Source organism: Myiozetetes cayanensis, unplaced genomic scaffold (genome assembly GCF_022539395.1).
Source record: "Myiozetetes cayanensis isolate MyiCay16 unplaced genomic scaffold, myiCay2020 scf1, whole genome shotgun sequence".
NCBI lineage: Eukaryota > Metazoa > Chordata > Aves > Passeriformes > Tyrannidae > Myiozetetes > Myiozetetes cayanensis.
Genome location: NW_026086604.1, coordinates 126,839,318 through 126,911,406, shown reverse-complemented (window position 1 = coordinate 126,911,406; position 72,089 = coordinate 126,839,318). Strand labels below are relative to the sequence as shown.

Sequence of the window (72,089 nt, the reverse complement as noted above, 5' to 3'; positions counted from 1 at the left end):
CTATTCGTTTACCCTTTCTTTGGGAAAGGCCTAATGAGAAATCTCATCATAGGGACAAAAAAGTAACAGTCCCAGGATATGAGTTACCTCTTCACTCGTAGCTGACCTGATACAGCATTGGTAACTCTGCTGGTTCAAGCAGGAAATTGAATTAACTGACTTCCAGAGATCCTGATCAGCAAATGTTTACCTGATTCTGTGAAATAGTGCTTGCTACTGTTGGAAGAGTTTTTCAAAATTTTTAATGAAAACTTATTTTAAAAAATAAGGTCTTTAAAATCAGAACATTTCTCTGACAATTGATCAGTTTTACTGCATTATTGGGTATCTGTAAACTTTTCAGTAATGATTTTGCTTACATATTTTTAAAAATTTATTTTTTATCACACACCCCTCCTGCCCAAGGTATGACACTAAATACTCTAGGTTTTAGTAAAAGAGGGAGACTTAGCAAAAAAACAAAGAAACAAACAAAATCACAATTACTTATTAAAACTCCTCCTTTTTATGTAAAAAGGTTTTTTCAGTAAAAATGCTGATCACCAAAACTACCAGAAACAATAAGCAGTATGAAAAACTTTTCAAGCAATGTAAAATGGGTATTTACTATACATACTTTCAAAATGTAGAAAACTCCTCCACATCTGTGTAATAAAAAAAAAAATTTTTTTAAATTATTTTACAACATCATTGTCTCATTTTTCACTAGTGATCTATTTTCTAAAATCTCAATAATTTAAAACACTTGTATTGATAAGAGGTAGACTCCTTGGTTTACTGGATTCAGAGCCCTGGTGCAGCTCCTCCTCAAGATCCAGGGGGCAGTTTAGCAAAGGCTATTCCTAGATCTTGCCCAGGCTTTGTGCTCAGCCTGGATGTGGTCTGTCATTTGTATCTTCCTGACACGTCATGAAATGAAACAAGCCAGTTTCTCCAAGCAGTTTCCTCGCTAGATTCTTTTTATCTTAATCTGCACAGACTGTTTGAAGCCCTGCCTCTACCCTCCATGTGTTTTACAGACTATTTTTTCACTCCTTTGTTGTACAGCTATGTGAAGCAGCTCAGATTAGGTTAAAAAAGGGTTTATACTGTGGCAAGGAGCAGGGAAACTTTTTTAGGTGGGTGGAGAAAGCAGGGAAGTTGAGACATTTGCCATTCATTAAAACTTCTCTTCCTAGTGCTGCCAAGGAGACTGTAGCTCATGCTCCATGTGTTATCCTAACAGAAATGCAAACCCCTTTATGCTTAGCTGAAAAATTCTGCTCAGTGACAAACTATATCTGATTCAAGCTATTGAACTGAGAACTGTCCTCCTTTACATTACTTCTTTGTGATTTTTTCAGAAATACTGGTACATCCCTAGCATTGTTTTTTTACAACCGAGTACTTTTGTATTTAAGAACACATTAAGGATCTTAAGAAAGATTCAGGGGTGGTAGGGCAGCTTTTAACTCACAGTAGTAAAGTACAGGCACAGAGGATGGGGCAAAATCTTCTCTTCCACGGTGCAGAGGAGAATGTTAGCTTCTCTGGTGTTCCAAACAAACCCATGGGAAGCAGAAATGCTCTTGGAACAAACGTTGGCAAAATCTATGCTTGTGGGCAAAAGATGCAAACGGTTTAACGGAGTGCAAGAAAACTTGCAGGTCAAAAAGCAAAGGATTCCCTTCCCCCTCTGCTCTGCTTGAGTATTTCTTCCAGGGATTTGAGAACTGCAGGATGACGTGGAAGAGGGTAATAAAACCCTACCAGGCTCCGGGAGTTCCACAGCCTGGCCTCACTCACAGCAGCTCTAGACACTTCAAAATTAAAAGTCCCAGAGAGTGAGTGAGTCATCTTGCCTCCCTGCTTCTGCCATTTCGGAAAGAGCAGGCAAAAGACACTGAAGATTTCCCTTGCAAATATCTCGCCCTTGCAAGTTTTAGTCAAATAATAGCAGTATTTTTTTTATGTTACAGAGGAACTGCAACAAATAAAACTCAGATCCCGCGATGTAACAATTCTCAGACTGTGTATCAGGCTGAGCTGCTAGGAAACTTTTCTGTGCAAAAGGAAAAAAAAAAGAAAATAAAGTCTGCTTTTATTGCTTTTATTCCTGTCTCGTTTTTCTCTCTCTATTTTTTTTTTTTTTTTTTTTTTTACTGTGTGGCTCTTAATTTGGAATTGTTGTCTCTCTTGTTGTCCTGGTGGTCAACAGGGGACATACAACATGCATACCATATAATTGGGAAGAGGTTCAGGAAGCTGCCACGTCTGTAGGGCTCCAGTGCACAAAAGGAGGCGGAGGTAACAGGAATACCTTCTACTTGACGAACTTGGAAATTCTGGTGCCACATCAGCAGGAGCATATCCCAGCACAGTGCTCTTCACTCACTGCAGAAGTGAAATATGCCATACAAGTAACTCAAGGCAAAAAGTTCTGCCCAAATGCCCACTAATTTCTGAATTCTGTCCCTCATATCTTAGTCAGATTTGTCAGGGGATATTACACACTTCAAATCTCACTGTTTACAATTAAGGACTTAATTCCAATTTCGAAACTAGGAGCTTACTGCCTCTATGTCCAAAAGCCTCTCAATCCACTTCTCTGTGAATTAGGGAAGATCAGAGGCACAGAGAGACTGATGATAGATCATGTAATAGAATTTCACATACCTGAGCTTTGGGAGTCAAAGCCTAACAGATAACGTTGCTCCCACCCTAATATGGAGCCTCAGCTTCCAACAGCTTCTGATGCTAGAATTAATTCAGGCATGTCTGGATGATGTTGTGATTCCCATGTAGACATAAATGTCATTCTTAGCAAGCTTTGATACCACTGTGTTCACATTCTGAATACCCACCATACAGGAAAACTCAAGCTTTTTTATCTAGAGGTTGAGGGAGGGATTTTGAGCCACGTGTATGAGACACCTTACCTGGATTTTGGCCCATGGGGTAGTTTTTTAGCAGAGTATGTCTAAACCTCTTCATTTAAAAGCACTTATGTGTATTTGCAATTCTATAAAGAGGCCATTCAGGAACAATTCATCGCTACATAAGCAAGGCCAAACAGTGATCTCCTGTATGGAATCTTTCCCTGTAGGGATAACGACACAAACAGGACCACCCTAAATGTAGCGAAGTATTAATTAGAGAAAAACTTTTCACACACTTTTTTCCACCTATTTAACGGCATAGTTGGAGTTCATTTGGTGCAATGCTCTAAAGTGGGGTTACTCTACTGTGATAAACACCTGTGGTTTAAATGATTTCATACATTTTTAAAGCCATACAAGATTTTCTTCTACTACACTCTGTTTGGCACATAGCTCAGCCAAACACTAATCATAAGGACTGATATTAGGGCAGCCATGTGCCTGCCTCAGAAGCCTTTCTGGAAGAGTTTAGTCCACGTTACTCCATTGTTCACTAGAGCCCAGCATGCCAGCTCTGAGCTCCCATACAACATTTTGCTGCAGGTGCTCCCAGAAAATAAGTGTGTGTATTCACTCAGCCATGGCTCTATCTCTCTCAGACATGATGTGCCTAAGAGCCTTTTGTAGTGCCTGCTGTAAAAATCATCCTTGGAATTATCAGAGCTGATATCACATGATGATCATTAAGAATTACTAATATCCTAATACTATATACTAATATAATAATAGAATTACTAATATAATATACTAATACTTGATCTGAGATGTCAAAACATGCACAAAAGAATGGGGACATAGCAAGACTTAAAAATTACCATAAAAATCTTGTATTGGGAGAAAGAAATACCAGAATTCAGAGAAAAATGAAAGAAATAAGCGAGGTTTTCCCAAAATCAATATTTTATCTAGACAGAAGCAAGTTGATATAGACAAAGGTGACCATTAATGTATTCAAGTATTATTTTTCAAATATTTTTGAAAAGTTCAAAAAATCATAAAGACAACTACACAGATGAGTGTTGGATTATCTAGAAAATAAATACAGTTAAAGACTTTCCTCAGTTGGTGACAGATATTTAGTCAATTCTTTTGCCTATTCCCAGTGCTTTATTGAATGACCTCAACATAATCTCCTCATGGAGGGGCAGAAGCAGTACCTCATTTTCCAGAATGGAGAGAACTGAAGAATCTGTACATTATTTACCATATAAATTCTAAGACCATATGAAATGCAAAATGAAATGTGTGCACAAATCCATCTGAGGTCTAATCACTCTGTACATCCATGTGTATGTACTGAATATTGATACGAACTTAAAACTCTAATGTCTGTTTTATGTTAAAAATCAAAGTGGCATGAAGTGGCTGCAGTGTCATGGCAGAGTAGCAGCTGGTTGCCATCCAACTCTGTTACATTAATACCCCTGCTCTGATAGAGACCTGCAGGACTTAGATGCCAGGCTGCAGGAAATATTTATTTTTCTGAAACAACATCTGGCTCTTTAATGAACTCCACAGGTGGCTATGCTGGTGGTTTCTAGTCCCTTATGTGGTTAAGCTCTGTGTGGATAGCTTAAAAAGCCCATCATGTCAATGACTGATTCATTCAGCCTGAACTGTTTTCATTGGACTCAGCGTTACTGTGGGCTCTGTGCAACCTCACCAAAGCCTCTCCTGAAGTAGGTGCTTAAAGGCATCCACAGTTCAGACCGGAAAAAGGGATGATATGTTTGTGTGCATAGAGTTTAGCACAGGCAAGCTACCATCTGACCAGTCTTTCTGAAACTGTTTATCGAAGTTATAACATTTTTGGTTCTTAATAAGGAAATTAAACATATTATACACCTAAATTAAAAGAATATTTCAAGTCTGTAGAGTCAAGCACCCTAATTCAAAACATTGGAAGAATTAAAACTGTGGGGAAAATATTCAGAGGCAAAACAACTGGTATTTTTTTCTTTTCAGAAATGTTTTTAGATACTTGACACAGCTCTCAGATAGATTGTTTTAGACTGTATGTAATTTTCTGTAGGAAACCAAAGGTTTTGATTCACTAGCACAATATTGCCTCACACCATTTTTAGTGCTCCCCTCATAATAGCCCATTGTTAGCAATGCATTTCATGCATTTCTTCACGCTTTCTGATTTTTCCCACTGGAGATTTGAAAACATTTGGTACCAAAACCAAAAAAATCCTTAGCTTCTCATTGCTTTCCAACTTTTTACCTACACAGTGAAGAAGATAAAGGGCATTAATAACTACACTGAGATAGCAGAGATCAAAGAACCAGGGGTTTACTCCATTTATGGTTCCATTTGGGTCAGTTAAATTGGTCAAAAAGTTTAGAGAGGCAGCTACTGGGAGATTTCATGCCAGTAAAGAACTCCTAAGAAGTGTAAGCTGTGGAGCTGGTTCAAACCTATGCCAGACCCCCAGCCTCCTAGGAACCTGCAGTTCAATTGCTTAAACAAAACAAAATAAACAAACAAAACCCAAAACAAACCAACAAAACCCTTAAACAAACAAACAAAGGTAGAAATAAGAAGAAAAAACAAGCAGCTTCCTAAGCAGCAAAAGAAATGAAGCCTGGTTTAATCTGCCTCTTCTGAATTACCTGGTGTCCAATAGATTTAACCTATGATAAGGGGAACATTAGTGTACACTTCTGATCTGTTATATGAAATCCTGAAAGTTCGTCAGGTGTAGGGATGTTCTTTTGGAGTGTTTATCTCTCTTTCAGACCAAGTTATCTTCCTTCTTCACGGGGGCAGTGCTGTATCCAGACTTTTGAACACTCGGCACTGAATCAGACAGACTAGATTCAAGTCATGTAGCAGTGCCAGCTGAAGGCAATGACTACCCATCTCTGCAGTCCTCTGGGACTGGGATTCCTTCTGCTGTGGAGTGACACATGGAAGAAATGCATGCAGTCTTTCAGTCTGAAAATGGTGGAGAAAAGCCCTGGACGTAGAATAGGTTGGGTGGTTGAACAAAGGAGGATCACAGAAATCACAAGGATCATCCAGTCTAACTATGAAGTGAATGGGCTTGTATAGGGTTGATCCCATGAGCTTGGTATCATTTGTACCCTTCTCTAACCAGCTGAGCTAATCTCAGGGTCAGTCATTAGCCTCTGGATGTGAAGCATGAAATGCTATATGATAGGATGTTTCTGCACAGCTGTGAATCCTCCCTGTCCTTTTCTCCCCCTGTCCAATGGGGCTGCAAGCCCACCTGCATCTACATAAACCAAGTGGCTTTCTGATGTTGTGGTAGGGAAAGAAAATGAAGGATGGACATCTGGTTTCTGAATTATGGCTCTGATTAACAACAACTATCCAGAACGAATGACCTTCTAAGAATAAACCATGAGCATGGAGACCATTTCTTCTAAAAGGTGAGTTTCCTTCTGAGAGATTGAAAAAAAAAAAACCACAAACCAACAGAGGAAGGGTTTAAGTCTGCCAACTCACAAGTATGTCCTTTTAACACTAACCTAGTAGACGAAGGATACCAATTCCTTGTGTGCACCATACGCAGGCTGGACATTAGGTGTTAATAAAACTTAATTTTTAGTTTACTTGACAAATGTAAGATGCAATTGTTTACATTTCCATTCATTCTAATTAATATACATAGTATCTGTAGAGGTTTCCCAAGTAGCCTTCTTCATCTGTATTTTCTTTACAGTTTATTTCGTGATTGTGTGACTTTAATAAAATTCATTATTCTAATTTTTGCAGTATGTTTTCTTTCTTTAAAATACTGTAATTAAAAGTTCTACACCATATACCCAGAATTTTCATGCCTTTGTTTCTACTGTAAACTGGATATTATGCAAACAAAACTATTTTAATGGCTCCCTGACAAAATAAAACCACTTTTCTTTGGGGTGGGGGGGAGAAAGACATTTTCTGCTCAACAATAAAGATGAATCAAAATGTTAAAATTTCTCCATCTTTTTATCCATTTATTTCACCTGTTCCAAGTATCCATTCCACTTAACTTTTTTACAGTACTGTTTCTATAACAAGTAATGTCAGGAAACCATATTTCATATTATGCAAATATCTCATTTTAGCTTGATTAATTTGGAAACTAAACGAATGGCTTAACAGTACAGGAGGTTTTGTAACACCAGCTGTTCATATAAAGCACAGTCACAAACAAAACAGAAATATTTTACTTGATCACTTGAGTAATAAATAAATAAATTTTTATCACAGGCCCTTGTGACAGGAGTCCTAGATAGGACTGTGTTTAATAAATTATGACAGTAGTGTAGATATTTCACAATTACATACGTAAATCACGAGGTAATTTGATTAACTGAGAGACACGTGTTGGGATGAAATGCCCAGAGAAGGAACGTAGCTATGGGTCCTATCTGATGAGACCACCTGGACTAACAAGGGTTTGGCAGCAGCCATGATCCTACAGCATGCCTCCAGCAACATGTAGATGATTTCAGCCTTCTACTTTGAAAACCTATTTTTGCTACAAGGAAAGAGCCTATGACCATTCCAGTGAAACCAGTGGACTTGAAAATTCAGCCCCTTAGAGCTACTAATGAACTATTTCATCAGTTCCAAAAAGCCAGCTACTAAATATCATGCCTAATTTGGAGGAAAAATGCTGGATCTCTGTTCTGATTAAGGTTTAGAATCTCTTTGGAGGTACAGAGATACACAAAGTAGGAGGCATACTACCCTAAATGACTATAGGTTGGGTTTGGTAATGTGTGATACTGTCCTAACAAGATTCATACTGCTTTTTTGGATAAAGGCTTGCACAGTGGGTTTATCACACGATGACTTCAGTAAATTAGTTCTCAAAGTCTAAACTGAATCTTCTGAAAGCCTTCTGTGAGGTCCATATGGTTTAATTTCTCTGTCATATGCCAAATCTGTGCTGCATTCTGTCTGCAAGAGAAGAGGAAGGCATTTCCAAAACAAAGGGCTGGAGTCAGGTGCAAAAGACTTCTAGATCTGAAATATCATTTCAATAAACATCCATCGTTTGGGATTTTACAGCTGAGAAAAGCCTTGAACAACCTCAGCTTTCACTCTTGCCACCTGAGCTCAACACACTTGTCTGTTGAAGAATCCAGTGGATGGCAACTGCTTCATGCAAATAAAAACACATAGGATGGTTTCAGCAAAAATTCACAGTGGGCCTGGCCCTGAAAGCTCTTATTCTGTCTGAATAAAAGCCATCAATATAGGCCTGCCTTTTTCAGTGCAGAATCTTTTTCAATTCCTATTATTTCAGACCTCTCTGGCCAATTGGTCAAGGGCTTGGTTGTCCTCTCAGCGCCTCCTCTCTGGGCATCTTCTCAGTCAGCCAGGAATCAGGAACCAGGATCATTAGTGTAACTGGAGCTCCAGGGAAGGGAATCACCGATTTTCACATTTGCCAAAAAAAAACAAGCCCAAGACTGGAGGACTCGGAGCCCTTGCAGGGTGGCAGAGTGGTGGCATTTGCTCTGCTTTCCTGCAGGCATGGTTTGTCCAAGGAGGCCAGAACTTGGCTATCCCTGATACGCTAGTTCACTCTTCAGTTACCAGGATAAAATGTTTTGCTATGGCTTCCAGCTTGGTCTTTATCTCTCTAGTGCAAACTAGTAAAAACAACAGTAAATGCAGCTTAAATATTTTTCTTTCTCTCTATCTAAGGCAGAGAAGATATTAGCAGCATAAGGACTTTCATAAAAGAGGGAATATTGGAAAACAAACAAACAAACAAACAAAAATACCCCACCACTTTAAAAAGGCAAGCTAAACCAAGCAGACTGCAACACGAGCATTCTTTCCATAGGGTTTTGTTTATACATGGAAGCATATGTCTCAGGCTGTGGCATTCAGTTGGCTACAGTTTCTAGGTTAATGAGAAAGGCCTTGCACAAATTCCAGCTCTAACACATGACTGCTGCTTTTATGGCTATGAAATGGAGGAGGGGGGTTGTCCCACGTTTATATTTACTTTTCTCAGCTGGAGGTTCTACAGTGCCATTAATCCATAAAGTGAAGCCACTTATGACCAGGGAGCTAAGTGTACTGCAAAGCATCATGAAATTTTATTTCTCTGAGGATGGGGATTTGCCTGGAATGAACCCTCACCATTGCAGAGGATTCTTCATTTCAGTCTTTAGCTTTGCTCTGAAGGTGGAGTTTCACACTTCCTCTTGTAATCTAGGCACAGTGATGTCCTCAGTGATCGGCTGCATGTTGATAAGGAAAATGAACTCCCACAAACAGCACTTTCTTTAACTTATTTTTCATATCAGTGTTAGAACTGCTGACCAGCCAGAATTCACACTGAGAAAAAAAACCAGTAATCATTTTTATGGTAAAAAATAATATTTCTTGCATTTCTAATTGTATCCAATTATTTCAAAAAAGTCTAGTAAGGAGCAGGATGATAAATAGGTGTAATGACATTCTTTTAAATTACTTGGCTGCTTTATGACTTTCTGTACTTCTCATTGAAGGAGGATACTGAAGTTATGGGCACAAAGCACAGGTGTATGTGTAACAGGATGACATAGGTTCCATAATAAGCAGAAATACAGTACAACTTAACTGATGTGAATACAATTGCACAGTTATGAATTTCACCAGAATACAAAGGATGGTGGTTTCTTTACAATGCAGGGTACCACAGGAGTCTTTAGTGTATGTGTATGTGGTTCATTTCTAGATCTTGTCTGAGATGCAGTACCTCAGTAAAGGAATTCTTTTTCTTCCCCTAAAAAGCTTATGACCACTTTACTTATAGAAACCTCCTCGCTGCCTTAGCCAACTAAAGTAAAATGTTTTAAAATGTCACAATATGATAACTCTCCTGGGTTTAAGCCTGGAACTGCTCACAAATCTGCCACTCAGGCTTCTTTTACTTTTTTTTAATTCCACATTAAAATATAAATCACAAATGTTTTAAAGCTTGTCTAATAACAGTTTCCAGAAAGGTAGGATTGGATGACTGCAACACAGCAGGTCGATCCAGGCCCTGGCACCAGGGTCCATCACGAGTCAGAGATTTGGCATGCATAGAATGAGGTCCAGTACCCTTCTCTGGAGTCCAGTCACAAGCAACAGGAGACAGGCCAAAGACAAGGCTACATTACGGGTCAGAAGTCCATGTGAAACACAACTTACCCACTGCACAGGGCCCAAGTCCAACCAGGAAGCAGGACCAGAAACAGGGCTGAAGAGAGAACACCTACAACATAACTCAGGGAAGGACTGATGACTGCAGGCTGTGCTGGAATGGGGCTTCCAGAACTACAAGTGAGGATGGAGGTCCCAGGGTGAGGCTGGTCACCAGTAAGGCCTATTAGTGGCCTCAGAGTCCCTACAAATACCTTCTTTAGGGTGGTTTCTTCTGAGTTGGGAAGAATAGCATGGAGAATGCTACTATTTAAAGCTTTTCCATTTCAGCCTAGACATTTCCAGATGCATAACAATACAGAGGGCTTCTCCTCACTTTTTCTGCAACAGGCCATTTTCTGATATAATTTTCATCATTTTGCTGCATTAGACCCTCATACAATGGAAGGGCAGTGGGACATTTCTGTTGGGAACATACCCCATCTATCTCATTAGCTACTGCCTTGAACAGTCCAGATGTTCAAACTGAACAGGAACAGAGAAGTATCTCAGCCTTCCCATAACATTCACTGTACATGTCACCTCTGCAGAACGGTACATTCTTCAGATCATTTTTCTGAAATTCTGAGGTATTCCCTTTTTCTTTTGCTCTAAACCTAGAGAGATGAATGCTCTTTTCTGATGCAAAAACCAGTCGGCAAACCACCAGCAACATTTTTACACTCCTGCAAGCACAAGGAGCCAACAGAACTTCTTTGCATTCCTATGATTCGCTCAGACATGGGACATACGTGGCAAGTTGGGTCCTGTGCTGCTACCCTGCCCAGGAAGTGAATTTCAACATAAAAGATCGACCGGTAACTGCAGAGGCTGGAAGTCTTGGTTGAGAGCTTAGTCTGCTTGACATCTCCTGCAGAACTGTTCTGTCATGGAGAGGAAAAATGGAACGATGAACAAGTCGACCGATGTGCCACTGAAGATTTTAATGTTAAAGCTGCATAAGGCACTATGGAGTGTGAGGACTTACTCAGCAGGAAATGCAGCCATGGAAATTCTTGCAGTGGGAAAACTGGACTCTCTTTCTCCACCTCATTTTAGGCTGCACAAACATCACAGGAAAAAAAATAATGAGGACTTTTAAATCTTCCTAAACCTTCTTCTTGTTCCTGAAATTCAAGGGCTAAATGCAACTGCATCCCTTCTTGTTAAAGAAAGGTTCTTTCTTTTTAAAAATCTCAGGAAATCAGGCAGTACAGTTGCAGAGTTAAAGCAAGACAATGTGCAGTGATTTAGTCTTGATTTTTAAAAGGAGTGAACCTCTCATAAGAAAATTAAATCACATCCAAAGCCAGTCATTATTTTAGCTTGGAATAGCCTTTTTATTTTGCACAACCAATGCATCGCCAGTAATATGTTTATTCCTATTGTGTTTTTTGTTTGATGTTAAGACAAAGTTCCTGGGGTAGGAGGCTGGAAAAGAAAATACAGTCTCTTGCTACAAACTGTTAACAGACTCTTGCTTTGCTTTGCTCGCTTTAAGTATTTTGCTTAGTTTGGCCCATAACTCTGTTTTTTCTGGAAACCTCTCATTTTTCTTTTGGTCTGCCTTCCAAAACCACGGTGCACTGAAAAAGAATTTTTACTATGGTGCTTCTCTGCTTCAAGGAATGCTCACTTTATACATTCCTATATACCTGCACCCTACATTTTCAGGACCATATTTATAAAAATTTAAAATATTTGTCCCACTATGTGTTTTTATTTTTTTGAAAAGCAAAGGACAGGAGTTTCAGCTAGTTAACGGGGGACGATCCAGCTGGCGTCTCCAGTGGAAATGATTACTGCAGAAACATTTGCAAACACTTAAGCGTGGGCTCCCATGATCCTTAGCAAAAAAGGCTGAAAACAATTCAAAATAAATGTCGTGGGATCTAAACAGAGAAGGCAGAAACTAAAGATAATTTGCAGCAAATGAAGGAGAAGCCTTTCTCACCATTCAGAGTCGATTAACTACAAGATTTTAGAGGTATTTCAGCAACCCTGTTAGAAATGCATGGAAAATTAACACGTATGGAGCCTATACATATTCTGCAGCTCAGCTACAGTCATCCACATCTGTTTCTGGTTTAACCTCGTTCTGGCATGGATTCAAAGAGCAGCAGTGGAAGTGAGTCTGGGTCTGGGACTTGACTGGGGTAAATGGATGCAGCTCCACTGAGAGAACTGCAGCTAAGTCAGCTAATAATGTGGTGCTACATTTCTAGAGAGATGTATTTCCAGAGTTTTTCTCCCTTTCACTTCCTCTGTGACCAATCAACTCTTCTGCACAGGAAAAATAGTTGTCCACACCTTAGCCATAGGATTCAGTCCTATAACTATATGTGAACTTCTGTGTAATGCCAAAAAAAGAGAGCTTAAACAGTATTCTATTCAGAAAACAGTTAATGTTCCTATCAGATTGCTTATTTTGCTTTTAAGTGGATCATTCACATATTCATAGGTACAGAAGCTGAGAATACAAAGTGGTGTGTATATGTGCTTGCACATATATGTGCATGGTATGTTTGTATGTATAAAAAGCACTTAATATAAAAATAATTAATTAAGCAGCAAATTCTCTTATAAAAAATCTCCCATACCAGAACAAGCTACACTTCACCAGTTAAGTAGGTAACTTCTCATGCTGCAACATGACTAAGCCAAAAAGTGGAAAAAAATCATCTTTTAGGTTCCTTCAGGATTTTATCTCACAAGACTGAAGTGTTTCTGCAAATTTTTAACACCATTCCTCAGGTTTTAGTAGTGAATTGCTTCCATTTCACAAAATTTTATCCAGAGTTAAGCTCTACATTGTTTTTATTTTAAAATGGTTTTGAAGGACCCAGGACTTTCTGTAAGAAGGATTTTCCAAACAGTAATGATTTATGGAAAGAAAGCCAGCACAAATATTCTTTTATAGCCTAAGTATATAGCCTAACTTTTGCATATTTCCATGTTTTCTATGTAAAACTTGGTCTTTCATTTAACTTCCAAAAACTAATTTCTAGAATGTTCTCAAATTTTCAAAGCCTCTCAGTGCTTCAGAAAAATTCTATTGAATTTATTTTTGCAGTATGATTTCAGGACAAGAACCCATTGCTGCTTGTAATTAATCCTTAAGGAACTGAGGCAGAGAAGTTAAATGTGAGATCCACCAAAATTTTCAAAATTCCAATTAAGCACTCATATCCTAGACCACCAGAAATAACTTGCCCAGTCAAATATGCCCATGAGCATCCTTATGTTTGCAGGTTTTCTCCAAAGAAAAGTAATTTAGGTGACAGAGGTATAGCTACTGAACCTCTTAGATGCTCAGCTAATGTCAAAGACTAAGTATCCACATTGTTGTAGGGCTTCACACACACACATAGCTGTATGTAAGTGCTAGATGGGCACAAATTAAAGATGTTTCATTAAGACCCCCTTATCTCCACTAATTGAACTAGTATTTGCTCAGTTCAAGGTACAGCAGTCACAGTCTTCATATAAAAATGCAGGAGCACAGAACTCAAGCTGTTATATGGAATCATCCGCCCAATAGTGGGCTCTGGCATCTGCTTCAGCAATTCCTTGTGTATTTTGCATGTAAGAATGATGAAATGATACTGAAGATACAGTAAGGTGTCATCATACAGGGAGCAGCTTTGGCCTGGAAATTCCAGTTTCACACAGGCTCCTAACTAAAGCACCATGGGATGTCCTTACTTTTCGAAGAGAGGCAAGATTTGGGTCATATTCCAATGTCCCATGCTTCCTACTTATTGTCTATAGTAGCATCTATACTAGTAGATATAATGAGCAAGGTCTATTGCCTGGGCCTGTGGACGAGAGGCACAACTAGAGCTCATAAACTAAATGTAGCTAAACTCCCTGCACCTAAACTGAAACTAAACCCTTCCTTTATGATTTGGGAGAAGTGGTACGGGGTGAAGTGAACACACACTGCAACTCAGCCCAGGAGTGGCTGGCTCTTACATGGAGGAGCTGTAGCTTTTGGGAGCGAGAAGCTACAGCCAGGAATACAAATGAAGTAACAGTAGGTTATTTCATAACTGAAGTTGCACACCTAGTCAAGAAATTCCTAGCAATCCAGGAATATGGCCCACATCTCACTGGTTTCTAACTACAGGATAATCCTTCCTCTTCCTGTATTTGCTACCTAAACGACTAGTCAAAGCAGATTGGGAACCATTTGGAAAAACAGTGCTTTCATTTTTGTGTTCACCATCAACTAAGATAAAGGTGCAAACAATAAAAATTAGACCTATGGCAACCTGCTTAGAGAACTCTTCAGTAAGTTTCATTTAAGTCCAACACAGCATAATGTATTTCATGGTGGATTCAGGATCTCCTCTTTATTTTTTTTTTATTTGTTTGTGATTGACTTTCAATGCATCCAGGAAGAATTCAAAAGGAATGAAAATGAGTGAACACTGAACAAGAGAAATTTTCACATGTCCTAGAAAGAATGGTGGAGAGATACTATGTTTGGGGAAAATGGAAAGGAAAAGTTCTCAATAACATAATTTTTTTTAAAAGAGAAGACCTTGCTACAGGTTAGCTTTAATTAATTCTAATATAACAGAAGCAGCAAAGCAATAAGGTGACACATTCAGTAAAAAATTTTGGATATGTAAAATGAAAAGTGGAAAGTTCATAAATAGGGATTCCAGTAAGAAATCCCAGACTATGATTTAATAATCTGTAAATGTAAATCAAGCAATGTGAAAAAGATTAATATTTAAATGGTGAACTGATTGCGGTGAGAAGCTCCAGCTTGAAAGAAGTTTTGGAGTACAAAGTTTGCCTGATGACTTTGTGAGGCAATTCAGCTTACTAAACTGCCAGAAAACAAGTACAAAAATAAAAATCAGTGGTTTTCAGCTGTTTTAGTGAATGCACCTTGTTCACAGAGAGTTAGATGAGAGCTCAGCCTGGCGAAAGAGAGACTGCACATCCAGGACCACACAGGAATGGAACCAACTTTTTGGGAGATGTTGAGATGTCACTCCATTAAATGCAACGGTACCGTAAGTAGGAATAACACTGGGTGCTCTAAATAGTTTGCCTTTAAATCCACTAAACCTACCATACATTTTAATTACACAGGTACAGATGCCACACAGAAAGGAGACAGATCTCATAAAAAGAAGAATACATAGGTAGGTAATACAGAAACGTTTTTAGCTCAGGATTTTTTAGCTATTTATTCCAACTGTTTTACCCATCCTCATAACAGAAAAATTCTGTAAACACTACCTCACAGAAAGAAGGAAAGCTCGTATTGCTTATCCAGATGGATTACATGGGCACCTACAGGTGAAAGTAGCAACATGTATCAATTATTCGTGGTATCATCTGTAAATCAAACAAAACATTTTGGAAAAAAAATCACAAAAATATACTCCCTTTTTTTTTTAATTAAGTGAATAAACTTTAGATCTTTGTTGTTTTCATAACTTTAAATTTTAATTTGGTAATCTGTAAAGACTTTCAATAGTGTATTTTCATGTATTCTCTGATTCCATGCTGCTGGGAGCAGCTGAGTACAGAGCAAACACATAACCCTAAGTCATTAATGACCCTTTTAAATATTCACTAGAATCACAGGAATATTATACTTCCTTTTAATTTTTTTTTTATTCCATCCTGCCAGTCAAAAGGATATGCAGAAAACCAAAAACTTTCCTTCCTTCCTTTTGAAAAAAATCTTAGGAAGAGATCACTACTCTACAAGTATTTCACTATCATATGAACAACCAGCTTCTGCACATTTAGGATACATCTAGTTCAGTACGTAGTCATTTAAAGGTTTTTACCAAGCTATAGCATATAGAGAAAAAAAGAAAATTCTGACAGATTTATTGTTTGTGTTTAGTTTGCCTTTCATATGCACAGATTAAAATACAGCTTTGCTTCTACATGTATATGACACATGATAAAACATAGGCCCGCCCTTCCCAGGCATCACCACTGCCCAGCAATAAGGAGGAATGTCTAGGGTCATTCTTCACATCCATCAGCAACTCCCATGTCAGAAAAGAAAAGCACAAGTCGACTACTCATTCCCAAGGAGACAGCTATAGCAGGTTAATTCCAGGATGTGATTTAAGTCTGCGAATCCTCCTACCACATGGGAGACAGAAAAAAAAATCAGGCAAGCATTTCTCCAGCTTTTTCCTTATTAGCTAGAGCAGAAAACCCCCACTCATCATGTTGTGAACCGCGCATCTTCTCCAGAACCCAAATCTCCCCAGGTCCCAAGGGAAGTTCACTTCCCAGGTCAAACACACAGAGCTGGTGATGTGCTTTCTACGTATTGCAGGCACATCATAGTGCCTGCAGCCCATTGTGGGGACAGGTAGAGACTGCTCCGTGCTTAGTTTGATGCAACACTCTCCCTCCTGCTCAATGGGAACTGTGTGGCCACTGCAAATATTTCATGTTCATATATGGAGGGGGAGGGCAGAATGAGGCTTTTCTCCTTTATGCAAAGCCTCATAATTTTAAGCATAGATTCTGAGGGCTGAACTGCCCATGGAGCCCAAAAGAAACGTAATGATAAAGGAATCCCTTTGCAGCAAGAGCAGCACTGCCACATGGCTTACTAGCTGGAACAAATCACACTATCGCTCTCCAACCCTCTCCTTGAGACGCAAGCAAACGTGGCTCAGCAGCAAGTTCTCCAAACAAGGGCTCCGGTTCCCAGATGGAGGGATTTCAAGGAAACAGCATAGGATTACTAGGCTTTCTTATGAAAGTATTTCCTGGTCTTCTTACTCCCCCATCTTCACACTTGCAAGTCCATTTCTGAGGCACTGCCTGTCAAGGCACTATAGAATCATGCTGTTAGGAATCAGAACAATCTTTTTGAGGCTTATTTCTCTTCAGCATTGGTAACACCAGGTCCATGGGTCAGACAGGTGTTTCTGACCGTGTTATTCCTTAGAAATTGAAGCATTCTTTCCTTTTCAACCTGTTTGGTGGTAGTTACAATCTGTTTACTCCAGACTAATAAGTAGTGAAAAGGAAACAGCATTATCTGATATGGAAAGCAATTAAAAGGGGAGGCCCATTCAAGCAGTTATGTGAAGCAATTTCCAAAAATTCACATTTCAGCAATAAACCTTCAGCTATGCTAAAAGTCAGTTTTCATGAAATAAAGCTGTTTCCAGGCTTATCACAGTGTTAAATACAATTTTCTGTAGAACCAAGCATTTCTGATTATATACTATATAAAATATATATGTGGTTGGCTGTGTTTTAGGGTTTTTTTACATGCAGAAGTTGATTGGGGTGATCAAAATGAGATATATACATTTTTTAAGAAGACTTTGTTATCAACCAAGGTCATTTGGCCAACTGGCACGCAGAGGTTATATCTTTCTGAGAACAACAAACCAGTAAAGTTAACATCTCTCTAGGAGTGATCCTTATCCCAAGGAACCAAAGTAATATGAATTGCCTGTGAGTTTCAACCACATTGAATGCTCTCAGTAAACCTACACCCAAGGACTTCACAATTTCCTAATTTAATCCTAATTTTAAAAAGATTTTGTATTTTTCTTTGGTTGCAGGTCATGGAGTCAGGTGAATAAATGTTCAAGAAGTGTGGTGCACACAAAGCAATTACTCTGAATAAATTGCCGCTGAAGGCTAAAATCTGAGTTTCATTTGACATTATGTTTAAATAAGAGAAGACTGATAGATACCATAGCCAGATAGGATCTACTGTTGAACCAATCCTTCCCTGCTGCCTTTCGTATATATCTCAGAGTAAGAGATATATTTAGTTCCTTAATGTGTGTGGTTAAAAAACTATGAGTCCTGCGGATTTTGCTGAAAGATAAATGGTTATTACACTGACCAAAGGGTGTGTCCTTCTCTGAGCTTTCAACTTTGGTGTCCGTGTTCATATGCTGCAAGCAAACTGCCTGTGAAATGCTGCACAGCACTGATGAGAATTAGAGCAGCAGAAAAATTAAAAGGCTTTATGGTCAAAAGTGGGTTCTAACAAAAAAAAAAAAAAAAGGGTTCTAACACCTCTGTGTTATTTTAAGCCCCCTTCTTTTCAGATAAGCCCAAGCATACTGCTGACCATCTCTGCTCAGACTTCCTCCAAGGCTAACCCTTGAGGGGCTGCTAGAAGGAAAAGAGTGGTTTAAATACTATTATTTGCAGTGATCACTGTCTCTTAATTTTTCAGAACGCCAAGAGGTTCTTAGTGGCTCCTCTCCCCCTCCTCTCTCACTACACTTCAGAATAAGGAGAATACTTGGCATGAAACTCTGCCTGAATACTGAAACCAAGGAGTTGCAAGCAGTTTTAGTGGGAGGAAGGAGAAGGAAATGGCTGCAGCTATAAAAGAAAATTCGGAGGGCTGGAGAGTTGCTGTATTCCCAACAGCTGCACTGCATCAAGGCAAACCACAAAATAGCTTTGCAGCGGCTCCCTAGAGCACAGTGGAAACAAAAGTCAGACAAGGCTGGTTTGGGTGTTGTTTTTTTTTTAATGGTAGAGGATAGGAGGGAGAAGGGAACAAAAAGAAAAACTGTGCCAATCTAACATTATGTATATGCATCTGTAGCTGGCTATACTGCACATCGCAAGACATTACCCATTTGTTGTGATTTCCATGCAGAGTTTTTAGGGTAGAATTCGTGGAATAGTCAGTTGAAATATTAATCTACTAATATAGACAGCAGCAAACATAAAGGAATGTCTAGGGATGTAGATAATTTTGATTCTCAAACTCTGAAGAAATTTCATTTAATTTACTAGTTACACCAGATTAAAGCTAGTATAAATGTCAGATATTCTAACTGTGTCTTTATTCTCCTCCTCTGACTCTCCACAAAAATATAGACCCTGCTGTCGTAAGAAGATGCACTGATTGTCTGTGGCACTGGCTACAGCTATTCAGATACTTCTAATGAGAGGGTTAAGAAAAGTAACTCCTCCCAGAACATGAAAAACTTCAGCTGCAATCATAAGAATGTCTGAGCTGAAGTCCCGTCTCCCTCCCTGCCCCCATTCTTCAGACTGCACTATACTTAAATAAACTATTTGGGTTGGAAAACATTCCTTGGGTCTAATCTGACTCATGATTTCTCTGCTGCTTTAAAACACCAGGCAACTAGGCAAAAGTTTCACTCTGCCTAATCTGCTCAGGAAAAAATGCAGCTTTCCAGTTCCTTGAGCGCAGGGATCTCAGTCCAAAGTAAGTCACCACTTTGGGTGATGGCTCTTGCATGACACGTGAAGAGGGAACATGGGCGCTTTCTTAGATTTCCTAACTACACTCCCAGAGGGACATGAGCTGATGCAGTGCTGGCTATGAAGAACTCTTACTTTTGCTTTCAAGTTGGTTGTTTTTTGTTTTGTTTTGTTTTGTTTTTTCCTTTTTTTTAAAACAGGTTTTAGGGACGAGTCCATCAAAAAGTAACTTTCAATCAGTTCAGAAAAAAGGCTGATCACTCTGTATAAACACCAACTGAAAACTTTTAATGTAACAGGGAGAGTGTTTCTGGTATAGATACCACAGCAAAATCATAATTTCATTAATGTGTTTACTCACTAAACCTCTATATGAAGTAGAAATTTAGGTCCCCCTCTCCTAAAGAGCACATACTCCCACAATTACACTGTTTCAGATGAACACAAGTATAGACCCATACAAACAGTAAAATTAAGATATGTTTACATATCAACTGTTTATGTTATTGCTTATGTTCACACACTCAGTGCGTGTAAATTGCAAACTAATACAATTTACCTTCGTCTTTAAGGGAATAGGGATAAAATAATTTGGTTTTCCCATGTTTTCCATAGATTATTCATCATGCTCGGAGAAACTGATCACAGCCCAGCTGATTATAGATTATTTGTTACACCACCTGAAGGCAGCAGTTCACATCTTTGTGCTTACATTGTCTAAAAAGACTTGTGAAGACCGATAGGGCTCTATGTTTCTTTTTCCAGTTAGTGCAATTACAGAGTATTTTATTCCAAAGAGTGGCATGTGCTTCATCTGCCATCAAAGGGCACACAGTATGATAAAGAAAATATTTTAAAACCTCATAGCAGTGAAAACCAGGAGCTTATAGAAGAGCAAGTGAAGAATTCTGTATGAGCTGGAGCAAACCAATCCATGTCATGTCCAGGACCTGCAGCTCTCCATTACTAGTTGTTTAGACCCAGTCATGTTAAGTACTTCATAGAGAACAACCCAGAACTAAAGTAGAAAGTGATGCCTATTGCTTTACAGTGTCTGCACCACCCCCCTCAAGGCCATCTTTGTCTGCTGATGCACCTCCTCTCATGCCCTCCTATTGTCTTTCCCACACAGCAAACTGCTCCTGCTTCCCTCATAGCTGCAGCTCCCAGCCCATCAGGAGAGAGGCAGATGTTTGGTGCCAGATGATCAGCAGCCATTTCACAAAGCTCCTCACCTTCCCTCCGTCTCTTTTCCGTGCTATCTGAGGGAGCCTAGATGTTTTCCCATGACATAGCACCCAGCTTATTACACACTCATGTGAAGTACAGGAAGTATCCAAGAACCCAGGTTAGTTAATTAAGCAATAAGTCCTGAAACTTTTTTTTTTTAATGTGGCAAGTCCAGAAAATATGGGCATTTATAAAGTGCTGCTTTCTTTGAAAGGTGGTAGTATGAGTAGGACTGAACCTATATATAATCACATACATACATATACAGGCATGCTTGGTAGGCAGAAAGGCTGCCTTAAGCCATCTCCTGACCTTGGCCCCAACCCATCTAGGTCTCTCTCTGCATCTTTTTCCTGGGCTTTGTTTTCTATCCCTGAGTTAAAATGCAAGATGTGTTTACATTCTGCCTACCCAAGAGACTTCAGCAAATCTCTGATCAGCGTGATCATATAGCAAAATAATGGTGAGCTGGCTTTCTATAGACACACATACTGTTCAAATTAGGGCTTGAAGACAAGGGCTTCCTGTTTGCTCTGGTTCTTTTACAGCCTTACTTGATGAGTAAAGCCTCTGCAAGTGACAATATAATCCATTTCTGGCAAACTCATTAAGGAGTATATATAAGAAATAAAAATAATAACTAGAGCACAACCACCTTGCTGTGGTCCAAACCGAGTGTCTCAAGCCTTCGGAACCATAGTCTAAGTGGTATTTTAATGGCCAGACAACCTCTGCAAATATCTTTGTAGTGTGAAAACAATTGAAAAGCTGAATTACATCCACTATTGAATTCAGATAGTGAGAATGCCATTTCCCAACCTTATTTTTACACCAATTCAGTAATAAATATTCTGCTTGGTGGAATTATAAATATTCAAGGATCACATACAATGGTGATAAGGAGTCTAACAGGAGTGTACAGGTGATAACTGAGCGAACAGGCACAACACTTAAGGTTCTGACTGGCATTAGAGATCAGACACAAGGTCTGCTTGTGCCAAAACATCAACATTTCTGTGTCACTTGAAATTAAGGCAGGGTTGACTAAGAAGAATATTTAGCATTATTGTTGAACTGCATATCTTCAAAGGCCTGCTCCAGCACGAAATTATTAGCTGCATTACACCTCTGTAAATCATGTAAATGAAGGTTCTTGTATGCATTATGCAAGGGGAGAAACAGGGAACCAGGAGGTAAACTGTCAGGGGTTAATAGTACATCAGTAGCTTCAGGTGTTGATAAATGCTTGACTTCCCATCCCATGGCAAATACCATCACAGTGTCTTTTCATGTAAACTGTATAGAAACATTCCTTTTGTTGCAGGAAATAAGGAAATAGTCTGGAATCTTTATGACCCCTTGAAATTACGGGATTCTAAGGTCTGTTGAAGTGGCAAATAGTGTCTCTAACTGACCTGTTTGAGTTTGTTGACCACATTAATAGCTTGAAAAATGAATATTGATGTATGTAACATGTTTAACATGTAACTCATTAGTTAAATTTCTAAACGAAATTTGATTTAACTGGTAATAGGGAGCATGGAAGGTAAAACAGGAAGGTAACAGAAGTTAAAAACCAAGAGAAGAAAACTATGAAACTTATACTGCAGCAAGTGAATGGAAAGGTATTCTTCACTTTTATCAGCCTAATTTTGGCAAGGATATTGAGAATGACAGCCAAAGTGCTGTCATTTTTAGTAGTGTGATTCATGCACCAGTGAAATTCTCTGGAGTGCTGCACTAGATTCTGCCAGCTGTGAATGTAATCATTCTTTACTTCTGGATCTCTAATACATGAGCCCCCACCCTTGCTCTGAATTAATTTAGGAGCAATTGTTACTTTGGTGGAATTAGAACTGAGAACCTGAAATCTTTGTAAAACTTGGTGTGGTTTTATTTTTAGTGAACAATTTTGCAATGGTCAAATGCAGCTATGAATACAAAAAAATAAACTGGAAGCTAGAGTTTGGGGGGTGTCAGTGCAGGGTTTTGGTTTTGATTTTGGTTTTGTTTGTTTAGGGTTTGTGTTTTTTCTTACTTAGAGGAAACAAAGCTATGTAGAAAATAATATTGGTTGAAAGAGGATGATGGATGTCGGAAAAAAAGCTAACTATGGGGAAACAATTAAGATATTAAGGATAAGAACTATTAAGTAAATATTAAGTAAAAATCGTTTTCAGTCATCAGTCTAGAGAAGGAAATCAGATGAGGATGTAGTTGGAGATAGTTGTTTACTCTCACATATTCCTGTTTTTACCACATATACTTGCTACCTCTTTTTAGTGTCCTGATGGTTTTCATAGGCAGGCTAATACTTGTTTGGCATCTTCACTTCCAGTCCTGGAAGAAAGGATTTCCCACCTCACCGTCTTTGAGATATCCCCATCAGTCAGGAACAAAGGCCAGCAATAACAAAACAGAATTGCATCCATTGCATATGAGACATCCCCTTAAAGGTGGCCTACTTTTTGGCAACCTATCGGTGATAAGACACCTGCTTTGAAGCTTTTGATACAGAACTTCTCAGAACCTGAAATGTTTGACATCAAGGTATACTTCTTCTCCTATTCTTGAGATATTGTTACAACCTCAGTTGAAAGAACAGAAAGCAAACTTCAATTCTGCATAAATATCAAGAATGCCATTCCTCTTGTCCCAAACTCTTGTTTGTGCCTGAAAAAGATATGGTAAGACTGTGTGTATCCCTTCAGCAGAGCTCTTCCCTGAAATAGGGTCAGCATTTCCAGCAATGTGGAAAGAGCTGAGAAATATGAGAGTCTGGAAACAAAGCAGTGAGAGTTCAGCTGGGCAACCCCGGCCAGAAATCATCTGGAATGTGGCAACACTAAGATGCAGGGAAAGTTATGGATTTGGAAGCAGCTAAGGAAAATTAAATTACATATAATCACAGAAAAGAAAAAAAGAATACTTCTGTACAAGCTAAGATATACATTCTCTGCTGCAGTTTTCTTTTCCCCTTTGTTCCCACTCAGACTCCTCTAATGATCAAGTATCTGTACAACGAGATTGGAGTTTGCATGGGACAATCATACAAATCTTGCCCCTTGCTGATGATACAGAACATACAAGGAGATTTCACATCTGCCTCTATGAGACATGACCATATGCTCATGTCCTTGTACTCAGATGCTCTAAGATTTTTCACTAGTCTGCAGCAGGATATCTTATTTATCTTTTCAGTAGAAAGTCGTGAGAAGGACATCCAGAAGTAATTAACACATATTATTTTGTCTGCATCCCCCTTCCAGAATGAGGGATTCTAACTCCACATGAAGCAGAATAGAGATCTGTCCATAGCTTCTGTAGGAGATGAAAGCATTTCAGGATGACAGGGGGTGAAAAGTTTTAGTCCTGGAAAAGCCTTCACTGACTGGGTAATGTTGTTGCTGAGTATGACTTACATCTGCATGCTGCCTCATTTTTCAAAGTAGGATTTAAATGCACTTGAAAACTATACCCACTGCCTGTGGGAATTTAGTTGCTTCAGAAGTTACCTTCATTGATGTGCACTGTCTGAATCAAGCCTTTGCTTGCACTGTTGCTTATTTTTGACTGTCAGTGTGCATAAGAAGTGGTATCCATGTAATGAAAGTTCAGGTTGAAGGTACTTCCTTTATTGAGAGAGATTTCTTTCCTCTACATTGTGAGTTATGCACTCTTTGTTGCAGCTGAAATTTGCCACTTGATATGAAAAACTTCCTTTTATTATTATGCTAATAGACACTCAGGACTTGAAGATAACAAAAAGACTGATTCTTTTCCCACCTGGTATAAACAGTTATGGTTCTGGGTTCTTTTGATGGTTTGTTTTCATGTTGGTTTTTTTTACTTCAATTGTGCAGCAAACTTTTTCACTCCTTAATTTCAAAGCAAGGTATCAATGATTTGGCAGTCTCCTCTAATATTTCCTCTGTGATTTTGATCACTATAATAATTGTATCAAGCAATAATTAGAGTTCTATATTATATCATCCTCAATGTTCCGTGCAAATACATTTTCACACAAGTACAGCTCATGATCTTCTTTGCTTACTTTCAATTGTTCCACTGATCTCTGCCTCTTCAATTTGATTCATTTAGTTCTGAGTCCTTGACCTTATCGCTTCCAAGCCTGTGGAGAATTTGTAGGAATGGATCTGCACAGACCCTCTTCAAGTGGTGTTCATTGCATTTTTGTTTTCTCTTTGTTTCCCAGAAACACCAAGGCAGTGTAAAGAATTAAAAAAAAGTTTATTTAGAAGGCCAGAACACAAAAAATGTACAAAAACCTCACAGTGCTGTAGAAGCACCGGGCCCTAGGGAGAAAAGGCAAGTTCCCATCCTCCCCAGAGCTTCAGTATCCTCTCTGTTTCTCCCTCACCTTCCCAAGGCCTCTGTGCATGTCCACTAGGGTCATCTCTCTCCAGCACAGCAGAGAGAGCTAACACAGCTCTCCCTGCAAATTTCTCTGGAATGCTGAAAGGGAAAAATGCTACCTAAGTAAAAAAAAAGTTCTAGCTTCCCATTACAAATTCTTCCAAAAGCACAACTATCCCTACAGAGTCTGATGATCATCTTAAAAGACCACCTGCCTTAATTTCATCTTGCCTCCTGTTTTTGTTGAAAATTTTGACTGTCTTAAGACAAAATTCTGTGGCTGGCAAATAGGCAGAAAAAACCTAATCAGATGATTAAAGATGAAATTAAAAAAAAAAAGTAAAGAATTCTTTGATGAAGCCTAAATACTTCAGAGATATAAAACTATACTGAATATGGGCCTGGTTCTAGTATTACCAAACTCAGAGTGAGTTTCCATCATATTATCTGACTGAGAACAGAATCAGAGTCAGTGTAGAAGAATGTTTATAACAGCCATGAAGGCATATAGCTTTATTAAATGCTATAAGTGTAGTCCAAATAGTCTTTAAAAATATAGTAAATTATCATAATTAATAATTGCATTATGACTTTCAGTGTCATAGAGCCATAGATTGAGTTGATAGTAACCAGAAAAGAGGTCTATGTGTCCTGAATTTATTTAAACGTGATAAATTACCCAGAAAGCTCACTGACTGCTGCTGTGGAAGTTTACCCCTTTTGAGAAGGATAACTAGATACTTCAGTTTCAGTTAAGCAGCATTGAGTCATCCTTGTTTTGCCTTTACTATGTATAATTGAGGAAAATTTTCCATTGCATTTGTCTACTGATCCCTTCAACAGTACTCCCCCATGGGCTGCTGAGCTGCTCTCTGCCTATCAGTTGTTCTTTTTTGAGAATCCATGACCATTACTCCTGCTGAGAATAACAGATGATGATTTATTTCAGCTATAGACAGCCACTGTGGAACAGAAACTAAATGAAGCAGCTGCCATAGCTGTTCACATAGAACCTGTTTATTTCCCATTAGAAGTCCATTTGCTGGAATACTTCTTAAATGCCACTTTAAATTATTCTGAAATAACTGTCTTAAAATACCAAAGAAGTATTAGAAGTCAATGGCTCTGAGCTGCTTGCACAAAGAACAATGTTCCTGCTTCCTTTCCATTTACCTTACCACTTCATGGACTCCCTCTAAATGACGATCCATGGAGCAGTCAAGTTGTGGCTCCATATACCTGTGCCATGCTCTTATATCTCTTTAGTCCTACATGGGAACAGTGTCCCGACCACAGGAGCCTTAGCATATCTGGCCCTTCAACACAGGGTGCAGAGGAGTGGTAGAAATTCCTTGCACTATCTTCTCTCTCCTCAGGACTTTCCTGTACGATCATAGCACAACTTTTTTTGTTGTTTTATTTGTTTGGTTGGTTGGTTTTTTTTAACTAAGCAGTCAAGCAGAAAACAGCAAGCATTAAACAATGAATTGTGGTGATGGGGATACATGGTACCACTTCCCTATTTTCTCCACTGACAAAGTACAAGTCTCCTTGTTATTCAAACCAAGATACTGACTATAACCAAGCTAAGATGTGAAGTCCAGAATCATAAACAATTTTATCAAAGATAGCTCTAATGAAGTTGATATGTCCACACAGCAGACACTACCCAAAGGTTCAGCTTAATGCTGCATTAAATCATATAGACCCTCATATATCTATGCATACTACAAAAGGAAGATTGAAGCCAGATCATGTCATTGGACCAGCCCCCATACTCAAAGGAGTTCCAGCTGAGAAATTACTTCCCTTAGGTACCTTCATTGCTCACCCGTTACTGCTATATTGTTGGGCGTGCATCCATTATCTGAGCAAAGGTGTGAAACTCTGTGTTGAAATAGATGTAAAGAAATTAATAACCATTTGCACCAAACACAAACACAGTGGTTCTCCCATTCATAACAGCTGGAGGAGAACTTGAATCTGAGAGCAAACCAAACCACATGTTATCCACCATGTTGTCCAGTATGGGGTATGAGGGTTGGGAACAGTCAAAAAAGATGGAGATCTTTCTCCAAACTCTAGCATTGTTCTGTATTTTCTTGTATTATGATGCTGGCCAGACAGTATTAAATTTTTGGCTAGATAACTGTTTGGCCCATATAATCCACTCTGGTGAGACTCTGCCTTGAGTACTGTATCTAGCTCTGGGGTCCCCAGCACAGGAAGGATGTCATCCTGTTAGAGTGAGTCCAGAGCAGGGCCACCAAGTTGATTAGAGAGATGAAACACATTTCCTATGAGGAAAGGCTAAAAGAATTGGGATTTCTCAACCAGGAAAAGAGAAAGAGAAGGCGTCGGGGTGACCTAATTGCGGCCTTCCAGTACCTGAAGGAAACCTCTAAGAAAGTTGGCTGATCAAATCACTTCTGGTATGCTAATGGCTCCAAAAGCTGTTGTGTTACTTGTGTTGCTTCAGAAGTCAAAATACTAATAGTGATATTTGCATATTAACAAGCATTAACAATAATTTTTAAGGAAAAAATATTTCTGATTTCACACTACAGAATCAAAGTCACTAAGCATTCCCTTTTTTAGGGAGCATTTCCTTTTTTTTTCACCCCAGGTTTATCAGCTTATTTTTGCATGCTTAGATAGAGAAGATGAGCAATGTAGCCTGTCTGCATGACAGAAATTGACCATGCCTGTATGACAGAGATACCCTGTAGGAAGATCAACTGAGTAGGCCTTTGTCACTTACCCTAAAATCATTTGGTGTGGCTTGAATTAGTGTTGATGACGGAAGTAGAAGAGATTCCTCTCTTTCCTTCCTCATCTTTCCTCAAAATATTAAGACTACGGGTGACTGATAGTGAAGAAAATGGCCAAGGACTTTATAGGCTCCAAAGGTCAGGTATACATGTGAGACTGTTATGTCAAAGCTGTTGGTTCTAGAGAACTTACAGTTACGGATTTTTCAGCATGGTGGATTGCTGAAAAGAGGTTGGTAGACCTGGGGAGAGAGCCATACCAATGAATTACTCTTTTGTATCTCTCTTCTTTTTCCCATCCATATGCGCTAATCCTGAAATGGCTGGAGCATACCAAGAATTCATCTCTTTGGAAGCTTAAAGAGTTTCATATCATCTCAACTGCTTTTGTGTATTGGTGAGCTTCTGGCTATGTGTCTCCCTCAGCCATCTGCTTTATGGTAGACATAGCTGAACACTCACATCTTTGCAGGGGGTTTCCCTTCATCAGATGGGGGCTTGTCTTTCCTGTGTGAAACTTCATGGGCAGGACGGAGCTTTAGTTTGATTTGGTCAGGATACATGTGTCTCCATTCCTTCACCATCAGAGTGTTCCATAAGTAGAAAAGGGCTATCATTTCATGAAAACATGCATAAAGTAGATTTATACATATGCAGTTAGAACAGATTTTGTCTCAAAAGAGTCTAATTACTATTATAATCAGTCAATAACTGTTCTGCTGATGGAGAAGAGTCAAAATGAAGAAAAACTCTGGTTGTACAGTCAATGGCTGATTTCAAGGAACAAGTTTGAAAAAAAACAAAACACCATTCACTGGAATTGTCAGGAAATACTCAGACTTGAGCCTCAGTGCTTTGAGTTTAATTTTATTTATTACTTTATCTTGTTTAAAGCTCACTGAGCTACTTTAGGTTTATGTTGGTACAAACTTTCAAGTAGTTATCTTCGCTGCCCAGGTTAATTTAAAATCCTACTTGATCTAAAGTGATACCATTCACATGAAAGATCATCTGAAAGAATACTTGTATATTGTTTATGCCATATACTTTTATTACAATGTCCATATCTGTCATCATTTGCTGTTTTGCATCATTTTATCTGTTATCATCTGGCTATTTTGTAGCCAGACGTACTTCGTTGGACCACCTCTTCCTAATGCCGTGGTTTTTTCTATCCAAACTGCAGGCTTTTCCATTCCATCGGCACTCTGGATAGCGAGGAACCGTCCCGTCCGTGGAGGCGGCTCCAGGCAGGCAGTTCGGCTAGGTACGCCTGGCTCTCCCCGACACGTGTATGCTGCTTTCGGGGGTCACCGGTGCTGGTAGTGCCTCTGGGGAGCAACCTCTGTGGAATCTCCTCTCAAGGGGACAGCCATGACCCCATCTTTCCCATGGTCTCTGTACATGTTCCCCCGGAGGCAGCTGATAAATGGGGCTGGATACAACCCCGGCTCCTCCTCTAGGACAGGCTGAGGAGGGGACGAGCCGCTTGGCTCAGGGATGGTCAGGGGGCGTTGCCGTCCCGCTGCCGGGATCCCTCCCGCTCCATCCGCCGGGGCTCTCTCTCCAGTTCGAAGGCTGTCGCGGCTCCTTGGTGTGCCTGAGCAGGATCCGCCTGCTTCGAGACCCACAGCCTGGGCTGGGGGAGGGAAGGGGAGCGAGGACGGACGCTCTTCTCGCCTTTTCCGTCCCGGAGAGGGTCCCCCACCCCGCTGAGCCGGGCCTTCTATTTGCTTTCGCCGTTACCTCTGCCCGGGACTCCCTTTGGATAGCTTGGGAAGAGGGGGCTTAGGAAGGGGCTGGCTACCCGCCTTGGAAGGGCCAGGGGGCGGGGAGGGGGCTGGCCACGGCCGCCTCTCGGCCTGGCCGGAGGGACCACGTCAGCTCCCCGCAGCCGCGGGGGCCGAGATGGGCGACTCCGAGTGACTGCAGCCCCCCGCCCCCAGTCGCGGGGAGCAGAGGCGCCCGGGGAGGAACGATAGGGCCCCGCTGCCCGCAGAGAGGGGCGGCCCCTCGCCGCCAGCCCCAGGGGCACAGCGCGGGCAGCTCCTCTCATACCCCCTTCGGCCCCCTCCCCGGGAAGGGAGAAACCGGCGGCCGGGCAGACGTGGCAAACCACCCCACCAGCTTTCCCTCATCTGGGTGGGCGGGTGGCCGTCGGGAAGCTGCTGGGAGCGCCCATCCTCCTCCCTGCGCCCAGAGAGCCCCGTCCAGCGCGCCGGGAGGCGGGGAGCGCTCGGGACGGCGGCTGCGGGGCACCCCCGGGCTCTCTCCGCACACACACACTGCCCGGGCGGCCGCGAAGCCCGCGTCCTGGCCCGAGACTCTTCCCCGGGCAGAGCGAACGGCCGGGACACGGCGGCCGCTGCGGGCGGGCTGAGGGGCTGTCGGTGCCCCAGCATCCGCTGTTCGCGGGGAAACGCGAGGGGCGCAGGACCGGGGTGACCGTGCTAGGGGGCTCAGGCTAGAGGGTCCGGAGGTGTGGGGAGCGTAGCCTTTTGTCCTTGGTTGCAGTGGGACGACGGGGAGAGGCTGAGTGGGGGATCCAGCCTCGTCCTGGCTCCCCCGGCCGCTTTCCCGCAGGGCGGGAAGCTCCGTTAAGCCCTGGACAGCTCCCGCTTTGAACGCCGTCGGGGCGCTGCCAGCCGGCTGCCCGGCGAGGCTCCCGGCCGCGCTCCCAGAAAAGAGGGGCGAAAGGGGCGGGGGACGGCTGAGGCGAAATTTAAAAAAAAAAAAAAAGAGAGAGAGAATGAAAAGAAAAAAAAAATCAGACGACGAGTCAGATTTTCCTTCAGAAAGCCTCAAAGTGTCCACGTCCTCAAAGCATGGAACCAATTTACGGTCGCCGCCCCCCGCCGCTCCCGCTGCCAAGGCTGCCGCGCCGCGCCGGAGACACGGCACGTGACGGGCTGGGCGGCGCCGGGACCCTCCTGCGGTATAAGTAGAACGGACCGGGGCTGGGTTAATTTAGCGTCCCGGGCAGCAGGTTTCTGCTAAGGTTGGAGTTACTCCTCGAGACTGTATGCCTGCGTCCCACAGGCGATAGCTAACCAACCGACTCGGCACCACAAGGAGTCTGCATGTCTTGCAACTAGACATGCTCAGCTTTGTGGATACGCGGATTTGGTTGCTGCTCGCAGTAACTTCATACCTAACAACAGGCCAACGTAAGTGCTTTCCGCTTGTTTGTGGCAGGGGTGGTGGCAGGGGTGGCTGTCCAGCTCTGCGCTCTGTCCCGACGCCCTCCCCACGGACGGCAGTCTGCGGGGAGCTGCCGCTTCCCAAGCGATAGAGACCAGCTCATGAACTGCCACCTCCGTCCCAGATCAGAATCTAGCTTCTTTCTTCCCCGCAGAAGAAAGATGGCAAAAGGCCAACGAGATTTCCCCCTACGAAAAGAAAAAAAAAAAAAAAAAAGAAAGAAAGAAAGAAAAAAAGAGAATCATAATAATCCCCCCAGACGGGCTCGTACCTAAAGGAGAAAACGCAAAGCCCTATCTCCAGCGCAGATGCTGGGAAGGAGATACGGATACAGGCTGGGAGGAGAGTGCTTGCGGCGAGCGGAAGAACCCCAGGCTGCACTTTTGCGAGAGACTTCAGGCGCGCTTTCCGAAGCGGCGGAGCGGGAGAGCAGAGGCTCATCCCTTCCCTCTCTCCCGGGGGGGCGGCCGGAGCTCCGTGCGGGACCCGCCGTCCCGCTCCCCGCGCGGCAGCGCCCCCTGCGGGCGGCTCGGAGCCCCGCGGCGCCCTCGGGCCCGGCGGGGACTGTTCTCGTACTCCCGCGGAGCCCCGCGCACGCTGAGCGCGGACCAGGGGCTCTGCGGGGAGGGGAGGACGATACGAGGCAGGAGAAAGGAGGCCGGGAAGCAATATTGCTCCGCTCTAGTGCGAAAAGGGAGCGCGGCTCCCCGACGTTCGCTGAGAGAGGATTTAGTGCCCCCCATCGCAGGGGGAAAAGCACACCCACACACACGCACACGTACTGTGGTGGGAGAGAAACGCGCCCCGCGCACTCGGCGGGGGCCGAAGCTGAGCCCTCCCCCGCCTCCCTGCGGGACAGCGCCCTGGGAAAGTGCCCCCCGAGCCGCTGGCCGCCGTGCCTCTGCAGGGCTGGCTTTGACCTGGGCTTTGGCCGCGTTCCAGGGCGGAGGAGGGATGGAGCAGCCGTGCGCTGCCCGCTCAGAGCGCTGGGAGCCCCGCGGAACATGCCCCGGCTGTGCCCCGGTTCTCCCCTGCCGGCTGCTGCCAGCCCGGGGGCGGCGAGGGGCCGAGGCGGTGGGCAGCTGCTACCAGGCCGGGGGGATGCCCGAGGGGCGGCGGGGGGGCCGTTCTGGCAGGGCATTCTGGGGGCATCCCCCCACCCACCCCTGGTGACGGGCGGGAGCAGCGCCTTCGCCAAGGAGACGGAGCGGTTCGTGGGGGGGACCCCGAATCGAGCGCCCCCGCGCTGCCCGCAGTGAGTTTGGGTACTCGCCAGTGCCACCATCACCTAGGGGCAGTAATGGCTTCAGTTTTATGTTGGGTTAGCACAGGCAATCAGTGTGTACTGCCACGGTATTTCAGTGCTTTCAGCATTTTAGTAGTGTTACCTTTTGCTGGACTGTACGAATCGTCTGAATTTAGTGCGATCATAGATTGCCAAAGTGACACGTTGTGGAAAAAATCTCCAACAACCTGCTACTTAGGGATAAGGTCAAATTGTTGGTATTCAAGTGTGATATGAGACCCTTTTACTGTAGTGAGTTTAAGCCAAAATAGACTTCGAGTTGTAAATTTAAAAATTCAGAAATTTTTTATTTCCAACTAATGAATAATAGCATACTTAGTAGTACATAACATATAAAGTTATTTGCCATTTGGTGTTAAATAGCTTCAAGGTGTTCCCTGTTACACACTTGTATGGGAAATGGTGGAAATAGGTATGTGTGGCTAGAACCATTCCCCATAAAAAGTGTGATTGAGGCTATTTAGATTAAAATTTAAGATTACTCCTGCAATTCAACATCTTCACATGTATCAGCCTGTCTGGGCTTGTTAATCTGTTGCACGCACACATGTGAAAATCCATAGGTGTTTTTATTTCTAGGCAGGTATGTTTAATAATATTTAGAGCAGGCTTATAGACTATAGGTGCCTTTTTAGTGCATCAATCATATTACTTGTTTTAATTTCATTAACAAGTCTGTTTTGAATTTGGAATACGTGGCAATTTCACCTGTGAGTCTTTCCAGTCTAAGATAATCATCTTAAAAGTAAGAAATTACATAAAGAAAATGTTTTTTGTGTTAAGAAAATAAAGAAAATTGCATTTTGAATTGAAAGCAATGAAATTTAAAACTTGTAAAATAACTAAATCCACACTCTAATTATCTCTCTCTTTTTTTTTTCTTTTCCCTTTCCCTTCTTTTTGCAGATGTAAGTCAGGTCAGTATAATTTCTTTATCTAATATGTAACACTTCAGTTAACAGGCTAGGCTTCTTTTTTTTTGTGGCAGTATTATTTTCTAAAGTTCATTTCAAGATGGTCATGGAAAGATGGTGATTAAATCCTGAAGGGATTGCCTGGAAAGGTACCCACCCCAATTTCACAAGTGGGACGGCCTTTCTAAGAGACTGCCTTCATAGGTGTAGAGACCATGAGGAGAAAGTAACAGAGCAGTGGTGTTTGGACATTTTACCTGGCAGTTTGGATTGGAGAAGACTCTAAAGCCAGTTTTACAATCTAAATTTCATTGCACAGAAAGATTATGGAAGAGCTCAGGTGTGACTTTTTTTTTTTTTAATGCTAGTTTTTTTAGGCTGTAATAGCTGTAAAATTGTCAGCCTTCAACAGAATATTTTCATGTAGTTACATGCATCTTTGCTATATATATAAACTCCTAGCCTTTGTGGTAATTTAAAACCTTAGGGCATACTTAAATGTAGTGTACTGAGGAAAAGTATAGTTATGTAAGAAGATGAGTCTAAGTTTATACACTATTTTTTGAGTTTAAAATACTAGGAGAAATTTTAACTTTTTAAATTATCTTCTTTATATTTCCAGGCACCTGCAGGGCGCAAGGTAAGCATTTTTTTACTTGTGTGGAAATGGAGATGGTATCAGGTAATCTTCAGGAGATGAATATTTTGTTGAATATTGGATGAAAGGAAAACTGACTACATTCATTATTTTCAGTGTTCTCTGAATATAGTATTAGCACTGAAATGAATAGGTAGTAAAAAAGAGGGAGCAATCAGTGCAAAATCTTAACACTAGGGTGAATTTAAATAATTCAAAATAAATGTGCTTTATTCATGAGCAAGACTAAGCCTACTAAGAACTAAGTAGCATTCTTAGTCAGAGTTCCTTCAGAAAGAGTTATGTGAAATGAATAGTACAGCAATATCCATACAGGCCTTAATTCTATTTTATTTATAACAGTCCCTACTTTAAATTAGACCTAGTTATTTAGTAGAGATGAAAACCAACTTTGCAATTTCTTCTGTGGTCTGTGCAGTGATAATTTTAATTCACACAGTAGTGACAGGGACTATTTCTAGTAGCTTATTGGGGAAAAAGAATGTACTGTCTGTGGAAAATAGCTGTTGGACCTGTATGTGGAGTTATCTTTCACTTTTTCGTGTACACCAATTATTCTTAATGTATCTGTTTCCCTGTATCCTCCTGGAAAATTTCCGTGGTAACTCACTGAGTGTTACTTTCTTCATGCAGGGCCCTAGAGGAGACAAAGGGCCACAGGGAGAAAGGGTAAGGCCATTCATTTGTTTGTGAACTTTAAACAGTGGTTGTTAGAAGAACAGTAGGGTAAAAAATAAGTTTAGGCATTGTTGTGATATTAAATGAATGTACCTGTAGAAGCTTGCATGTACAATTTCATCAAAAAAGAAACCAAGTTGCCTGTGTACCAATACCTCAGCAACCTAATTAGGGTCACTTGTGCCTGAGCAGATGTGGCTGAGATCATATAGCTGCCTAGCACTCCAAGTGATGGTTTGAAAAATGTTTTTCCAGTTGCTCACTGTTGAAATAGTGCATGGAAGTGCAGAGGGAAAAGTTGACACATAAAGATGTGGTATTTGAACAATATGTAATCTGGATAAGCCCTGAATGGACAAAGCCGGTTTTGAGGATCATTCATTATCTGTGCCTCTGAAGATGGCTTGGAAAAGCTCTCTTCTTGGAAGCTAGGCATTTGTCATTTACCTTCTACTAGCCAAAGCAGACGTTGTACTATTAAAGGTTACTGTATAAGTAACCATAAATGAGGACAGTTGAATAATTTAATTGTGCTGTTCATTCCTATTGCTGATATTTGCTTTTCTATTTTGCTTCTGCATCATTGCTGCTCCTTGTAAAGTGGCATTCACATACTTTTCTGTGTAGTTTGTACTTGTGTGTCTTTCTGGTATCTTCTGAAAATGAAAATGCCACAGTATTGATAGGGAGCTCTTGAGGTTTTGAGATCATATTATGCTGACAAATGTGAAGAGAACTATTAGGAAGACTATTTCTGTGCAGCCAATTGGATATTTGCTTTAGGCTACCACTAACTAAACTCATTTAATGAAATGAGATACATGCTTTGTCCTGAATGTAGGAAGTCTAATCCTGCTCCTTTAGAAATCCATTTATTATGGATTTCATTTAGCACTGAGCTGGATCCAAAATACTAAACAAATTAAATACCTCATCTCAATTGCCACAATCGCAAAACTTGAGCACCTTTGTGGGTCCACATGGGTCACTAGAAATGTATATAGGTCCAACATTTGGTTGCTTAAGATGAAACTTCCCAATCTGGAGATTATGCTTTGGTGGCATAAGTGAAATATCTCCCCCATAAATCTTCTCAAATATGAAGCTCTAATACATATCTGATGTGAGGTATGGGTAGGCAACACAAAATCAGGCTATACTTATTTTCTCAAGAGATTCATTGAAACTGCATGTATAGCACTGCTGTAGGGTGTGCTGTAGGTACCTGTTTGTTAATGAAGTTATCACAACAGAGATTTCTTCAGCCACTTCTAATGTTCACTTTATAATCCTCTTTTTGACTTTAGGGTCCACCAGGTGCACCAGGCAGAGATGGTGAAGATGGACCACGAGGTCCTCCAGGGCCCCCTGGTCCTCCAGGTCTTGGCGGAGTAAGGCATCCAAACTTCTTATTACCAAAACTGTGCTTTGTGACTAAGGCAAAATGTATATCTGCAGGAAAATACTGATGTTGCATTGGAAAGCAGAAGAAACATTCTCCTGTGAGCCTTAAGAAATTGATGGTCCCAGTTCCAATTAAACTTTCCTTGGGGTGTAAATATTCCATGGAAAATTGGGATTCTGTATTCAACAGGGACTTATGCAGAGGAGCAAAGCAACCCTGTTAATTAGAATTAAATTTACACAGCCATGATGTGTATGGGTTAGGATTCAACTGCTGTTAAGGACATGGTGAAAATAAACCTTCGCAGTTGGATTCAACAGACAGCAGCTGTGTTGGAATAAGCTGAAGAAGACTACCCCTTAGGCTAAAAATCAATTCTTACAAGTCCTGTCGAATTTTAGAGTATATTTTTTAGAATTTTTCATTTCTATCTGTATTCATGCTGCAGAACATAAATGGACTGTGCCGCGTACACACTTTCTGCACAAGTGTCCATGACGTATTCTCTGCAGAATTTAACTCTTTGCTTGACATTAGCTTGCATAGGCAGCATGAAGACATAGATAGTATTGTATTGATAAAGTTTGGTAAATCCTTCTGCATGGAAAAATACTCTTTTGCCTTCAGTATGGATAGCATTGTTTTCCCCATTGCAAATCTCAAACTGCTTTCATTAATTTTTCTTGTTGTAATATGCTAATAAAGCAATCAAACAAAAAAAAAGGAAGAAAAAGATATTCAATTGTGTCATGGGTAGAACTTTTTTCCATTTTGATAAAATATCAACAATCCACTGCAGTTTCTGAGGCTGCAGCTCCTCAGTTCTTTTTCAAGCTGAAGGGCCTACCTCATCTCTCAGGGCTGGTATGTGAATTTTACTTTAACAAAGCAGTGGAAAATATGCATAAGTTCCCTTATTCAAAATTAGGCAGAGCAGTTTGAGAGTTTAAAGAAAGTTTGCAATTTTAAATGAGCACCAAGTTTACATTCTTAATTTTCAGTTCATAATGTTACAATGCCTCTCTATCACTTCTGCACAGATATTTGAGGCCACTGCTTGAAGGGGCCTTTCCAGTAAAATCAAGTCGTTTTGGAAACATGAATAGAAATGTAATTATAATGGGGCTATGTTTACTGAGTTGTATGTATGCTGCTTTAACAAACCATACAGCAAGTGTAACAAGTCAGATGATGTTTAGATGTAGAATGTTGATAAGAAATACTTTTTAAGGCAAAATTTTTAGTATTTTAATTTCAAACTTCTTATCACCTACAGAACTTCGCTGCTCAATATGATCCATCTAAAGCAGCCGATTTTGGCCCAGGACCTATGGTAGGTATATGACAGAGCACTTGGTAACTGGCATGGGTATGTTTAGTATTTTCCTTTGAGTCTAATTCAGCTGTATTAATGCAAAACATAGTATAAAGTTAGTGTTTTGATCATATTTTGAGTCAGGCTGTTAAGTGATCCTTTGATGTAGGACAATATATGTATTTGAAATGCACGTGTTTGAAATAGTCTTAGGACTTAAATATACAGTCCCAAGACCATATTTCATCTTGAATATGTTTAACACTTTTATGCATCAGTGAATCTCATAATTTGATGTCAGATAACACCTATACTTTTGTGTAGTCTTACTTTACCCATATTGAGACAGAAGACTCTGTTTTAGGAATAATGATTGTCAAGCTGCTCTCTAAAGCAGACAGAAAGTAACTCAGGTTAGGTAACTAGGTCTAGAAAGTAACTCAGCATCTCAGCTCAGCTCCAGTTGGTGACCATTTTTCCTCCATGGCTATATAACTCACTTGATATCCTTGTTTACTGTGTGCTATGTCCAGATGGAATTTGAGGAGTTTATTGCTGCTCCACACGAATTTCTAATGCTTCCTGATGTTAGCAGATATTCTCAGTGTACATAGATAGTAACATAGGGGTTAAATTCACCAAACAGACTGACGTCACAGCCAGTGCATCTGATGGGTGAGCAGCAGGATGAAGGCTGCCCAGCATTATTTTGTGTCAAGTGCTTGTCTCCATTTCTAAAAACACTGTATATTAAGTGAATTCTGGAAAATCTTTTGGTGTCCGTTTAGATACTAAATATAGGAAAAAGGAGTACTTTTAATTAAGTTCTGCCATCAATGTCTGACAACAAAACAGAAAATGTAGATGAGGATTAACTTGGGGTGTCACAATTTTCTAAGTTCCAATTTTTGAGTCAGGATTCATCTGACAGCAACAGCAGTAGAATCTACCTTCTGTGAGGAAGTTTTGAGTTTCATGAAGAAAATGTAATAGATTGGGAAGTTAGAAAGGGAGCAAAAGATAGTTATGGAATATAATTTGAGAAGAAATTCACAGGGTTTATGCAGCACATATGATTCAGACTGTCCAGAAACAGTTATTTTTCCTAGAATTACTGCATATTTTTATATCCACAACATTGCTTTAACTTCCATAAATAACTGCCTGTAATTAGTATTCATTTATTCCTCTTAATGAAAGATATTCAGTTTTATGGGAAACCTACATAAGCCATTGAAAAGGCATATGATTTTAATATTGTAGTGAGAAAATCTATAAAAGTTCCTCAGAAAGTTTTAAAACCAATTTAAAACATAATGATTTCTCTTACAACATCTCCTAAATCATTCATTTGGACAATAGAAGTCTAAATTAAATTTCAGTTCTAGATTATTTTGTTGCTTAGTAAGGCTTAAGGCAACTGTTACGAAAGTGCACTAATCTGTGGAAATCTCCTTTTTAAAAGTATGTTAGTGACTTATTTTGCAGTGAAATTAAGAGAATTTAATCACAACCAGAAAGCAATTAAATATATAAATAGAAGTAGATCATTATTTGAAAAAGATGTAAACACGATATGTATAAGAGCCTTTCATAATGTGTTGTTACGACCCTCATCTTTAAATTCTGGAAGTTTCTGCACAGGGAAGTGGAGGGTATATAGAAGAATGAGCCAGTGCACTTGCTAATAAGCCAGAATAGATTAAAAAGACTAATCACCAGGTTCACAGCCATAATGGTACTTTCCTCATTGTCCTACTGGATTCTCTGATGGTTCATTGCCCTTAGAAGATCTGTTTGCACTTGGACTGCCTGTGCAAATTCATGCAGATCTCTTAACTTCCTCTAATTTGATCTGGACACTGCACACTGAAACTGTAATGTTTACAATACTTTAGTAGTACCACAAATTGGTGTTATAGATGAGTTTATATAATGGTAGTTTTTAAAAAAGATTTTGTAATTTTTCTGCTTTAGGGTTTAATGGGACCTAGAGGCCCACCTGGAGCATCTGGACCCCCTGTAAGTACGGTCTCATCTCTCCTACTGACATTAACATTCCAAAAAAATCACAAATTAGCTTGTTTGAAAACTAACAATATCTCCCTCATCTTCTAGGGTCCTCCCGGTTTTCAAGGCCTTCCCGGTGAGCCTGGTGAACCTGGTCAAACAGTAAGTACAGGTTTCACATACAGACACTGTTAACGTTACAAATAGCAGACCAAAGTAGGCTCGTAATGCTTAGGCCCATTTCTCCTATCCATCTGCATACTTTGCATGTTTGCATACTCCTGCTTGATCCTGCTACAGAAGCAGAGCTGAACACTCGGACTAAGGCTCTTCCAAATTGGAATCATAAACTGCAAAAGTCAGTTAGGCTTCAGCTACACCCCAACTCAAGTCAGAAACCAATGGAAAGACTTAGGTGAAGAGTGATGCTTTGAGTAATCCTCAATCTGTTTTTAACAGGGTCCCCAGGGTCCTCGTGGTCCCCCTGGTCCTCCAGGAAAGGCTGGTGAAGATGTAAGTGGTTATTAAATGTTTTTCATCTCTTTTGGTGTGGTGATTCAATTCTAACAATCAGGTTATCATTAAGATCAGCATCCTATTTGCCATAATTTTTACATTCTTCTATAATATATAGAATAAATAAACCCCAGAAATAATAATTTTACAGTACAAGTGTCATGGGTTTGCAGTATGCTGGAAATGTACAGGAAATTGGATAACTCCAAAGCATCTCCAAAAACATTATTTAGCTTCCTGAATACAGGAAGAGGAAAACTTGAAAGCTACTAGACTCCCTGTATTTATTAAAAAAAGAGATTTGCCAGTGTATTTTCTTTTTTTAAAATGGTTTATGTTGTTATTTTATATAAGGAGCTTTCCTTCTTAGTGCATCTTTACTGGATTTTTTAGGGTCACCCTGGCAAACCTGGAAGACCTGGTGAGAGGGGTGTTGCTGGCCCTCAGGTATGTAGTGATCCACTGTAAACAATCCAAAACAATTCACTAATCAATGAAACCTAATAACCTTTTGGAATTTCATCACATTAACAGTCTAGTAATATTCATTATTTGGATTAATCCAATGTTAGTCATTACTCCTTCAGGGATATAGTATAGTTTTGGTTTTGGTTTTTGTTTCCTCACCCCATTCCCAGTAAAGCAAATGTAATGAGTAGCAGAGATGACACCATAAGGAGTTACACAGGAGCAGGTGAGCAGGCACCTTGGCACAGGAAGCTAAAATAGCTGTGCTATCATGTGGTAATGCATGAAATTTCTGAGATTCAGAACTGGAAAAATCAGGCTGATTATTGTTAATCTTAGAACAAGTCTGGTCCTGAGAGAGTAGGATCTGAACTGTATTCCTCACTTGAATGATCATGACCCAAACCTATTTGGCAATTTTATTGAAAGACTTATTCATTTTCTTTCTTTTTAACTGCAGTGTATGAGAGACAATAATTTGTGCACTGTGTTCTTTTAGGGTGCTCGTGGTTTCCCTGGAACTCCTGGTCTACCTGGCTTTAAGGGAATTAGGGTGAGTATGTACATATTTTCCCTGAATATTTAAAACTGATAACAGTGCAACATACTGAAAACCCCTGTAAATCCTCTGAAAGTCAAGAGTGCATGAACCTGCCTGATATGAAAGACTGATTATTCTGGAAAAATCAGAAGGAAATCATTTTGTATGGGAGGAGGGATTTATGTTACCAGACTAAGAGTTTTTATATAACCATTTGTGAGAAAATATGTATCAATATTTATTTTTCTACTCAATATAGGGACACAATGGTCTGGATGGTCAAAAGGGACAACCCGGTACTCCTGGCAACAAGGTAAAGATGAAATCTGAAAAAGTAGGATGCATTTATAGATCTTTTTACCAAAAAAGTCCCCTCCAATCGGTCTTCCATGTTGCCAATAAGCATTGCCCAGCTGCAATAATCTAGAAGTCAGTGGATCCACGTAGAACAAACACATGCACCTTACCATGAGAACTTTTCTGGGGCCTTATCCTTGAGCCCTTAGTCAAGTTAGTATTTACAGTGAGTGAGAGCTGCAGAACTGGGCTCCTGGCCATTGACTACTCAGTAGCACTTCAGACTGCTTTTGCTATCTCTGCTCTTCTGTGGATTGTATTTTGCATTTTTGTGGGGTTTTTTAAAGCAGGCTAAAATGAAAACATCTCATTTTTCTACAAAATGCTGGTGTGTGAGATACTTGTTCAGTGTAAGGCTTTCTGCTAAAAATTTGGGTAGATGAAGCGCTTTTTTGAGTTGAGGTTATTTTGGTCTTCACAGTCTTTTTCCTTTTTACCATCTTCAGATTAGTACATATTTGAACACTATACTTAAAAAAATCCTTAAATATATTCTTAAATATAGTCTAGAAACATCCATGGCAAACTCCTTATCTTTTAGTTTCTTTTTCTCCCACTCCACCTCAGTGCCTCAGTGTTCTTGAAAAATACTGCAATATGGGGTTGTAGGAAATTTAAATGCACCTGAGTGATCCACAGGTGATTTGTGGTCAAGAACTCTTAATGTAACAATGAAAAACTTGAATGTTAATTCTGCCTCTTGCTCGTTTCTAAGAGCCTAGCACTACTTTGTGTATAGAGTTATTAACTGTAATATACCATTCTCCAGTATCACTGCAAGAGGTTTACCTTCAGGAGAAAATATGGTAAAAAGATAGCAAACAGTCTACCCAGTCATTCGAGATGAAAAGCAGATAAAGCAATTAAGTAAAGGATGGAATAGTTACTAGTAAGAGTGCTACTCTGACTGGAAAACACCAGCATAGTAAATTAAGGTCAGTCACAATATAACTGTTGATGAAGGCAAAAACTTGCATTCTTTGCAGCAATTAAGATAAGGTGCATTCAGGTATATCAGGATACAAGAGTTCTGGGACAAATCTTGTCACTGTAGATCAACCTAGACCAACTGCAGGGCTGTTAAGAACACAGTACTAAAGGGAGATGAGCCCTCTTTTAATGGCTGTTACTCAAATAATCAGTAGTATTGGTCTTAAATTAAAAATAACTGAGGCAGATCTTTATTTTCAGCCATTTGACAGGAACTTTTTCACCTTAACATAAGGCAAAGGAAAGCATTCTGGATCTAATCTAGCTAAAAACCAGGTGCTGATTGATCTGAATTAGTAGTTGACTATCCAGGCCCAATCTCTTAAATGCATACTATGGAGTAAATACCAGAATAAAGAAAGGGGATAAAGAAAGCTGAGCTAGATAAGTCAAGCAACTTTCTCTGGCCCTCCTCTTCTAAAAAGATTCCATTTGACTGTGTTCCAGTATCTGCAGGGACAATAGCAGTCTCTGCACCCTCGGGACTATACTATTGTATATTGTGGTGCAACTGCTACAGAAGACAAAGAGAGTAGGATCCAGCAGTTGAAAATCTCTCTGAAAGTGCTGTGCTGTCTGTCCAAAGCATCCTTTAATTAATTCAAGCCTCCAAACTTTCTTCTTCACAGGGAGAACCTGGTGCCCCTGGTGAAAATGGTACCCCAGGACAACCTGTAAGTATTCACTGCTGCTGTGGAAAATTGTAATCTGATAGATTTTGTTCAGCTGGCAATTTCTTCAATATTTGTCATCAGCAACATTCCAGCTAGCTAGCTACTCTAATGTAATAGTAATATGACTTAGCAGGGGGAAAAAAATCTATATCTATGTTCAATGAAAAGATATAAATGAGTTAATTTAATTCTTTTCTTTCAGGGTGCTCGTGGTCTCCCTGGTGAGAGAGGAAGAGTAGGTGCCCCTGGACCAGCTGTAAGTGGCTTCCCATCTGTTTGTCATCATGACCAGCCACTTACTGTGGCTTTCTCTGATATCCATTTCCCTTTTCAAACTGTTTATCATGCTCTTTCCTGACAGGGTGCTCGTGGAAGTGATGGCAGCGCTGGGCCCACTGGACCTGCTGTAAGTTTGTCTTGCTCTTTGACAATATGGTTCCATTAGGCCTTGTGCTCCTTACCCTGTTTTTAGAGGATTTCTTGGGGTTCTGAGAAGTTGATTGTGTTCATGTTTTTAACACAGTCCTTTGTTGTTTGTCAGACCATCACAAAAATAATTAGTGAAACATAAACCCTTTGTAGACAATATCCTGAGAGCCTCAGGATTTATCTTAAACACATCTATATCAAAGGAACCAAATATTCTCTCGTTTGCACTGGTGATTTCATGGGAAACTTTCCCAGCAGATTTCACTGAGAAACACCCAATGAACAGAATTTTCATTTCCAACAGTCTAACAGAATAGTTCTCATCCCAAAACTAAAGAGACTTCATACTTTTTCACAGATATATACCATGCACATGTTGCAGATGACTGTAATTACATATAAACTGTAAACAATGCATGCACACCAAAACATAGCTCCGCACCTACAGCGTTGTGCTATCAGGCATCAACCCTTTTCATTTAGCACTGATACCTGTGTTATGTAAGCTAGTGTGAAAGGCCAGTGAGATCCAACTGCCTTGATCTGACTAGTAAACAATAACTATTCTAATAGAAACTACTCCAATGCAAATTTGTTCATTCAAAAGAAGTTAGTGTTGCCATAGTATATCACTGACTTCAGTAAACCTCATTTATCTCAGCAAAATAACTATGTGAACAAGGACAGAGTTTTGAAACTGTAAAAAAACCCAACCAAGAATAGCCCAGAATAGATTTTTTTTCTTCCTACCTTCAAAATTTGAGTAAATAATGAAACTGTACTTGTTTCTGTTTTGCTAAAGTTCATTTTAGTCCTCCTTGTCACTTCAAACACCTATTGTGCTTTAACAATGTTAGTACAACTGTGAATTTCTCTTCAATTCTCCCAAGTAGAGTATTTAACAAATATCTGTGATTAGGCATTTCAATTGCAGGAAAATAGAGATCTTACAGCTAAGACCTGATGTAGTAGAACAAAACATTTTAGCTGAAGACGTTTCACAAGAAGACAATTGAGTTTTCAGAATATGAAAAATATTCTGAAGCTGCTGATTGCAGAGGTGTTACTCAGAATGGGCAGCAGCACAGCATTGCATTGTGTTCCAGTGTCCATGCCAGGCTGAAGTTATTTTACACATACTTAGGTTATGATGCTGTAAATATTCTGCATAGTATTTATTAACACTCGTTTTTTAAAAACTAAAACAGAAATAACATTTTATTCTTCTTGCTGCTTGGAATTTAAAATGTAAAAAAGTCACTGGAATGAAAATTCTGGAAATTTTATGTTTTCAAACACATCTTAAAGGGCATCATTCTTTTTTTCTTTGCTTATGCAAAACCAGTGAGAATTCAAGGTACCCCATTTGTAACACAGTAGGTTATAAAATGTTGGAAACCAATTCCTCTTTGTCATACCAGCTGACAAATTCCCTTGGATTTGTGAGGCAGTTTTATAATAAGTATTTATAATTGAAGGATCTTAGTTCAGCAAAAAAGTAGGTATCAGTTCCCAATAGCAATGAGTGAGTTGGATATTTTATTAATAATTGAAGAAAACTATCCCTTTTTATTTGCATGAACTGAAAAATAAAGGCTATGAATACATGCTATGAGTATGTGTCTGGCTACATTAGGAATTTTGCCCCAGTGTTCACAGCCATAAGTAGATGTAGCAGAATCAGTCACCTTGCCTTGCAGATGCCTGCCTCTGCCCATGCTCTGTTCTTTCTCAGGTATTTGGCCTCAAGGCAAGGTTTTACCAATTCTTGCTTAATTTGCAGTGCAAATGTTTTTTAAGCATTGACCTTGCTCTTAACTGTTTGTAGTAAACCAAATCTGTCCATTTGGAGTTGCAAAATGCAACTGGTATTCTGAGGTGGTAATGTGAGGAATAAGTGAACGTGCATTTTTTTTTTAATCCATTTACTTCAGCAAGCAAGATGTTTCTGTCATCACTGAATACCTTTACACAACTACTTCCCTTTCTTTTTTTCAGGGCCCTATTGGTGCTGCTGGTCCTCCAGGCTTCCCAGGTGCTCCTGGTGCTAAGGTATGAACATCTGCTTCTACTGGTATATTTGATAGTGAAGATGAAATGTACTATATAGAGTTGCTAGGCAGCAAAAAAAACCCATTCTCAATGAAATAGGAATGCTTTCTTATCAGTTACAGATCAGGATGAAGATGAATTCCTAGAGTATTTGGAGAACATCAGATATGAATGCTAATTTAAAATAAAGCAGTTACTTCACAGCTGAAGATGGATGCGGGGCAGGTTCAGGAACACACATAACCTTTCTACTGCTTCCTGTGTGATGCAGTTGTATACATCTTCGAAGGGTGACATGGATCATGCTAAATTAGAAAAGCAGCAGATAACATCACTTTAAAAAAGTAGTGGAGGACCAAGAAGCTGCAGTTGAGTTTGGGTTCCTTCCAGCTTAAGTCCTTGAAATTACAATGCAGAAATTGCATTTAAACTTTTCAGGTTCAGGGAAGTACCACTTTGCTCTTGCAGACCATAACTTAAATGATTCACTTTATTGTGCAGATCTTATCATTTTTACCTGGGTAAGAGTCTCAATATTTTGAGTGCCCAAGGAAGCCCAGAGTATCACATAGACTACATTTACTAATTTTGCTGACCTTTTGACACAAAATCCATGTCACAGACAAAACTTATCTTAATCCACCCTTAGAAGAAAATAAAGTATTGTTTGCTGGACCCTTTAGTATTAACTGTGGGGAAGATGAAGAAAAAATTGAGATCCCATTTTGGTTATTCTTATAAAAATGCAAGTCTTTTGAAAACCATGAAGTCTTCTCTTATGCAGATGTAGGTGTGGTTACAGCATGTAGTTTCAAGAGAAGACTGTCTGCATGTCCAGGGTGAATGCTGACTGCTTAGAGAATTGCTGGAGAGAAATTGTTGTTATATTCAGTTTTTTGTAGTGGAATACAAGCTTCGGAAAGTAAACACAAGGAGCTTTTTTCCTGTCATTTACTCCACTGTGAATACTATTCCACAGCACTCTGATCAGGCATCGTTGTGAGTTTTGCATCAGTGTGAAAGGCATCTGAAAGTGCAAGACAATGGTCAATTAGGTCTCATATACTGTGGCACCTCAGACCAATGCTGGAGGCATGTGGCTACAGATAAGACTGGAATTATAATTCTGATTTTTTTAGATGAGCCTTCTGCTTAATGCTTGGTGATAATGTAACTTTTCAGGTCTGCTGAACATCTGTTGTCCTAGCTATTAGCTTAGATGGAACCTAACTAGAAATCCCAACTTCAGTGCCTTTAAAATCCATTAAGAGCTCTCAGCTGCTTGGTTTCCTGACCTCTGAATTGGGAACATATATATATATATATGATTGTCTTCCTAATGCCAGGCTAATATAGGATTGCTTCACTATTACCATAACACTGTGTACACTGATAGAGGGTTCTGTTCTATTCTCAAACAGGGTGAAATTGGACCTGCTGGTAACGTTGGTCCTACTGGTCCTGCTGGTCCAAGAGGAGAGATTGGACTTCCTGGTTCTAGTGGTCCTGTTGGCCCTCCAGTAAGTAACTTGCCAGACTTTATCTATTGTTGGATGGGTGTACTTTTGATTCTGAATTAACCAGAATTGTTGTCTTCCTTAACAGGGCAACCCTGGTGCTAATGGTCTTCCAGGGGCTAAAGGTGCAGCTGTAAGTACAACTATACCCATACTTGTTCGCTCTACAAAAAAACCAATTTCAGTTAGTGCAGCAGAAAAGATAATGGGTTCATAATACCTTTTTCCCCCTCTGCTCTACAGGGTCTTCCTGGTGTTGCCGGTGCTCCTGGTCTGCCCGGTCCCCGTGGTATTCTTGGTCCTCCTGGCCCTGCTGGTCCTAGTGGTGCTAGAGGACTTGTTGTAAGTGGCCTTGCATATTACATGTCTTCATTTTAAAACTGGACACAGTGTCCACAGTTGTAAAAAGATTCGCTCTGGATACATTTTTGTTACCATACAGGCATTTTTTCTTGCTGCACTGTAATTGAATGTTGTAGTTCATTTCTGTGTCTCACTACTTGCTTCAGATACCAAGATTCAAGAGGCTCACTTCGCACTCCCTTCGAGTGCAAGGACTGTTAAGCTCTGTCCATGCTGATAGTATCAAGAGAGATGTGGCAGCAGTCTCACAGCTAGGCCCTCAGTGGGTATCCTCAGAAGAAGAATCAGCCCTGAATGTGTCATAGTTGAATTAATGTAATTTCTAAACATCTCTAACATGTTTGTTTTCATGGCTGTTAAGCCAAAAATACAGCTGTACTCATTGATCACTATTCACAATAGAGGCAGGCATGGCATGAGATGATTAAAGTCTGTTTTAATTCATGAGAAAGCTCTCCAGGTAGAAGAGAGATTTTTTTGAATGATGCCTAATTCTATGATCTCTTTTTGTTTTGGACTCTAGGGTGAACCAGGCCCAGCTGGTGCCAAGGGAGAAAGTGGTGCCAAGGGTGAGCCTGTAAGTATGGCAAAATATGAAGGTTTTTTCAATCAAAAGCCTGATTATAACTTCAACACAACATCTGATTTCTTCTTTTTCTCTGTTTGTCTAACATAGGGTGCTGCTGGACCTCCTGGCCCTCCCGGTCCTAGTGGTGAGGAAGGCAAGAGAGGAAGCACTGGTGAACCTGGCTCTGCTGGTCCCCCAGGCCCTGCTGGTCTGAGAGTAGGTTTTCTTTTTGTGTTCCAGAATTAGACGTAAAAAGGAAATAGGAAATCAATCTAGAGTCACAAAGACAAATTAAATAATTATGAGTAATTAAATTTACATTAGTGCTTCTACACAAAGATCATTTTCAATTCTGAGCCTTTTGATTAGTTGGTACCAAACCTACTTTTGCTTTGTATTAATGCATATTTGCAATCTTATCCCTGAAGTAATTAGAGGTTGCTTTGATTCATCCATTGTGTAATATTTAGTGAATTATCTTTTAATTGCTCTTAAAGCTAGTGATGAGATTTAACTGCTCAAAACAGATAATTGGCTCACATATAATAGGAAGTAAAAGCTTTCAATTCAGTGTCTTCAAGGATGCCTAGTACCCTTTTCACATGGTGAGAAAACCACTCCATGAACTTCAGGAAGCATGCAGGAAAACAATTCATGCGAAAAATAATACAAAAAATGGCAGCATTTCCACCAAATATTTTTTATCAGGGACAAAAATTTAGTGTTGCACCTTGGACAGGGAGTCACAGAGAAGTCAGTAACTCTCTACAGAGAAGGGAGTGTAGAACTGTGTGGGCCAGGTTGTGGGATCCTAGCTACTGGCTAGAGCCACTGTTAGTTACAATGAACACTGAAAATGCTGCGATACAAACAAAAATTTAAAGAAATCTATGGGAAGTGAGAGAGTTTTCTTTCACAATATCCATTTACATTGAGGTGTGTGTGTGCTTAGAGTTGTACTTACCTCTAATTCAGCAGACCTGCTTGGAAGGCTGAAATTTAGCAAGCAGCAACAGATTTGTTTCTTTCCGTTTCTTGATTTGCTTTGTGTTGACTTGCAGGGTGTGCCTGGATCTCGTGGTCTTCCTGGAGCTGATGGCAGAGCTGGTGTCATGGTAAGACTTTTATCTGGGCCACTATTTCTGAACCATCTTCTTTTATACGCAGACATGTGATGCTTTTTCCTGCTTCTGCCTTATTTTAGTTCTTTCTTTTGGTAGGGACCTGCTGGTAACCGTGGTGCTAGTGGTCCTGTTGGTGCTAAGGGTCCTCATGGTGATGCTGGCCGTCCTGGTGAGCCTGGTCTTATGGGTCCAAGAGTAAGTTCGAACTCTGTGGTGTAAGTTTGAACTATGTAAAAGGAAAATGACTTACAAATAAGGGATAAAATTATTCAGAAATCCAAATGCAAAAATTCAGCATGTGCTAACCACAGTTAGGGCACTTCCACTACTCTATTGAGAAAAAACCCATGAGGATTGTTTAAGAAGCATCAAAATGTTTATTGAAATTAGTTCCTTTTGTTATGGTAGCATTTGATTGCCTTGTCATGGAACACTGTCCCCTTGGACTGGATACTACACTGACTTCTGAAAGGGGTTTCCACTTGTGATTATTTACAGAATATAATCATTAAGATCACAACTGTGGAGTGTGTGTGTCCTCTTTAATGAGCTAAAAGAAAAGCAAACCCTACTAAAATGATGAGGTGGCTGATCTCAATTATTTCTATTTTATTTTGGAAATAATTTCACTGAAAGAAGCCATTCACTTTTAGTGGTGTTGGCTGCAATCAGATTATGTCCATGTCATGGTCTTTAATGCTCCTTACTCTTTCTCTTCCTACCCTACTCCATGAAGTGAAAAGGTTTTCAATGCACATGTGAACTATTAGGCATCTGCAAACATTGAAACACACTCTCCTCCAAAGCAGAGTCTAAATAAGTTTATCTGAGTGATTGATTTTCAACTGGCAAGGGAACACACCACCAAATTAAGCTTCAGTGTGCTTTAGATGTAAACTTGACAAGGCAGACAGTCCTGTTTCCTCAGTGTATATTGATAATTTGGCATCTCTCTGTGTGTATGCATGCAGGTAGAAAAAAATGTTGATTAAGTATTTGGTGAGTTGGTTTCCTTCTGAAAACATGAAACTTTTCCTTTCTCAGGGTCTCCCAGGTCAGCCTGGAAGCCCAGGCCCTGCTGGCAAGGAGGGTCCTGTTGTAAGTACTTCGCTTTTTATTCTGTTCCCCCATTGCATGTGAAACACACACATAATGTGAGATTTTAAAAAGCAGAGATCTCAGCACTGAGCTCTAACACAACTACATAGAACCAGCAAGATTTTACTACCATATTACTCAGAAGAACAGTGTGAAACTTTCCATTTATTTCTGTGGGTCTCAGATCAAGCTTGTGTCCTGGAAGGGGAAGAAGAAATACACAGTTCCATAAAAAAATCAGAAAAATGGAGGAATGCATGAGCACGCAGTGTATCAAAGATGTTTAAAAGTTAAATGGCGTTTACTTTCTGTCAGTACACATTTCTCCTAAAGCTTAACTCTAATTAAATTACCTCAGCCATTTAATAGTATGATTTCTCTTTCTAGGGTTTCCCTGGAGCAGATGGTAGGGTTGGGCCAATTGGTCCAGCTGGTAACAGAGGTGAGCCTGGCAACATTGGATTCCCTGGACCAAAAGGTCCCACTGTAAGTACAGAAGCTTTCTATTACTATGAAGCCATTTCCAGAATAATCTCTAGGTCCCCAGCTCTGACATTAATCAAGCACATCTTCCTGTATCTTCCTGTCCTCCTTATTGTAGCATCCACTTACATTCAAGTTTTCTGTTTTAAATTATTTTTCAGTTATCCAAAATATGATTAAACAACAAAAAACCAATGTAATTAAGAATAATTGGACACTCAAGTTATTAGAATAATACATGTCTATTTTATAATTTCTGCATCTCCATTTTATCATTTCTGTATATACACTTCAGTAAAAGTTCTGTAAAAGCTGGCCATTAAACCTAAGGTTCAGTTCCAGAGTACCATTATTTATGGAGCGCTATCCAAAGATCACTCAGGTTAGAAGAAAAGCTACCAGTGACTTCAGTGGGGCTCTTGATATATCCCACAGAGGCCACAGATAACAATAGTAACCTCCTGGATTTGGGTGCTGCTATACATACACACACATGCATACATATGTAGTACATTGAAAGGACAATATGCAGAAAGTCATGAATTATTATCTCAAAAAATAAGGAAATGGAGTTTTGAAAAGACAAGACATTTATTTTTGAGATATTCAAAGTGATCCAAAAAGTTAGATGGAGATTCTGGGTGTTTTAATTGGGGTTAAAGAATTATTACAATAAATCTTCTGGCAAAGAGAGTCTAAGTGTCTGCTTAGTAGTACAAACTGAGTTTAATACAAAGTCTTGGTTAACTTTATACCTTTTTTTCTTTTGACTTCAGGGTGAACCTGGCAAACCTGGTGAAAAAGGCAATGTTGGTCTTGCTGGCCCACGGGTATGTGGATATAATTTATTTACCACCCTCCCGAGAGAAAGACATAGATTTTCAAAACCTCTGTAATAAGATACCATTGGCCTGTGCAAGCATGAATAGATGATGAAATAGAAAAGCACTTGGGAATACATTCATCTAGCCTCATGTCAGTGGGGCCTGTTACTTAATGGATAAATGAAAACTCCTCTTCTTGGGTATTAATTGGGTAATTAATGTTGGGGTATTATCCTCTTATGAAGAAGAAAAAATAGCACTCCCTGTCCTCAGTTCTTTGAGGACAGTGTATGGTTTGTAATTTATCCTGTAAATTTCAAACTTCTTATTGATAGCTGAAACTTACTAATTCTTCCATGTAGAGGGACCAAAGAATCAGTCTGTTGTGACAAAAATGCTATCAACAAGGTTCCTATTTTCTGTAATTCCAAAATAAGCTTTCTTAAGGATGAATGTGCTGCAATAACTGAAACAATCACCAGAACTGAAAATTTTAAGCATCTTTAGCACATTTTGACAGTGAAGTTCCTGCGGTTAAGTTCAAAATGCACAGGAAGAGACCTTTGTTTTTGGCACATAATAATTTAGATATATTATTCATAACAAATCAATACTTTGATAACAGCTTTCTACTTGAACATGTATAGGGTGCTCCTGGTCCAGAGGGAAACAACGGTGCTCAAGGTCCTCCTGGAGTCACTGTGAGTAACAGCTTTTACATGGATCCAATTCATGATTTACTTTTCATTAACGGAACTTCCCATTTTTAAATCTATTTTCCTGTATTTCTCCTTCCAAACTAATCACTTGTTTTTTGTTCCATCCAGGGGAACCAAGGTGGAAAGGGTGAAACAGGTCCTGCTGGCCCTCCTGGCTTCCAGGTAAGTAACCCCATGCTCTGCTCAATATTATCTGTGATTTCCAAAGCATGAAGTGCTTCTGCCTTAACTTGATGTGCATTTTTGTTTCTTTACACTTAGGGTCTGCCAGGTCCCTCGGGTCCAGCTGGTGAAGCTGGTAAACCAGGCGAAAGGGTGAGTGGCAGATACAGCACTCTACGAGTGGGGACAGTCATTGCATAAGTGCTGTGTCTGCAGTCGCACATGTGGTGAAGCAAAAGCCTGTTGGATCAATTTGCCCAAAAAGAGCAATCTGTGTTATATGTAAAGTTTAATAGTCCCTTTTGTTAAAGCTAGCCACAAATGAAGAAGGTCCATTGCATCATACTTCTTTTTCTAAGTTTTAGTATGAAACTGAGCCAAGACAGTCCTTTGCTTTTCGGGCCTCAAGCAGTAATAAAATATACCTCCTCCCCCAGAGGAGGGGACAGTACATGAAAAATATTTTACTTCACATTTCTTTTGAAATATTTAAGGTTCAGTCTAACCTGCATTACTCCAATTATGTTCTTTTGGAGCTCTGTTGATTCCAGTGAATTTACAATGGCGTACAACTGAGGTAGCTTAGGTGTAATTCGTTCTCTTAGTCCTGCACAGTTAGTGTGTGATGAAATCTGCAAATTGTGTGTCCTATGTGTCAGAACCACCTTTAACATTTATAATTACATCTATCTATGTCCCTGTTAAATAACTTACAATGCATATACCTGAAAAAAAGGGCTTGTCATTTAATAGCTAACTCTTTAGATGAAAAATTATCTCATGTGTGCCTTGAGATACTGTGCAGCTAGATGAAAAGGGCTTATTTCCATGTATCTAAAAGACAGCTATTTGTCTGAAATTTTTCAATATGCTGTTGCAATTTGAGAAGCATTTCTGTTTACTGTTAAGAAACAAAGTACAATTTGAGCAAACAAGTTTGCTTTAGAAATAAGCTTTACCAGTATATCTACTCTCTTCTAGGGTCTTCATGGTGAATTTGGTGTCCCTGGTCCTGCTGGCCCAAGAGTAAGTAACTCATTTGAAATCTGGTACAGACTGCCTTAATAATGTGTTCAATAATAGTAGTAGCTATATACATTTCCAAGCTCCTCAAGGCAAAAAGCTCTTCTGTTTTACAGAATACAGTATATTGCAGAGCAGATTCCCAGGAAAAAAGGAGAATTAACTCAGCTCTTTGTACGTGTCAGGGTATATGATTATATAATACAACAGCTGCCAGTGTTAGTAAACTTCTGGATAAGCAGTATGACTATTACCCAAACAGTGACACCCTGTATTAACCTCACAATGAGACTGTGGATGACAAAAGACTAATCCTACAGTGTTACACTGAGGCTTGATGCATATGAGAATTTTCATGCACAGTGCCTGTGTGCAGATCTGCTTAGGCTGATCCCTTCAGTTGTACTATCCCTTGCTTGCCAGCTCCTACCTCTCAGGTCTTTGGGAATAAACAGTGAGCTGAATTCAGAGCCTGGAATAGTCGCTAGAAGGTATTGCCTTCCACTTCCCCATATTCCTGCACTGTCAATAAACATCTTTAAAGAGCTTTGTTCAGAGGCCTTCCTGCATGGCAAGAAGATCCCAGTTATGTAGAGCAATGAGAAGTTTATAAAATGCTCAATTAATTAGTTGCTCTCCAAATTCATCTATAAAGAGATTGATATTTAACCTACTTCTCTTCCTTCTTTCTTTCCTCTGACTTCCAGCCTAAGTGTATCCAATGACAATTATTCCCATTCACTCATATAAGTTATGTTGATCACTTTAAATAGCACTTTCCCTCCCTCTATTTAATGCCCTGAGACTGAATCTTAAGGCATCAATATCAGTAATCATGTCCTCTCTAAACTTTGTTGCTCTATCCAAGCCTTTGTCATAGTAGTAGCAGTTACTTGCCTCTGCTGTAGCTTGCCTTAAGCATCTCAACCCCAGCCCAGGGTGTATTTCGTTTAGAATTCAAAATTATGTCTTACTGATGCTTTGTACACAAAACTAACACTAGCTAAAAATAGCTCACTGCTTGTAACAGATCACGTTTGCTTTTTTCAAGTCTGCATCATGTTGTTGGCTACTGGCTATCACTTTGCCTTTCTGCCATTTTCACCAATGAAACTTCCATTTATAGCAGAAATTCTTGTTTTTAGTGCCTAAATGGCCTGATGCTTTGCAGTCTTGAATTTTATCCCTCTTTTACTGTGACAGCCATCTAGCAGGTTATTCACCTCTTCCTGTATAATATGCCAACCCTTCTTCCTGTTGACAAAAACTTTGAACTTTTTGATATCTGCCTATTTCATAAATATTTATCTTCCTTTTCAACCTCTCTGTCATTAACAAAATGCATGTAAAAGATGCATTAATATTAATTGAGGAACATTTCTAAAATATAATTTAGTCTTCCACAACATTGGTGCTTCTAGCAGTGTACTGTGTCTTCTAGAGTCAGTTCTTTGACCACATTATAGTTCTCATGAAAAATCCAAAATTTTACATAATAACTATAATGCTGTTACGCAAAATTCAGCGTGATATTACACATAATATTGTACAAAATCCAGCATAACTAAAAATCTCCATTATACCTTGTCAGATTATTCACTGATGTCCAGCTTGATCATACTGAGATAATTTGAAATATAGAAATACCAGTTTTACTAAACATCTTTGATAGGTCTGTTGTGCATTTAAACCCAGTTTCCAGCTACTTCCACATCATCGGATGACATTGATTCAGAATTTATTCTTATACCTGTTATAATGTACAGGTCACATTAATAGGCTTTAGTTGTCCCCTTTATTCTCCAATATTCACCAGACATTTGACTGTAAAAATAATTGTTTGCCAGTTGTTATTGCTTTAATTTCACTAGAATTCATTATTTTTCCTAAAACAGAATCTCCATTTGGCAGTAGAATGCAAGACACTGTTACCAGAATGAGCACAGTAGCCAAAATCCATATTCAAAAAGTATTTGTAACATTACTATCAGCTGTTACCATGATGCAACACTTTATTACTTCATTTTGCTGTATTTGTGTCAAAAGCTGGAGCCAGTTCTTATGACCAGTTTAGTTAGTAGCTGCATAATTCTTACACAGTTCTTGGTGGTTTGTTCAGATTAAAATGCTACAAGCTTTAAAACCTCTCAGCTACAGAGAAATTCAAGGGAAAACTTAAATCAGACTGTCTCCTGTAGGGTGAGCGTGGTCCTCCAGGTGAAAGCGGTGCTGTTGGTCCTGCTGGCCCCATTGGAAGCCGTGGTCCCGCTGGCCCACCAGGCCCTGATGGTAACAAGGTATGCCTTTCCCAGCTGCCACTGCCTTACCATTGAATTCCTGATGATTGAATTTGGGCACAACCCAAAAACTGCTTTCCTGAGAGCATAGGTGGTCATGGGTAATAGGTAGGTAGCAATACACAATAGCTCCTGGGTCATCTCTTCAAGTGGTAAAGCTCCACCCCAGCTAGGCCATGCTAATATTAAATGGGTGGTACTGTGGGTGATGGGAGGGAAACTCAGTTTGAATACAGCTTGTCAGCTGGGTATGTTATTATTCTGTTTTGAGGTAGGATCTGAGATTTTGACTGAAATCGATGCTGACTTCTATTTATACCTACATCTACTTGTACACAGAAAGTCCTTGTGTCTAGTAAGCAATATTTTCTCCCTGAACATTAAGGCAATGATAAACAGTTATCTAACAAATTATGTTGGTTTGATGCTAACTGAATCTGGGTCTTAGTTTTCAGGATTTTCATGGAGAGTCTTTCTATAGAAGTTTAGTTGGGAACATGGGACACCCTAAAACCTCAGGAGCCCACAGAATCAGAGAGTGTTCACATCTAGCATCTTAACTAGCTAAAAAAGTAAAATAGGTACAATAGCTTAAGACAAAATGCTACTATTCACACTGTTTACAACCAAGCAGAATGATGAGCAAAGCACTAATGATGACTTTGTTCCGAACTGTGTGAATTATTTGACCCTGACTTACATGCTATGCTGTTGCTGCTAGGGTGAGCCTGGCAATGTTGGTCCTGCTGGTGCTCCTGGTCCTGCTGGCTCTGGTGGAATCCCAGGAGAGAGAGGTGTTGCTGGTGTTCCAGGAGGCAAGGGTGAAAAGGTAAGGTGGACAACCGCTTTGTTACTGCATGCAGAGGTTTGGAAGATGCCTGAATTTCATTAACTTGAAAAAACCTGAAAGTTACCCCAATGCAACTTTTATTTACAGTGAAACTGAATTACTTAGTGAGCAAGTAGAGGTTTTGTTGGTCTAACAGAATGGCAGTCTTTTCTAAGGCTTATTTTTATCTTTTCTCAGCATTTGGGATCGGCTTAAGTGGCAATTAGTTCTTCACAGAATTGGGTAACAATGAGCTAATCTTTACCAGAGAAATACTAAAGCTGTCTTTAAGTACAGACTTTTTAGTAGGAATGGGCCTACCAATCACAAAGAACTGAGTCTCTGGATCAAATCCATGACTGCTCTAGGCGCAGTGATGATACAAGAAAATCTGTTGCAAAGAGTTTTGGATTGTATCAGTTTTCCACGAAATCAGAAAAAATATTTTAGCCAATTTAAACCCTTATATAAAACTGTAAACTCTGGTTGCCAGTCCTGTTGCTACTTCAGCCTTGCCATGTAATTATCTATAGAACTGATTTTTATCTTGCTTTGTACCTTTCATTCCATATTCTCTCTTGTTCATTATTTAAAATCTAACCTGAGATTTTTTAGAACTGCTTTATTTGACTAAAAATCCATAGTCATTTATCATAAATGAAGTTGTAAGGATATTTTTAAAAATTCCTTGCAGACTTTTTAAAAAACGTAATGTATTGACATGCAAATTAATGCAGAAGACTAGGCTGTATTTTAAAAAAATACATGGAACAGAGTGCTGGTCTGATTTCTTGACTCTGGTGGTGGCCTGGATATAGCTTTTTGTTATATGAAACATATGGCTTTTTATGTGACTACCCATATGACATCATTGTTTTTAACAGGTCTTTTCCTACTTCAATTAGAAACTATAACATGAATACCCAGAATAATTTTTACAAATAGCTATTTTTTAACCAAAAGAAAAGGGATTTTGACAGTGGATTTATATTAATAATTTGTAATGTACATCAACTTGGTTTTGAATTTTTAATTCCATCCAAAATTCTTGGTATTTTGGAGAAACTAAGTAGGTTTCCCATGAAAGGAGCAGACTTCTCATTCTGAAAAGCATGTCAATTCTCTTTGCAAAGTTTCACTTTTCAAGTCAGTACATACTCAGAAATAAGAATGAAATAATAATCAAAGTCCATTCCAAATAAAACCCCTAGTATTATAAGCATTTTATATGATGTGCAAGTAACACACAAATACTCGGCAAAGAGTTCAAGACTTCTTTCATACAAACCATTGTGTTCATTACCAATATAATGTTTTTTTCCTCTCTGTGTATTCTAGGGTCCCCCAGGTCTGAGAGGCGATACGGGTGCAACAGGAAGAGATGGTGCTCGTGTGAGTATCTTTTGGTTCTACTTGAGTTTACCTTGCTGTGCCTCAGAACTTAAGTGACTGAAAAGGATGTTCATGACTTAAGTTTCCCCCTGTATTGTGTTACTGCTTCTTTCTGCCCATTTTAATACAAATAAGTGTGATTTCATTGCCCCTTGTCCAGGGATGTTTGAATTTAGGGGGAGAAAGAGAGAAAAGTGTTTACTTCTCACGCATCCAAGGAGAGAAATTACATGAGCAGAGAACCTTGTATTGCAGAGACAGCTGTTCACTGTGACATTATCTTCTTTAATTTCATAGGGTCAGCCCAGACACCTAATTCTAAAGGCAGCCTGCAAAGCTACATGAAAAATTATCATTAATTTGAGATTTCAGGTGCCTGTCCTAGAATTAATACATTGGGAAGGAAAATAACAGAATAGATCATGCGTCCTTATATTGAAAACATCTGGAAGAAAATCACACACCTTTCTCTAGGAGGAAAGAGAAAAATTATTTAAAGTAGTTAAATAAATGTGCTCCTACTCACATTTTGTTACAAATGGTGTCCTGTCTCTTGACCTGCAGGGTCTCCCTGGTGCTATTGGTGCTCCTGGCCCTGCTGGTGGCGCTGGTGATCGGGTAAGTCTACTCTTTGAATGAAAAAGTGTCTTCTTTGTTTATGCAGTTTACCCACACATGAATATTAAAGATTATTTCCATCTTTCTGATGTGCACAAGTTCTGTACATTTTTCAGACTTGGGAGGCAAGGGTTCTTGAGACTCTTCAGCAAAGTTTGCCATAGAACTCCAAACCTTTTCCTAAAAGGGCAGGAAAGTGATGCATAACTACATGGTACTGTGTTATATGTGGAGAAGATTCTAATTCAGGCTTTGGTGGAATTCTGCCCAGTCAAGGTTAGACTCCACAATCCTTCTCCCACTGTGAGAAGAGGTTTTGATATAGTGATGAATAACCACACATTATCTCAGAATGATCCTTAATCCTGTCTGAGAATCATTAGAATTTACTGATACAGGGTGGATCAAAACCAGAAGCATTATCAGCAATATCCCCTCCATTGGAGACACAGGGGACTCACTACATGCACCAGTACCACAAAGTCACCCCCATTCTGACTACAGCCAGGCCTTTCCCCACGGTGTCATAATGTTTTCTGCTATCTCTTTAAGGGTGAAGGAGGTCCTGCTGGTCCTGCTGGTCCTGCTGGTGCCCGTGGTATCCCTGTAAGTAGCAATTTCTACAGCTATTCTTGTGTCAAAGACATGATGTTCAGAAAACTGCCCTTTTAAAGCCCAGTCCAACCAGTCCTCTCTTCTTTGTCCTCTCCTTAGGGCGAACGTGGTGAGCCTGGTCCCGTAGGTCCAAGTGGATTTGCTGGACCCCCTGTGAGTTCTGTTTGTGCTTTTCTCATGTTGATGCCATGCCATCCCTCTGTTTCCTTTACAAGAGTCCTACTCCTCATTCTGTCTGTTTTTCTGCCTGTAGGGTGCAGCTGGTCAGCCTGGTGCTAAAGGCGAGCGTGGGCCTAAAGGACCCAAGGGTGAAACTGGACCAACAGGTGCTATTGGCCCAATCGGTGCTTCTGGACCACCAGTAAGTGAATCGTGTCTTGTTAAAATGCACAGTTCTTAACTGTGCTATGCAAGAAATACACTTACCTGAAGGCCTTGAATTCTGGAAAAGTAATTAAAAAAAAGAAACAAAACTTCAGAACAAATTAGGCTGTGAGGAAAGTCACCATACTGATTTTTTCATGCATTATATAAACTTTGTCAATCTATTTATGTGGGCTCAGATTGTGAGTCTGGAACTGAAATAAGGAAGAAAAAAAAAAAAACAAACTACTTTTCAACTTGCTCTGAAGATCAGCAAAATCACTCTGTCTTGGACCATCCAGGCAGTGATTGTGGGTAAGTTCTGAGCTGAGGATGTTGATACCTTTCTTTCAAAGTCAGGATGTGTGCTGTCACAATCTAATTTTCAGACTCAGTCATCCAGAAGCATATGTGGAAGTTTGTTCATGCACCCACTTGCACACAGGCTTTTCATGTGCTAACAGCTTTATAGCCCAAAGCTATATATTGCTTCACATGCATGCAGCCCATCATTGGGGAACTGTTTGAAATCATGCAGAAAGTCAGACTCAGGTACTTCAAATACCATAACATGTTGCAAGACAACATGGCTTGGGGTACTTACTGTATAGTTTTAATAGACCCATACCAAGCTCTTGCACTATGTGGATGTGTAAGTCACACAGTGCAAAAGGAAAACTTACTGATTTTGCCCTATTTTGACATTCTGACTTCCAGATTTCTCTAGATGCACGTAACATTTGCAAGAGATTCACTTGAATTATAAATGTCTTAAACAGCTGTTTCCAGGCCTTATGATACTGATTTAAAATATCTGTGAGAATTTAAAACCCTGGTACGAGGATAGACAGTGCGGTTTTGGGCCCACTTATCCCCCTGCTGGAGTAAAAATTACCCTTAGCTATCACAGGAGAGACACTGAGCCCTTATTATAAATAGGGAACATTAACTACCTTTGCTTAATCCATCTCTCTTTTTCAATCCTTCATACTTAGGGTCCCGTTGGTGCTGCTGGTCCTGCTGGCCCTCGTGGTGATGCTGGTCCTCCTGTAAGTCTTCAGGCTTTTGGTACTGACATTGTTGCTTTTCATGAAGTTATTGTTGCCTTTAAAATTAATCTTCCTTTTCACTACCATTTTTAGGGCATGACTGGTTTCCCTGGTGCTGCTGGAAGAGTTGGTCCTCCTGGCCCTGCTGTAAGTAACTCATGAAGAAGTTCTAATAGCAGATAAATAAGAAGTTGCTTTGGTTAGAGATAATCCTAATTTTTGTTTCATGGACACAAATTCTAATTGCACTGAACACCTCAGATCCCTATAAGATTGGATAAGAAAAAATATCTAACTGCTCAAACTCCCAGAGTAGTAGCTATGCATTTAATTCCTGGGGTTTTTTTACAGTCCATCAAGCATACCTATTCATCTTGAAGTACCCAACCATTTGCAAAATTCTTTGTTTATTTGCTTTTGTTCAAATTAATGGCTACACAGTTATTCCTGGTGGACAAGTGGAATAAGGACATCTTGTCCAATCTGCAAAAGCATGTTAAGGTTATCTTATTTCCACACTTTCTAAACTTATTTGCAGTTCCAGCCCCTGTCTTGAGCAAGGAAAACTCACACTATGTTTTAGAATGTGAATCCCTGCTTATTTATTTTTCAGCCAGAAAATCTCATTCCAGATTGACATTTGAAATTTTTCTTCTCAAAGGTGTTTCCAACCTCTACCAAAAGGCAATTCTTTCCCTAGATACTCTGGATTTAAATACATTTTAAATCCCAGTATCCAAAGAAAACAATCCTGTTAAATTGGAAGAGGTTGGGTTTTTTTCTCATAGATTTTATAATTGCAATTAATGTTTCCAGAGAGAGATAAATCTATATTTTACCACCAAATTATGCCACTTCCACCTGCCCTGATTAAAACAAACAAACAAACAAACAAACAAAAATCAGTTCAATAATTCTACAGATTCCAGCTATCCTCTACTGACAAAGCAAACAAAGTTGCTGCATCAGAGTAGCTGATAACCTGTTTGTTGCAAAGCACATTTTTTTTACATGGACTTAAAGTGAAGTTTATCTCTGATGTCCCCAGTTAATGGTTCTATATTGTAATGGTATCATATTCATCCTAGGGCATCACTGGTCCCCCTGGTCCTCCTGGCCCAGCTGGCAAAGATGGTCCTAGAGGTCTGCGTGGTGATGTTGGACCAGTTGGCCGTACTGGTGAACAAGGTATTGCTGGCCCACCTGGCTTTGCTGGTGAGAAAGGTCCATCTGGAGAGGCTGGTGCTGCTGTAAGTTACTGAGTATCACATCTCTTTAAAGGTGTTTCTGTTATGTAAATGCTATGGTCTCTAAGATACTTTTGGTGTTTGTGAAGGGCTTTGCTGTTTTACCCACGAATTTAGCAAAGCTTTTAAATAGAAGTTGCAGTGAGATGCAAGAAATTGTTTATAGGCGTGATTGACAAACATGCCTTTAAAAAGTGAACCTGATCCCTGGATCAAGTTTTTTTTGCTCTCTGTTTTTCTTGTGGAGAGTTTTATCTTTCTCTGTAGATAGAGCAAATGAAAGCAACAAGACTAACTATAGAAAAAATTGATACTTAGTCTGAGAAAGGGAAGCAGAGTCTCCTGCTCTGAAATTGATCATCGTGGATGGAAAAGGGAACATGTGAACATCCATTTAGAACAATCTCAATTCATATCTGCATCAGAAACTCTGATTTGTGGGGATCAGGGTGTTAAAGTTGTCTGCCCCCAGGTTGACTTAGAACTATGCAAATAAATGAATTAATTTTGAGTATCTTTAAGCTTGCACATCCAAATTACTGGCTTTTTTTAAGGTCATAAACATTTCTGTCTTACTGAAGTGAGCACTTGTGTGAAATACCACCATTGTTTCTCAACCAAAAATTACAGAAGTTTCTTCTGTGATCTGCAGAAGTTTGAGCTGAGAATGAAATCTTCAGTATCATTGACAGATATGTATGTTAAATTTATTTTTGTCTTGTAATATAAATATTATTCTCTTCACATCACAGGGTCCTCCTGGTACCCCAGGTCCTCAGGGTATTCTTGGTGCTCCTGGTATCCTTGGTCTGCCTGGTTCTCGGGGAGAACGTGGTCTTCCAGGCATCTCTGGAGCAACAGTGAGTATATGATTAGTAAACTGCTTTAAACGGATAATGTTTTAAAAAATCCCAAACAATACAACAAACAAAAAAACCCACAAAACCAAACCAAACCAACAAACAAAAAAATACACAAAAAACAAACAAACAAACAAACAAAAAACCACAAACCAAACAAAAAAAAAACCACAACCAAAAAAAACCATTTATGGGAAGCCAGGGAAAAGGAGATGTAGATTCTGCTCTTTCCATTGCTGCTGGAAACAGAAGATATGAACCTAACAGACTTTGAGCAATGGAAGAAATTATGGCTTGTTGCAGACAAACAAGACTTGTGTCAGCAAGTGAGCATATTTCTGACTGTCATCAGAGGTTTCTGATAGTAAAATTTAGAATGAAGATAATATTTGATATAGTTAGATATGTTTCACATGTCCTGATTCTTCTTCATTTCCTGAACTAGTTTCAGATAAATGTTTCTGTTAGATAAAGGCCAAAAGCTCTGTAAGACTGGTTTATGTTGTATTATAATGCCACATTTTGTTACCACTGTTCCTGTATTAGGGTGAACCTGGTCCCCTGGGTGTTTCTGGTCCTCCTGGTGCCCGTGGTCCCTCTGGTCCTGTGGGTTCTCCTGGTCCAAATGGTGCTCCTGGTGAAGCTGGACGTGATGTAAGCTGTCTTATTTCCACTTCAGGTTGCTTTTCCTTTATTCTGAGGCAAAGACAAATACAAAGAAAAAGTGGATGGAACTGGAGATTGTTCTGCTAGCAAACCTGTACCTTGCAAAGTCTTCAGAGAAAATTATATCAGGATTTTTATAGACATGGATTCCCATCCCTAATTAGGTGACAAATTCTTCAAGGCAAAACTTATGTCTGAAATACATTCTGGAGTCACTATCAGAATCTTTTGACTTCTTTACTTAATTGCCAAGAAAGATGGAGTGGGGAAAAGGTTACTTCATTGTTGGAACTGAGAACAAATAATACATTCCAGGGGATTTACTTTGGCTATAGAGAAGAATATATCACAAAGGCCTTGTTTATCAACAAATTTTCTTAAGCATCATGTAAGACACATTATACATGTCTTTCAGGGAAGTATAAAAATTGCAGTCACTTTTACCTGAGGTATATAGTGATTCACGATTTTAAAGGCAAAGCTTTTTTAAATTAAGACCCACTCAGAAGGCCTATGAAGCACATTACCCAAACTGTTGTAATTCAGTTGTTGGAGTTGTGCAACACTCAGCACTGTTTTGGAGTCCTAAAAAAACAGATACAAACACTGTGGCTGAGCTACAGAGTGTTTCCCAGTGTGTATTCCCTCTCCACAAAACCTAAAGTTTGCAGGGTAAAAGCACTACAGAGCCAAGTCTGGCCTATGTGGCAGGTACTGCTGAACTGCAGGTTAAGGCACAATGGTGATGTGAGCCCTGTGCAGAAGGGGTAATGTGGGGACACTGGACTGGAAGAAATTGTTCCCTCTAATGTCCTGCCTTGGGGGTGATTACTTGGAAGACAGAGCCCTACTCCAACAACTTCACAGAGTAGCAGATAAATGTATCCATTCAATTTAACCATCCAAGTTGGTAATTCACCTTAAACCAGGATCCTGAGACTTGCAGGATCTCAAAGAGAACAGAGAATAATAATTAAAAAGAAACAAACTTTATGTTCCATGGGAATTTTCTGAAGGAAAAGGTTTGCTTCTGTACACAGTGAAACAGGTGAAGTGGGATTAACGTTCACAAAGGAATTCATTTAACCTTGTGAAGTACTACAGCTAAAGTAATTTAGTTTTCTGAGAAAATTAATATATTTGAGGGATTTGAGAACAGTATCTATAAGGAAGACCTTTTTGTCTTCAAGCTTAATACTATTCCATTCAGTGTCTTCTTACTATCATTGGAAGAAATTAAACTGACACACAGTTCCATGTGAGATGAAAGGTGATGGAATTTAATATTTTTTTCATGGTCTTTTAACAGGGCAATCCTGGAAATGATGGTCCTCCAGGCCGTGATGGTGCTCCTGGTTTCAAGGTAACTTGTCTGGTTTTTTCTTTTATTTCATTATTATGGAAGAAATATTCCAATATGTGTAAGTCAGTAGTAGCACACTCCCTACTGTTGTGTTTCTTTGTTCCCAGGGTGAGCGTGGTGCTCCTGGTAATCCTGGTCCCAGTGGTGCTCTGGGTGCTCCTGGTCCTCATGGCCAAGTTGGTCCTTCTGGAAAGCCTGGAAACCGTGGTGACCCTGTAAGTTGATGAGACCATAATTTTTTTATTTAGGTCTAAGAGGACTAAGATTTGTCCATCAGACATATATACATAAAATACCTCACACCTCTACAATATGTGGATAATTACTTCACTTTCGGCAAAGATGTGTTGAGCATGGAACCTTCATTAGAACAGTATACAGCAGTGACATGCATTTTTATTCTTGTTTCAGGGTCCTGCTGGTGCTGTCGGTCCTGCTGGTGCTTTTGGTCCAAGAGGTCTTGCTGTAAGTCTGATTTTTAAATACATTACCACATTGATGCAAGAAGAGAAAACATGCTTTGATAATAAGGACTCATGACTCTGCTCAAGATACCGACACAAAAAGTAGTGCTTAAGGACCTGTGAATGTTTATGGATCTAGAATCTTAATCAGCATTCTCTTTTATGGGACCGGTCCTGAAACTTTGGGATTAGCACTCCTCCTCGTTTTGTTAACAGGATGTAATTTATACACACTGGGGCAACCTATGGCATAATGTAGAATGCTTATGCTTATTTCTCTGACAACTATGTTCCTTCCTAGGGCCCACAAGGTCCACGTGGTGAGAAAGGTCTACCTGGTGATAAGGGTCCTAGAGGTCTGCCTGGCTTGAAGGGACACAATGGATTGCAGGGTCTTCCTGGTCTGGCTGTAAGTAAATGATTTTTAGCATTTTGAATATAAAAAGAGGGAGGAAAAAAAAAAGGGAATAAGGTCACCCTAGGGTGGAATTATATATGCACCACCCAGCAGATTGATACCACTTACTCCACTCTGCATCATTTTCAAAGACCATTAAGAGTCTCTTTAACACTCAATGCTCTTCATATAAAATGGCAAATTTTAATAGGCTTTTATTAATGATTTTAATAATTAATTATTTTAATGGCTTTAGAACTATGAGTACTATTAATTGCCTTGAAACTCGACTGTGTTTGGCTAGCACAGAATTAAAAAAACTCTGTGTTAGTATTTCTTATTTTGACTAGAAATTGTAAAGCCTCTGTATCATAGAGAAAAAGCAATTTATGAATTTTCTTCCCTTTTAAGTTGAGGTATTGCCTTCAGGAGTTCTGACTTTTATTTTAAAGCCTTCTCTGAAAACCTGAAGAATCAATATAGAGAATTCTATAGGTTATCACATTAAATACCTCTTTACACCCTCTCTCCTTCCTTCGCAAAGCAGGCATTTTAAATTCCAGCTTCATTAATAAATGTAATTAGCCCTAGAATACCATTCTCTGACTATAGCTCCTTCTTGAATCATGCAAACACAAACATGTGCCACTGCTTTTTTTAAAGACTGCGCATGTATCTTCCCCAATAGGGACAACATGGTGATCAAGGTCCTCCTGGTAACAATGGCCCTGCTGGCCCAAGGGTATGTAAATTTCAAACCATTCTAATAATTCTCCCATTATTTTTGTGCAATATATATGTACACTCCCATTTATATGAATCTCTATTTGTAGTGTTTTTACTGTCATTAAACTGTTCAAATTTCCTTTTAGGGTCCACCTGGTCCCTCTGGTCCTCCTGGTAAAGATGGTCGCAATGGTCTCCCTGGACCTATTGGCCCTGCTGGTGTGCGTGGCTCTCACGGTAGCCAAGGTCCTGCTGTGAGTATAACTCTTATTTTTTTGATTTAACACATTTAAGTCACACAAGAAGCCTAGCAGTGTAGGAATATATGTGAGTTTATTTATTAAAAAAAAAAATTAAACATATTTCCCTGTTAGGTCTAAACTTGAAGTCCTTGTTCACTCCTTACAGCCAGACAGCAAATACACAAAGGAGGAGTTGTAGTCCTACACTGTGCATCTTCCACTGCTTCAGCCCATAGCAATCACCACAGGGCAAGTCCATACGTACTGCCTCTGATTAGAGCTAAGGGTGCCAGGAATTAAGTAGGACTATGTATGTGTGGAAGCATTTGATTGAGAGAAAAATATGTCTAACAGAATGCCTCTTGTCTTTTGCTTTTGAAAAACTTTAGGGTCCTCCTGGACCTCCTGGTCCCCCTGGTCCCCCTGGTCCCAACGGTGGTGGATATGAAGTTGGCTTTGATGCAGAATACTACCGGGCTGATCAGCCTTCTCTCAGACCCAAGGATTATGAAGTTGATGCCACTCTGAAAACACTGAACAACCAAATTGAGACCCTGCTGACCCCAGAAGGCTCCAAAAAGAACCCAGCTCGCACCTGTCGTGACCTAAGACTTAGCCACCCAGAATGGAGCAGCGGTATGTTGGTGCCACATATTTGCCCTTTCTGGCTCGGAGTCCATATAGCTTATCAACTTTCTTTGATGGCATCCTTGGCCACCTGACAAAAATGCTAAATGACAAAGAGGTTATTGCTGTCTCCACTGAAAATAGATACATTCTGAAAAGCTCTTTATAGCTATTGCTGCACATTATTCCAATAATTTTTTCAAAACAATGCAAAAATACTTAACCCTAGATTTCAAATACAGTTGCTTATACACTAACAATCCGAAATATCTATTCATCCCACTTATCACCTTAATATTGTACCTAGCTGTGATACTTATGGGCTCTCTCTGAGTTCCTATATCAGACAAGTGAATATGAACTGAATGCAAAGGTTAAGCTGAGTGAACTGTTCTTCACATTTCTTTCCTCCGTGGCAGGCTTCTACTGGATTGATCCCAACCAAGGCTGCTCTGCAGATGCCATTAGAGTATACTGTGACTTTGCCACTGGTGAGACTTGCATTTATGCCAACCCTGACAATATTCCCGCTAAGAATTGGTATATCAACAAGAATCCCAAGGACAAGAAGCACATATGGTTTGGTGAAGCTATCAATGGAGGCAGCCAGGTAAGTGATGTATGGGAGGATGACTATTTTCTACAGCGCTGTCTGAAGAGTTCCCAACTCACTGACTCTCAGTAAGCAAGCAGATAAATTAAACTCTCTTAGCGGAGAAATATGGAAAAGGGAACTACCTTTTATTCCAAGGGCACAGAGCTCTGGTTCTGGTTTAGATCACAGTTTGCTAAAAGTATTTCTCAGTATTGTTCTAATATTTCTTGATATCTACTGATGATCAATTCAGCATGACTAATGGCTATTGCTGAGGAAAGCCTGGACTGCAATATGTTACAATAGTAAAAAGACAGTCCAGAAATTCTGAAAAAGTAAGAAAACCAGATTTACTTACTCTTTTAATGGAGATTTTTTTTACATATGACACTGTTCCTGAAGAGATAATTATATTACACATCACAGATCCACAGTGTATGCCACCATAACATTCAGAATTGTCAGTGTAAATAAAAACAAGAAATATGTCTTCTTGCACCCTCCCAGCCAATTACAAATAAATCACTTTTGTACATTTAAGTAGGTCTAATTACATCATTCTTAAATGAAATTGAGTTGATCTTGTGATGAAATCAAAGTGTCCAAGATCTTTAATATTAGAGGATTACACTGATCCCACTGGGTCAAAACAATACAGGGTCCTGTTTCTTACAGTCACTAAAAGTACATGCTGCAAAATGAATTTAAGAATGAGGCAAACATTTGTAATATCCACAGACACTAGCCCTCTTAGACTCAAAAAAAAAAAAAAACCAACCAAGATTCAGTGTTTTCTTGAGACAGACAATGTTTCTGTGTATATGTGGAAACAGTAAATTGTCTTCCTTGAACTTATTTGATATTGTCTCTGAATCCACATAAACTGTTAATACCATATTTTGGAACAAAGTTTTACAGTTTAACTACATTCACTCATGTCTGGTTGTCAGTCTACCTCCTACTAGTTTTATTTGATACTCTTTAGCTCTGAAATGGCAATAGACAAGTGATTGCAGACTTAGGTGATTCTTTTTTTTAACGTCTCTAGAGCGACTATCACACACTCGCACTACAAATATCCTTCTTTCCCCAGCAATACCAGTGACTGGGTTCCTCTCTGTTTTTCAGTTTGAATACAATAGTGAAGGAGTGACCTCAAAGGATATGGCCACCCAACTTGCCTTCATGCGTCTGCTGGCCAACCACGCCTCCCAGAACATCACCTACCACTGCAAGAACAGCATTGCCTACATGGATGCAGAAACTGGCAACCTCAAAAAGGCTGTTATGCTGCAGGGATCCAACGATGTTGAACTACGAGCTGAAGGCAACAGCAGATTCACTTTCAGTGTTCTCGAGGATGGATGCTCTGTAAGTAACGTAGAATCCATGGGCACAGTGATTGCCCGTGCTTAAGCACATGACTGGGGACAGAGTCATGCTTTGATTCAGAATTAGATAATCAGTTAGACCAGCAAAATTTTACCCAATGAACATAAATAACCTACAAACCCAACCTAGTCCAGATCCTTAACAAGTGCAAAGGACTGGGGTACAAATGCATCTTATCTTGTACTGTGCAGTGTGGCAGAAAAAAAAAAAAAAAGCTTTTCAGAGGGAGGAGATCCAAATTCTGTGTAAGCAGAAAGCTGATGAAAAAAAAGTGCACAAGCTGTAGAATGGGTAGGACCTTTAAGTACTGAAACACTCAGGCAGGGTTCTCTGCTGATTTAACATCAGTGTAAATAAATACATAATAGCAGTTTATGTAGAGCATTACACATACAACTTCAGAAGATTCAAGTAAATATTTTATCTGTGTCAGAAATCTAAATTGTTGGATATTGGGTATCTGATTTGCAAACAGTGGAAGCAAATTAATACAAAATTATTTCAGAAATTACCCATTCAGGTGAAACAATTACTTAATACTAGGAACAATGCAATAACAATTGAAATTAATCTTGTCTTACAGAGAAAGAACAATGAATGGGGCAAAACGATCATTGAATACAGAACAAATAAGCCATCCCGCTTGCCCATTCTTGACATTGCACCTTTGGATATTGGCAGCGCTGACCAAGAATTCGGTTTGGACATTGGCCCAGTCTGTTTTAAATGAATGAACTAAAATTAACTTAAAGCCTCTCCCAAATTATTCTCTTGTTGTTTCTTTTTGTAATGAAAGCTGACTCCTTCCATTTCTTCTGTTCATCTACTTGCTTAAACTCTGGGCGAAAGAGAAGGAGAAGAACTGATTGGAGAATTGTGCAATGAAATTTAATACAGCCCCAAACGGACTTGGAAGTCTTTCAAGATTTAACACCTTGTTTTGGGAAATGTCAACCTTTGTAAAAAACAAAAAACAAAAAACAAAATAAAAAGTCATGAAAGTTTGCACCATTTGTGGCCTTTGAATATCTTCCACAGAGGAAGTTTAAATCCACAGCTTCCAAAGGTTTAAACTACCTCATACACTAAATCAAGTGTGATCCACATCTTTTGTAGGAACTTCTCCATACAATCTGGGGTGCTTTCAGTTCCAATCAAAATACAGTGGTGCTAATTGCATAATTACAGAGTATCTTTCCAATACTTGAACTTCAATGGTGCTAATGACATTTAAAGTATTGCTTCTTGTTTCTTTGAAGTTTGTCTTAAAACTTAGAATGTCCTGTCTCACCCACAGCTTAAGCATGTGGATCATTTTTCCTCATCTTTGTCCTCTTCCTCCAAAATCAGGTGCTCCTGCTTTCAAATCTCATTTCCATCTTCTACAAAGGATAAAAAAAAAAAAAAATCATCATTTCTCAAAAAAGAAAGAAAATGTATTTTGTATATGTGAGATGTTTAAATAAATTGTGAAAAAAAGTAATGAAATAAAGCATGTCCAGTGTTCCAAAAGAAACTATTTAATGAGTTAAGTTACTTGCTTAGATGCATTGGCAGATACTCACACCCAGATTTTACAATACATTTGCATTGCTGTAACTCTGTTAGCCCATTGCTGTAAAACATTTGCTTAAAGCCTTGGGAGGCTGCCTACAACTTTCTCAAGGGTGTGATTGTCTACTTGACTCTTCATTTCAACACCACCTTTTGAAAAGACCCCAAGAAACTTACTCGGTAACTCTGTGCCTCATAGTATGAGGAGTTCAGAAGCAGAAATAATTCCTTCCTTTTTTTCCAAATGTTAAGCAGGACTAAGGGTCGAAAAAAAGATCATCATCTCACTTCAAGGTAGAAGGAAAATGAAGCTTCTGTCTTGCACTTGGAGACAGAAAGCTCTTGAGAAAGCTGTGCTGGCTGGTGCTGTGCTGTAATCAGCAGAACTGTGCCTGTGTGCCTTAGAAAGGATGTGCAGAAGTCTCGTACAAGGAATCTCAAATTCAGTTGTCTTGTCAGGAAGCTCAGGGTTTGTTAGGCCCTTGCAGCTCGTTCAGTTCTGTATGAGACACAGAACTACCTGCTGTTGCTAACCTCAATAATTTGCTTTCACAAAAAACACCACGAGAAGCAAAGGCTGTTCTTCTCTGAGACCTTTCAAGAGAGTGATAAAACCCTAAATGAACTGCAATTACAACAGCCATGATTTTGGAATTGAGAACGTGCTTGGGACAACGCAGAGGGGCCCATGAAGACAACAGCAAAAGCAGGTAAGAGGAGAGGTGAGAAAGGCTTAGTCAGCAGGAAACCCTAAAGGGAAGTATGAAGAAAATATCCAGAATAAAGTCCCTGTAACCTGAAGAAAGCACCACTCCAAAGGTTAACAGTGGAGAGACTGAAGGCAGCTCCAAATGGTGCAAGGAGGAATAAGCACTAAAAACTGTTTCTAAAGACATTTTTTTTGTTTTGGTTGTAATGAACTGATTAAGAAAAAAAGGGCAAATTTCAAAACATGACCTTAAGTGCATCTCCTATGTGCCTGCAGTTGTGTGTGGCATTAGTAAAGAGAGGAATTTCTGTGATAAAATACAGCCCCTTTTTTCTTCACTGAGTTAAACATACTGCAGGTAAATACCTGCATTTACTCATTGGACGATGATGATGATGATGATTCTTCAAGAGTTAATATTTCAAACATTGTTTTACTATTTCAAAATAATTTGTTGTTCTTATAAAAAGAAAATAATTCAATGCTTTAAAATTGTAAGAGTCTCTTTTCTCATGTAGATTAACTACAAACCAGGCAGTTCCTACAAGGACTGAAAAGATAATATTTCATCTCTCAGTCTATGTAATCTGCTAGGATGTATGCAAAGGTTATTGCTAGGACTGGAAGGTGGACCTTTGCTGCCTGGGGAGTTAAAAACAAACCAAAAAAAAAACCCCACAGTTAAAGGGCCACTTGAGGCTTAGAAATGAGACTACAAAGGGAAAACACTGTTTCTTTTGTTATCTTCTGATTTCTCCTCTATCTTCTATTCCATGCCATGTCCTGCTAGGCAGAAAACCCTTCCTTTATATCAGCTCATTGATAACATCCAAATTCTATGTTTTCAGACCTTTGCCACAAAAGCAGCCTCATCTGGAAATTAAATAAAAAAATATATGGTGCCTACCCCACAATTTCCAGCCTCATTAGCACCAAGAAGATACTCAGTTTGGCCTGCAGGTTTTGAGCTCATCAAAATTTATTGCATGATCAAGTATTTTGCTTACGTTATGTACAATATTGAAGA

General features: G+C 39.7%; 1 protein-coding gene across 1 annotated transcript; it reads left to right on the top strand.

Annotated features, from left to right (window-relative positions):
* The first annotated feature begins 30,637 nt into the window (after positions 1-30,637).
* COL1A2 (collagen type I alpha 2 chain) lies at positions 30,638-69,810 on the top strand. Its single transcript, XM_050312586.1, has 52 exons — positions 30,638-30,829; positions 33,076-33,086; positions 33,706-33,723; positions 34,375-34,410; positions 35,727-35,810; positions 37,101-37,157; positions 39,117-39,161; positions 39,258-39,311; positions 39,609-39,662; positions 40,059-40,112; positions 40,633-40,686; positions 40,934-40,987; positions 42,651-42,695; positions 42,898-42,951; positions 43,057-43,101; positions 45,123-45,176; positions 46,598-46,696; positions 46,782-46,826; positions 46,937-47,035; positions 47,580-47,633; positions 47,733-47,840; positions 48,686-48,739; positions 48,845-48,943; positions 49,793-49,846; positions 50,234-50,332; positions 51,106-51,159; positions 51,801-51,854; positions 51,981-52,034; positions 52,134-52,187; positions 53,016-53,060; positions 55,256-55,354; positions 56,076-56,183; positions 57,522-57,575; positions 58,140-58,193; positions 58,746-58,799; positions 58,908-58,961; positions 59,062-59,169; positions 60,167-60,220; positions 60,314-60,367; positions 61,309-61,470; positions 62,220-62,327; positions 62,874-62,981; positions 64,303-64,356; positions 64,464-64,571; positions 64,768-64,821; positions 65,122-65,229; positions 65,906-65,959; positions 66,090-66,197; positions 66,575-66,821; positions 67,232-67,422; positions 68,536-68,778; positions 69,383-69,810. Exons 1-52 carry the CDS (start codon positions 30,760-30,762, stop codon positions 69,527-69,529), a joined length of 4,092 nt encoding a protein of 1,363 aa, XP_050168543.1. The 5' UTR covers positions 30,638-30,759; the 3' UTR covers positions 69,530-69,810.
* Positions 69,811-72,089: the final 2,279 nt, after the last annotated feature.

Coding starts and splice junctions, on each gene's coding strand:
- COL1A2 (XM_050312586.1), top strand. CDS start 30,760: ATGCTCAGCTTTGTGGATACGCGGATTTGGTTGCTGCTCGCAGTAACT. Junction 59,170..60,166: donor TCGGTGCTTCTGGACCACCA/GTAAGTGAATCG, acceptor CTTCATACTTAG/GGTCCCGTTGGTGCTGCTGG. Junction 65,960..66,089: donor ATGGCCCTGCTGGCCCAAGG/GTATGTAAATTT, acceptor ATTTCCTTTTAG/GGTCCACCTGGTCCCTCTGG.